At 40.3% G+C, this 72089-nt stretch overlaps 1 protein-coding gene and 1 non-coding gene across 4 annotated transcripts; one reads left to right on the forward strand and one right to left on the reverse strand.

Moving 5' to 3' along the window:
* Window positions 1-6487: 6487 nt before the first annotated feature.
* On the forward strand, window positions 6488-38642 carry PAPOLG (poly(A) polymerase gamma). 3 transcript variants are annotated; one of them, XR_004343403.1, is made up of 23 exons: window positions 6488-6743; window positions 10090-10251; window positions 11725-11791; window positions 15773-15854; window positions 16082-16191; window positions 17458-17511; window positions 19319-19430; window positions 21453-21542; window positions 23737-23875; window positions 24584-24656; window positions 25423-25543; window positions 25885-25969; window positions 26360-26413; window positions 27958-28077; window positions 28989-29098; window positions 29776-29859; window positions 30695-30816; window positions 31059-31234; window positions 31619-31707; window positions 31787-32007; window positions 32497-32562; window positions 32748-32804; window positions 34612-38642. XR_004343403.1 is itself a non-coding variant. In XM_030310662.1 (22 exons), the coding sequence occupies exons 1-22, from the start codon at window positions 6727-6729 to the stop codon at window positions 34708-34710; spliced, it is 2226 nt and encodes a 741-aa protein (XP_030166522.1). In that variant the 5' UTR covers window positions 6491-6726; the 3' UTR covers window positions 34711-38642. The 3 variants fall into 3 exon arrangements, 1 of the variants encoding a protein (XP_030166522.1); XR_004343402.1 differs by having other exon boundaries at window positions 29776-30816; XM_030310662.1 differs by lacking the exon at window positions 29776-29859 and having other exon boundaries at window positions 6491-6743.
* LOC115511419 lies at window positions 14074-14182 on the reverse strand. The gene has a single exon (XR_003968061.1). It is a non-coding gene; the product is annotated as a U6 spliceosomal RNA (small nuclear RNA).
* Window positions 38643-72089: the final 33447 nt, after the last annotated feature.

The following is a 72089-nucleotide window of genomic DNA, read 5'->3' on the forward strand; positions in this document are numbered from 1 at the left end:
ATGGCTGGGTGCTGTGTGTGTTCCATTGGAGGAATATGTCCCCCCAGATTAGATCTTCTTAGAGTAAACTTGTGAAGAAGCAGCCTCATCAGAATGTTTCCCAAAGAAATTATTTAGAGCCAGGATAACTGAAGTTAGGTGCCAGCTGCCCAATACCTGGTGATCTTAAGAAGTTCAGCCCTGGGGCACCTATGTGGTTAGTCATTTAAGCGTCCGACTTCAGCTCAGGTCATGATCTCAAAGTTGATGAGTTCGAGCCCCACATCGGGCTCTGTGCTGACAGCTCAGAGCCTGGAGCCTGCTTCAGATTCTGTGTCTCCCTTTCTCTCTGCCCTCCCCCTTGCGCACTCTCTCTCTCTCTCTTTCTCTCTCTCTCCCTCTCAAAAATAAATAAACATGAAAAAAAAAAGTTGCAGCCCCTTATGCAAGGGGTAGAAACCCATCCAAGGAAGCTAAGTGTGGGCACAGCTGTTTCTGCTGGTAGAAGGAGAGACCCTAGTCCCTTCTGGCCCACTATGTGGGCAACCCCAGTGTCATCTCCCAAGGTCATTTTTGGATGATCCTACCTGAAGCACCATATTCTTCTATTCATACTTTATTATTTATTTATTTATTAAAAGTGTATTTATTTATTTTGAGAGAGACAGGGACAGCACAAGTGGGGGAAGGCAGAGAGAGGAAGAGGGAAAATCCTAAGCAGGCTTGACGTTATCAGTGCAGAGCCCAACACAGGGCTTGAACTCACGAACCATGAGATCATGACCTGAGCCAAAACCAAGAGTTGGACACGTAACCAAACGAGCCACTTAGGCGCCCCTATTCATACCTTAAAAAGTGTTAGTTATAACCTGCAAATGACCAGTACGAACAATCCTATGCTACAACAATCTGCCAGAGAAAGGAAATGCTTTGAGCTAGTAAAGGTTGTTCAGAGATGAAAAGGTTCCAATAGAATACTTGTATAACATTCAGACACATCAGAATATTAAATTGAAGGCAAAGTGGAGATTGTCTACCAATTGGGGCAAAAAGATGGAGAGATAATGAGATGAAGGAAGACATAAGGGAGAATAATATTTGAAATTAATTCCTGCAACAAATATTTATGTTTATGAAGTTCTGAGACTGAGCTGGTGAGCAAGACAGATATGCCCTACTTGTTCTACAGACAAGTAAACAGCCCAGTAGATGTTCAAAAAGCTAAAATAATAATTTTTAAAGATTTTTTCCCCTGAATTACTTGCATGAACATTTTAAACTCTCCCAAGTTGCATTTCTGTTTACCTGAACAAACAAACAAAAAAGAGCTGATTGATGGAACACAAGGAATTTTCAAAGTTAAAAAAAAGGGGGCGGGGGACTTAACCTAATCTTTTAAAAAGTACTCAGGAAAAAAATGTTTAATGTTTACTATGTTCTAGACACATTTTAGGGAAAAGACCATCATACAAAGGCCTATTTGGACAGAATTTTTAAACTTCAAAAATAAGAATTGTACAAGTGTTTAAGACTCACCAGGTAACAATAAAGCACCATCTACCAAGCTTTGAAGGGAATGTTATGATTTAGTAAAAGGGCATTTTCAAATATGCCAGAACTAGGAAAATGTACCCCCTTTCTAAATAACCTATTTCAAGACTCATTCTACAGTGAGAGATGATCATAAGGAAAAACTCAAGGATAGGGAAGTTGTAGCTGGAAGAGACTGGCAGTAAGCACCGAAAACATTTCATTTGTAGGGGTGAGTCTTGATAATTGGTGTAAATACAGTTATGCCACAAGGAAAGTAGACAAAACATGAATCCACAGAGTAGGAAATATAAATGGCTGGTGAAATACCACTGATCAGAGACATGTAAATTAAAACCACAAAAAAATACCACTTTCCAACCTATCATATTGATTTTAAAAAAATTTTTTAATACTGGCAGAGGAACCAGCTTGACGGAGGAACCCACTGGCCAAAGCTGGGATAATTTTAGCATCAAAAGAACCATAACTGTAATTGATTGAAACATGCTGACTACATTAGAAAAATGAATCCATGTGATACTAAAAAAAAAGAGGAATAAAATAAGCAATCAAATAAATAAGAATTTCTTTGAATGGGCCATTATACCAAGTTCTTAACTCTGGAAGGAAAAGGAATATTTTTTTCTTTGCAGTAGGAATCCTATTGCAGGATAACTAACAGCCCTAGTTAATGAGAAAAAAAGCTCTTCTTTCTATAAAAATGCCAGCTATAAATGTAGACAGAATTGGAAATCACAATTTGCAACCCCTAAGGAAATAATTAAGCCAAGAGTATCAACAGATGCTGAAACCATCAGGTGAATGGTTGATGGAGAGCTGGATATCCACCTAGTGCCAAAGTTATCACCCCACAGATTACTAGTTTGTTCCAAGATGACTGTCACTACATAAACCCTTAGTATCTTGGTATCACCAATGATAGGATAACCAGAGCTTCATAATGTGACTCCTGGTGTGATGCAGTGTTTAGCCTGAATCTAATCAAGCCTTCAGATCTAGCTTCCAATAATAGAAAATATGGAGCTTACACCACAAGGGACCAGTCAGAAAAATCCAGAAATTGGGACATTCTAGGAAACAAGTATCCTGGTCTTTCTGAATCAATGTCATTGGAAAAATAAAAAGCCGGGGGTGGGAGGTGAGGAGGAGATGAGAAGGGATAAGAAAGGGTGTGTCTCTTCTAAATCTAAATACACTTCAGAGACCCAGCAACCAAATACAATCATGGCTCTTAACTGGATCCTTATATGAACAAACTTGCTGCAAAAGACATTTGGGGGACAAGAGGGGGGAACTTGGGTGTGTTGGTATTATTGTGGTTATGTAGAAAAGTGTTCCTATTTATATATACATATCAAAATTTAGGAATGAAATGTCATGATATCTGTATTTACTTTAAATTTCTTCAAAAATAGGTGAAACATGACAAAATACTAAAATAATTGTTTAATCAATGTGATAAGCATATGGTGTTTATTATACTACTCTACTTTTACGTACGTTTATAATATTCATAATAAGTATGAAAAGTATTTTTAATATCTAGCATTTGTGGGGGTTTGAGGAAACAGACCATTCTATACATATTGTTGGTAGTAGTTAAATTGTTATAACCTTCTTAGAGAACAATTTGGAATATATAAATATCATTTTAGAGGTGCCTGGGTGGCTCAATCAGTTGAGCGTCCGACTTCAGTTCAGGTCATGGTTTTGCAGTTCGTGAATTTGAGCCCCGTGTCGGGCTCTGTGCTAACAAAGGGCTCAGAGTGTGGAGCCTGCTTCAGATTCTGTCTGTCTGTCTCTCTCTCTCTCCCTCCCCTGCTCATGCTCTGCCTCTCTCTGTCTCTCAAAAATAAATAAATGTTAAAAAAAATAAATATTATTTTAAAATATACATACCCTTTAACATAGTAATCTCATCATTAAGAATCCATTCACGGGACACCTGGGTGGCTTAGCTGGTTAAGCGTCTGACTCTTCGTTTCAGCTCTGGGCATGATCTCTCAGTTTTGTGAGTTCGAGCCCCGAGTCGGACTCTGCACTGGTAGCACGGAGCCTTTATGGGATCTGTCTCTCTCCCTCTCTCTGTCCCCCACCCCCACTCGCTCTGTCTCTCTCAAAATAAATAAATAAACTTGCAAAAACGATAATCCAGGGGTGTGTCGGTGGCTCAGTCAACCAGTTAAGTAATCCAACTTTGGCTCAGGTCATGATCTCACGGTTGGTGAGTTCGAGCCCCACAGCGGGCTCTCTGCTCATCAGCACAGAGCCTGCTTCGGACCTTCTGTCCGCCCCCCTCCTCAAAAATAAATAAACATTTTTTTTAAAACTTAAAAAAAAGAATCCATTCAATAACTAGTGACAGAAGAATAGAGGATGTATTATAAAGATATTTATTATAGCATATTGATAATATAAACAAATATGAGACAATAGAAAATGGTTAAGTATATTTCGACAATATATATTATCTATGACAAAGAACACCATGTTACTGTTAAAAAGGACAAAGTAGGTGCACATTTACTGTTCTGGTTTGCTAGAGCTTCCTGACAAAGTACCACTGACTGGGTGGGTGGCTCAAACAACAGAAATGTATTTTGTCACAGTTCTGGAGGCCACAAGACTGAGACACGGTGTGTGCACGGCTGGTTTCTTCTGAGGCCTCTCTCCTTGGCTTATAGGTGGCCGTCTTCTCCTAGTGCCTTCACATGGCCTTCCCTGTGTACCCAGCTGTGTCCAAATTTCCTCTTCTTACAAGAACACCTGTCATCTTGGAGTAGAGGCCACACTAATAACTTCATTTAAACTTAATTATCTTGGGGAGCCTGGGTGGCTCAGTCGGTTGAGTGTCCAACTCTTGATTTCGGCTTAGGCCATGATCTCACGGTTCTGTGAATTTGAGCCCCATGTCAGCATGCTGACCCACACTGTCAGCACAGAGCCTGCTTGGGATTCTCTCTCTCTCCCTCTCTCTCTGTTCCTCCCCAGCTCGTGCACACATTCTCTCTCTCTCTCTTAAAATAAATCAATAAATAAAAACAAAAAAATTAATTTAATTCTCTCTGTAAAGACCCTGTCTCCAGGTACAGTCACATTCTGAGGTACTGGGAGTTGGGGCTCCAACATATGAAACTTTAGGGGCACACATCATAACATTTACTGACATGGAAAGATGTGCATGACTTTTAGGCTAAAAAAAATTAAGAAGCAGAACAACATGTACAGTATCCCTTTTTCTCAAAATTTAAAAATAACAAAAGCAAACCTCTGGTACATATTTATACATAGCTTGGGATATATTGAAAACATACCTATCTGAAAGGATAGATATCCACCTGTTACAAAGGCTCCCTGGGGAATAAAATGAAGTTGGGAATGAAAGGGAAGGACATATTTCCACTCTTTCTTTATAAGCATAGGTTACTTTTGTAATTAGAAAATTTTAGCTTAAAAAAAAAAAAAAAGACCCTTACAATGAGCTCCGGACAAGACCTGGAGGCATCAGAGACTCTCCAGTCCCAAGTGCCATGAGGCCAGGAAAGTAGACTTAGCCGCGCCGAGGACCAGATGTGCACAATCTGTCCTACCTCCGCTAATACATTGGCACCATCTCAAGAATTGGGCAAGGGTGACCAAGATTGTCTTTGTCTGCCAGCTCAGAAGAATGAGGGATTCAGGGTCAAAAATTCAGTTTTAGAAAATAAAGTGATATTTCTTGCATGTCTGAACTTTTAGACTGAGATCCATATGGCTACACATACTGTACTCATTTAATTCTCTCACAATCTTACTATCTTCATTTTACAAATGAAGACAGGGCTTTTTAAGGTTAATTTTCCTGAGTATGTAGCAAAACTGGAACTCAAATTTGGGCCTCCCTTGCACTGAAGCCCACACTACCTACTACTCTATGCTGCATGGAATAGGTTTTGCCTCCACCACCTGTACCCAATCCCGACTACCAAACCTTGCTAATTCAGGCGGAATCCTCTCTTCTAGGAAGCCACTTTCCAACATCTCCCCTAACTTTAGGTGGCCTCTTAGGCCTCCCTAAATCCCTATCTGTATTTCCATGATCTCTGTGTATGTTTGTCCTCCTCCACAAGACTGTGAAGGGCAGGAGTTAAATATCTCTAGTGCCTGACACACAGTAGGTGCTTTAGTTCTACGACAGAAGAACATCACTTACATTTTATTGTTTCCTCACTAAACTCTGAATTTCATAAGGTTAAAGAATACATCCGGTTTTATGCACCATTAAGCCACTGGTACCTAACAGCACTTGGTTTTCAGTAAATATTTTTGAAAGAATGAATGGATAATTTTATAAGTAATCGCGTCTATTTCCTGGGACTCTGAGTCACATTCCGAGAAAAAGCAGCTTCCTGACATCCTTTTCCTTGTAATGGTTTAGTGTATTAAATTATTTCTTGGATTTATCCTTCCATTGCAAACTGCTAGCGATTCTCACTTAACTGACAGAATGTCATGAATCAAGGGAGGTAGAGGTGAAGTGAACAGGTTAGCCTCCAATTTACAAGCTTGCTTTCCACTGGTTTAATTGTAAAGTCACACGTTCCTCGGTGTGACCCTCTCACGACAAAATCTCCACGAGTGGATTGATCACGTAGAACTCTGACTAATTAAAGATGTAGGATAACAGAAGAGTTAAAATTGTATTTGCTAGGCAAGGTTGTGATCTTTTAAAAAATATGTTATAGTCTTTCATTGGTGAAACAAGGAAAATATGGTCCAAATTACCTTCCAAGCGGTTTGCCTAGATTGACAGTCCCACGGACAAAGGAGGGGACAAAACACTCCTTCCGACCAGCATTTGAGGCCAGAGCCGGCGCCCCCTGTGGGCGGGACCACTCGAGCCTCCGGGGAACCAAAGGAGGAGGGGGCGGGGTCGAAGGCGGGTCCAGGCCTCCGGGGGCGGGGTCTCAGCGGGCGAGGGGCAGGCTGGGAAGCGGCGCCATATTGGCGTCGGCCGCGCTGTATTGTCATAAATAGAGCCGGTTTTGTGGTGTTTTCACTACTCGGTTGGATGCCTCGGCCGTAGTAAGTGAGAAAGTGAGCGAGCAAGCGAGCTACAAGCAACCGGAGGAAAGTGGACAGGAGGAGAAGGAAAGAGCAAGAACTTGACTCCAGAGCGAAAGATACTCGGCGGTGAGGGAGACGCAGGAAGCGATGAAAGAGATGTCTGCGTAAGTGATGGGGGGCGGCGGTTGGGGGCGAAGCGGAGAGGGGTGGGTTGGGGTGGTCGGCCGGGACCCCGTTTCCGTTCCCTGCCCCTCGCACTCTGCCCATAGCTCGCCGGAGTGGTCTCCTTCCCCGCTCCTGGCCGGTCGGCAAGGGCACCTCCCCTACACCGGGCGGCTCACCTGGCCACCCCTGAACAGACTGGGGGACTCTTGGAGCCCCCATCTGCCCTCGCCTGTCCCGCCTGCGAGGATGCCCCCAGGCAAATAAGCAGCCGGAGAGGCGCGGGTGTCCGTGGGGAGAAATTGTCGGTCACTCTCCTGCCCCCAGCGCTGTCTGAGCCCGTCTCTGCTCCTGTCTGCATTGGCGCAAATACCATCCCCCTACCTCCCCCTCCTCCCTCCCGACCGGCTGTCTCCTGGTCTTCAGGAGTGAATGACCTATCCTAGCCCATGGGTTTCTTTTTAATAAAGACTATGATCTTCTCGCTCTCCCCCGGCCTCCCCCACCTACCCATAGTATATCTACCAGTCTGGACCTCCTGCTCACACTTTGATAAGTCACAAACGGTTTCCGTGCTTGGCAAGATTTTGTTGTAGCTTCTAACATTTTGGTTTATTAGGAAGTAATTTAAGCAGAAAAATGCAGAGAATAACATAAGCATCATTTGTGTAGTCACCATCCATCTCTCTCAAAGCATAACATTCTGTATGTGTGGAGAGTGTGTGTGTGTGTGTGTGTGTGTGTACATAAATACCTTTATTTAGAAGAAATCAACTATTACAGATGTGTTTGAAGGATTCTCCTACCTCCTCTGGTTCCATTCACCTCCCTCCCCATAGTACCCCACAGTCCTGAATTTGATGTTTATTGCTGCATTTTTAAAAATGCTCTTACAACATATGTACATGTCCATAATAACTGGCATTGTTTTACTTGTTTTTAAGCTTTGTATAACTGGTGTCACACTTGTCATTCGGCATCTTCTTTAAGTGCAACGTAGTTAGTATCTTTGAACTTTGTCCCTGTTAATATTTTCAACTCTAATGAACTCATAATAAGTACTATATTGTATTCCATTGTAGTGATACACCTTAGTTTAGGGTTTTTTTTTTTTTTCCTGTTTTGACTATTTCAGGTTGTTTTGAAGTTTTTTTTTTTTTAACTTTATTTAGAGAGAGTGCTCACACAAGCAGGGAAGAGGGGCTGAGAGAGAATCTTTTTTTTTTTTGTTAATGTTTTTAAATGTATTTTTGAGAGAGAGAGTGCGCAAGCGGACAAGGGGCAGAGAGAGAGAGAGACAGAGGATTGTGAGCCTGATGTGGGGCTCAAACTCACAAAATGTGAGATCATGACCTGAGCCAAAGTCCAAGTCAGATGCCCAACCAATTGAGCCACCCAGGCACCCCATGTTTCTAAGTTCTTAATGGTACAGTGTGGCAGTAAACATTCTTGTACATGTTTCCTTGTACACTTGTACTAGAATTTCTTTAGAGTGTTTACTTGTAAGTGAAATTGATGCATTGAAGGGAATGTGGAATTCCTTTGCTTGCTTTTTCTTCCCACTCTCTAGATGAGGGAGTTTCAGAATCATAGATTTAGAATTTTAGTGCTGGTAGGCATGTTCTTAGCTAACTTTTTCAGCATACAGATGAGAAAGTGGGACCCAGGATCATAGTATCGGAACTGAAGTACTTGTTGAAGGGAGAATGGAGTGGTGGAAAGATCTTGGGTTTTGGAGTTCAGATTCTGGCTCTTCGTATCCCTTGGATCTTGGGTACCTATCTGTAAGATGGCACTTATTCACTACCTACCTCTTACAGTTATTGTTGAGATTAATTGATCATATATACTCTGTCCCATCCATTTACCATACACTTATAAACACATTTTGTTTGTTCAACAGGAAAATTGATACCAGAAAGAAATTAAAGTCACTAATACTGATGTTTCCCTTTTGTGTCTCTTAATCATTTCAGAAGATACATAGGCTATTGTATCTTTCATTTGCTTCTCCCTCCCTACCTAATCAAATCTTTACCCAAGGAGCATGCCTTACTGTATGAACTTAGTGAATAAGACACTGTTTTGACCAGTTAAAATTCAAAACAATCACTAATGTATTTTGGTGTGTTATTGTTTACAGGGCTGATGTATTATTTAAAAGACTGTTCTTTTATATTTTGAGATTACAGTCTTAACTGTTGTTGTTGATGGTCCTTACTGTTGAATGGTAAAGATAGATGGTAGGGTTACTTGGTTATCGTGTATGTTTATTTTTACTTTACTTTCTTAGCAGAATAAAAAGTTATACCAACCCATGGTGGTCCCAAAATTTATTTTGAAATTATTGGCCTATGTAAATACAAAATCAGAAATTGAGCTGTACTTTATTCAAAACTGTAATTCCCTGTTAGGATCTTTTGGAGGCTAGCTTATATTGTATCTATAAAAGTATAAAGAATTTGATGGGGCACCTGGGTGGCGCAGTCGGTTAAGCGTCCGACTTCAGCCAGGTCACGATCTCGCGGTCCGTGAGTTTGAGCCCCGCGTCGGGCTCTGGGCTGATGGCTCAGAGCCTGGAGCCTGTTTCCGATTCTGTGTCTCCCTCTCTCTCTGCCCCTCCCCCGTTCATGCTCTGTCTCTCTCTGTCCCAAAAATAAATAAAAAACGTTGAAAAAAAAAATTTTAATAAAAAAAAAAGTATAAAGAATTTGATAATTATTTAGTGTGACGATGGACTGGGTACCAATCTAAATAAAGAGAACAATTAACCAGAGACAATGTTAGGACTGTAAATTCTGATTTGAGCAAATGATGTTAATGTAGGTTTCTCAAGGACAAATCCTAGTTGTGATTTCTTTTTAAAAGCGAGTCACAAGGACCTACCTTCTAATGTGATGTTTTGTTTCTTTCCTGGGGGGGTGGGGGGGACATTGTTCTTACTCAGAGCTTTCTTTTCAAGTGGCTGACTGCTCTTCAAAGATTGAATATAGATGGTACTTGACTTAAGTCCGCAGGGTGTAGTGGAGGTGGCCCTGGCCCAGCTCCCATTCAGGCTCTTTGCCTTTGAGCTAAGTGGTGCTGGCACAGTTGTCCTGATGCCAACACATGCTGCTTTTGGCTTGAAAAGACATCCTAACCATGAAAGCTGGAGGCAGTATGAATAGCCCTTCATCAAAATAAATACAAAATACCCTTTTTTCCCTTAAAAAAAAAAAAGTGCCTGCCCCAACTGTTAGTACTAAGTAAACTTTAAGGTAGCTAAATTAATGAGTGGATTGAGAGATCCATGTATCAGTATGATATGATACTTTAAATTTTTTCTGCTATTTCATTTTTCTTGAACAGAAACACCATGCTGGACAGCCAGCGTCAACAAAAGCATTATGGAATCACTTCTCCAATTAGTTTGGCATGTCCAAAAGAAATTGATCATATTTACACACAGAAATTGATTGATGCCATGAAACCATTTGGAGTGTTTGAAGATGAAGAAGAACTGAACCACAGGTATGTCATATAAAAATGCAAAATATTTAATAGCACATTAAATATTTAATCATTAATTCTGCAAATATATATCAGGTACTTACCATTATCCTGCCTAAGGATACAAAAATGACCAAATGGAGAGAAATTTTGGCCCTCCTAGAGCTTCTGTTTTTAGGTGGTTAGGGGAAAAGACAATTAGCCAAATAAGTACAATAAATACAATGTTACACATAAGAAGTGCTGCTGAGAAAAATGAAGCTGGAAGTGGAGTTGTCAGGAAGCCCTCATTAACATTTGAGGAAAAATTTGAGAGGGAGGGAACTATGTAGATATTTGAGGGAAGAGCATTCTAGGCAGAAGTTTTCAGGTGGGAGTGTACCTGGTATATTTAAGGAATATATAGTAAGGTAACCAAAGTGTCCAAAACAGGGGGATATGGTCTTAAAGAATATGAGGTGGGAAGGAGCTTGGAGAGCTAGGTCACTTAGGACCTTATAAGCCATTATAAAAGTTTTGGCTTTAACTCTGAGTGAAATAGGAAGCCATTACGTTTTTGAGCAGAAAATGGACATGATTTACTCATGCCTTAAGACAGTCAGTCTGGCTGCTACATTGAGAATAGCCTGAAGAGGGATCAAGGGAAGAAATGGGGAAACGAGTTAGAAGGCTATTACAAGAACCCAGGGAGGAAAGGACGGTGAGTTGAACTAGGGCAATGGTAGTAGAAGTGTTAAGTAGTAGAGTTCTGAATATATTTTAAAGGTAGGGTTGTTTAATGACTGGAATGTGTTTGAGAGAGAGAGAGGTTAAGGATGATGTCAAGGGTTTGGATGTTAGCACCTCAAAGGATGGAATTTCATTACCTGGAGAAGGCTGAGGGAGAAGCACGTTTGGACGTCTCAGGAATTCCATTTTTCATGTCATCTTTGAGATGCCTAAACTCTACTCTTCCCCAACCTCTTTTTTTTTTTTTTTTTTTAATGTGGATTTGGATATGCTGTTGGTTGAAAGTTTGGTTTAATATCAAATTCTTTTATTAAGTAATATTATTTCATAAAAATTAGCCAGTATTTAATTTACTCATTTTAATTATCCAAAGACCTATGACTGTCAGTGAGACAATGCTAACCTCTATCACCACGTTCAATTGATTTTATTCCATAGTAAGGCCAAGAAAGTTGACAATTCAGTTGGCCTCTGCAGACTTATTGAAGGTAATTTTGATTTTTTATTAGGCTTTTTGAATTTTGAAAATAGCTCAAAGAGCAAAATACTGTCATCACATTTGTCATTTCTTTGGAACTCTTAGGGACCTAAGAATGCCAAAGAGATGTGCCATGTACCAACAGATGCGACAGCATTAGCCCATGTATAATGTGCTTTTACTCTAGCACCAACACAAAGGTTCTGCCTATATGTTTAACTACTTTTTTAAATACTGGTTTTGAGTTTTCTTAGTTTTAATCTAAAGCATGTTATTTTTTATTATAGGCTGGTTGTTCTTGGTAAATTGAACAATTTAGTAAAAGAATGGATTTCTGATGTCAGTGAGAGTAAGGTAAGACTCTAAACTGCATTGAATTCATAGTTCATTATGTCCTGGTCCTTAGTCCTAGTTAATAAGATGTAGAAATTGAGAATAATCTGAAATATATTAAAACTAGGCTTTTTGCTCTGCTTGGTAATGAATTGGTCTAGATAGTTGAGTCTCTAAGTGAGAATTTCACTAGTGTCTAGCTATAGATCTACATAGATTTCTTGCTTGAATTATATATAGTGGGCCAAAGTGTAAATATCAAGGGATTTTAGCTTAAAAGCCAGATTTCAGACATCTTGTGAAATACCAGGTCTGGCAACATTGGACCTGCCTTTGGGCAAAGCAGGAAGAGGCTTCAGTGGATTTGGGCTCCTGCCTTCCAGTGCCTCGTGGCCCCCACCAATGCCTGGTCTCTCTGACACAGCACTTGTCACTTATCAATCAATTTTGTGTTTCTTTTTTTTAAAAAAAAAATTTTTTTTTTCAACGTTTATTTATTTTTGGGACAGAGAGAGACAGAGCATGAACGGGGGAGGGGCAGAGAGAGAGGGTGACACAGAATCAGAAACAGGCTCCAGGCTCTGAGCCATCAGCCCAGAGCCCGACGCGGGGCTCAAACTCACGGACCGCGAGATCGTGACCTGGCTGAAGTCGGACGCTTAACTGACTGCGCCACCCAGGCGCCCCAATTTTGTGTTTCTTATGTATACTTCCCTCCATTTGCATACTTGCCTGGCCCCTGAGACATAAGAGTTTGCAAATCCTAATTTGTAATTATACAACTTTTTTTTCCCCTTCCGGTAGCTTAACTATTTTTCTTCTAAAATAAGTTACATTTTCTTACTTTCTTAGAGTATTTTGAATGTAATTGAATTTTCATTTGAAAATCACTGAATATTATTTTACTGAGTATACTAAATTGAAATAGGGTGTGTGCGACTGGGTGATACCATTTTCCCCTTCACTATATGGTCCAGACTGTTGTATTTTAAGTTTTTTGTTTGTTTTTATAATTTTTCCATTTCTCCCTTAACAATAATCAGTTGAAAGTTAATGTCTCACAGCAGTCAGTGTGTCTCTCTAAATTCTTTCTGCCCCTTACTCTGCCTGATTTTAGAAATTAGATAAACACCTGTCAGAATTCTTTCTTTTGTAAGTTTTATTTATTTCTGTACCTATGATACATGTTTAAAATTGGTTCTTTTAGACTCATGCGCTCTCAAAAATAAATAAAAAAACATTTAAAAAAATTTTTTGATTTCCAAAATTGGTTCTTTTAGACTCTGAATAAGGTCATGAGGGACTCTGGTAAGTCTTCAGTCATTGAGTTTAAATAAATGGTCTTTATGTTGTTTATTTTTGCTGCCAGATAGCTATCTGACTCGTTTCTGAGCTCTCAGCAGGATTATCAGTAGTTGAGATTTTCAGATAAGTTGAATTCTGAGCAGGTGAAATGCTAGTCATGAGTAACAAAAAAAAAAATTCACTTTTGTTTTTCTGCTACTAGGTGATCAACTCCTTAAGAAAAAAGACCTGTCTTGGTCATCTGCCTAACTTCAAGACAGAACTCAGGCATTAAATAAATGTTAAAGGAATCCATTGTCCCTTTCTAATCAGCCTATAATTGTTACAAATGTCCAAACCAAATACTCACTAGAATTATTTTAAAATCATAATAACAAGCTTTATGATTTATTGTGTGTGGTCTTTATGTCAGCTATTATGGTTGTACTAAGGTCTTTGTTTCCATCCCCATTCTATGATGCATTCAAGATAAATCAAGTGGTATTATCCACAAAAGAGGCTATAATAATTTGTTGAGAGATGTACCTAGTTTTCTTCACAATTTCTTTGCACTTAACTGAAAAATCCAGTAGAATTCTGTTTCTAGGTCAAAAGGTGTTTGTTTTTTATTAAATTGCTTTTTCTCCCATGTTAACTCACATCAGTAGTTTAATCTGCATAAAGCAATCACTGGTTTACATTTAATTTTTAGGCATAAAAATTTAAGACTGCCACAATTTGGCTTTTTGTAGGCACAGTAAGTAAAATATCTAATTATGAAAAAAATTTTTAATTGGTTTTGACATCTTCCATTGTGTGGATAGAGTGATTTTTCATTTTCTGTATCAACTATTCCTTTTATCTATGCATATTTTAGTTTGGAAAATATTGGAAGAATTTGAGTTAGATCAAAGCTCATTTAAATATTCTACACACAGTTCGGATATTTTTAGATTGTAAACAATCTAAAACTCAAATTAGATCATTTTAATTACTGTGGTTTGTGATGAAATTTTGTTTCTAATGTGGAACGCTTCACAAATCAGTGTGTCATCCTTGCACAGGGGCCATGCTAATCTTCTCTGTATCGTTGCAGTTTTAGTATTTGTGTGTTGCTGAAGCGAGCACTGTAATGAAAATATTTTACCCTGGTTCAGTGTATCATTTTCTCATAAAATCTGTAAGAATCTTGCTTTTCAAAGTAGAAAAGTAAAAAATAGAAAGTAGGAAGGTAAGCTAAAAGTTCCCTATCTTCTCTACCTTTTTGGTTCATATTAGTCATCAATATCTTTACTGACTTCTTGCTCTAAAATTACGTGTGGTACTCTTGAAACATTCATATCCATTAAACAGGGAATAACAGACATATCTTGTTACACAGATAATTTCATTCAAGTGAATCAAGGATATTCTTTGGAACTTGCACTGGGCATTATAAAAACTAAGAGAAGTAGTAGAGACAATTCTCATTTTTAAGGAATTTATAGTTGAAGAGATGGGACATATATTCAGCAAAGAAAGGTCAATAAATGTATAATAGAGGAGCAGAGAGGGAAAAGAGCTTGTTATGGAAGAGAGGGGGATCACCAGAGAAGGCTTCATGAAAAAAGGTAGAACTTGAAATGAATTTTGAAAAAATAGTTGGTACTGAGATACCCAGAGAAGGATGGACAAGTGCGATGGAAAGGAGACTAGATTGTGTAACATGTTGGCAGTTGGGGCTTTAAAAGGATCCAGGGATCCTTACCTCAGTAGTCAGAGAAGAGTGCATTAGTAAGTTTTGAGCAGAAGAGTTATAATATATAGTAAGAACATCAGCAAGTGAGTTTTGTACAAAAAGAAATAGAAAATACAGACGAAAGGCAAGAAAGTATCTTAAGATCCTAGAATTAAGGATTAAATTAGAACCTAGAATTAAGGGAGTAGTAGTTGAATAGGAAGGAGGTGACATGTGAGGGATATAAACTACAAATTGGTAAGCCAAGAGGAATAATGACTATAGGTAACAGGTGGTAAGGAGAATGAGGAACAGAAAGAGAAATCAGACAGGATACCTGTTTATCATAGGAAGAATATTTTGTTTCAAGCATGGCTATTGAAGTGGATCAGAATGTCTGAGTGAAAATACCGAAGGGGAAGTTAGAATTGGCTCGAGAGAGAGGTGAAAAGTAGCGTTATAATTCTGGTACAGTCTAAAAGATTTTATTAAAGTTGTTAGATTCGGTCATAAGGAGATCATGTCAAGAATGGCTCCACTTTCTTACAGAAAGGTTGCAAAGCTAGGATAAAGAAATTAAGCATATTTGTCGCAATAACTAAAGGGGAAATGGAGTCAGTTAAGTGTATGGTACTGGAAAGAACTGAAAGTGCATTAGTTTGGTGCTTAAGACCTCCTTGGTGACTTCTGAGTGATGGAGCCATTGAAAGACAGGCCATTGGAAGGGGACAAGTAGGGTCAAGTGATAAAAAATGTTTTTCATAGAGATTTGTGCATGCCTAAATTTGTTTTATCTTCCCTCAGGAAATACTCTGATTACTTCAAGCTACAGCCCAAAAGAGCTCTGAAGTACTTTCACAAATCTCAATTTACCTAAGTTGACAAATGTAGTATATATCACTAGTATTTAGGCAATTTTTATGCTAAAAAATTTGAAAAATGGAATGCTATTTAATTTAATTTAATTTAATTTAATTTAATTTAATTTAATTTAATTTTAGAATCTCCCACCTTCTGTCGTGGCTACTGTTGGTGGTAAAATTTTCACATTTGGCTCCTACAGGCTTGGAGTACACACCAAAGGTAATTGCTTTTCTGTGTTCTACTGATAAGAACTTTCAGTAACAAGCTCTTATTTATTCATAATTTGAAAGTAAAGAAGAGGAAAATACCCATTATCTCACTGCTCAGCTAATCATTGTTAACGCTTTCCTATATTCATTTCACATATTTTCTTCTGTACATGTTTGAATATACTTTAACAAAAACATACTTTACTCTTGTTGACTAGAAATAACTTTGATTTGCAGGAGCTGATATTGATGCACTTTGTGTAGCTCCAAGACATGTGGAGAGATCTGATTTTTTTCAGTCTTTTTTTGAAAAATTGAAACATCAAGATGGCATTAGAAACTTAAGAGTAAGTATCCTTTAGTATTTAATATTTTGAACTTATTAAGAAAAGCTAGGGCTTACGGTTGTCAAAATATTTAAAGTCACTACATCTGGGGGACCTGGGTGGCTTAGTCGGTTACACATCCGACTTTGGCCCAGGTCCTGGTCTCGCAGTTGGTGAGTTCAAGCCCTGCCATGGGCTCTATGTTGACATCTCAAAGCCTGGAGCCTGCTTTGGATTCTGTGTCTCCCTCTCTCTATGCCCCTCTGCCACTTGCGCTCTCTCTCTCAAATAAATAAACATTAAAAAAATTTGTTTTAATTTTAAAAAAAAGGAAGCCGCTACATTTTATTAAAATAACAAATGATTGAAAACATGGGCTTTACAGTTATACAGACCTGGGTTTGAATCTGGAATCTACCACATATTAACTTTTAGATTTTAAGTTACCTATTCTCTTTGAGCCTAGTTTCCTCAGCTGTAAAATGGAGATGTAGTGATAACTTGTTACACGGTTTTTCTGAGGATCAGTGAGATAATTGACATAAACATTTACTATAAGATCTGATAAATGGTTGATGCATATCAAACGATGGCTATTATTATGTATAAGATTAATAGTAACTTTGTGTATATGTAGCCATTCATTCAGCAAATGAAATTTCAGCACCAGTGATTTGTCAGATACTGTCCTTAGTCCCACAAATACAGTAGTGAATAAGACCGTTTATGGGAGGGAGAGATTGGGGAAATTAAACAGATAGCTTTAATACTATCTGAAGTGCTAGGATAAGGTGAAGTTGAAAGGATCTGCATTATTTGGGTATCTGGGAATGGAGAAGGAGGTTAAGAATTTGTTAGGCTGAGGGATTAAGGAAAGCTCAGAAAGACATCGGTTTCTACTAAATCAAATTATATTGATTGTATTTTTCTAACAGATTAAATCATGAGCTCTGGTCATGTTTTTATTTCCAGTACTAGTGCCCTTTGTAAATAATCAGTTTTCAATTTAATCTCAACAAATAGTAAGTACCCAGATGATAGCAGTTCTGCCTGCTAGTTTCTGATGAAGATTTTTAGGAGGATAATAAATTTGATAACTATGGTCTTGACATTTTGTGTGTCTTAAATAACACAATCACAGAGTAGAAGTATTTTTCTAGAATGTGAGACCCAAGAATATTTTTGCTTTTTAGCAAAATTATTCACATTGGCACTTTAGGAAGGATAAAGAAAGGATTACACCTTTGAAGGGATTACTTATGTGTTGTCATTGTTGTCCTCTTGTAGGCTGTAGAAGATGCCTTTGTACCTGTTATAAAGTTTGAATTTGATGGAATTGAAGTAAGTGTTTAATATTTTTCTGACTTTGTAATTGAACTGTTTAATACATAAGGTTTTTTTCAGTTTTGTTTTCTTTTTTAAGTCAGACTCACATAGACACATATTTTAAAGAATCAAATAGTCTTTAAATAGTTCCTCACCTATCTTTCTCCTGTATCTATTGACTTCTCACTGTGGAAAATGAACCAGCTTCCATCCCTACCCCCATGATTTTTATACACACCCTTTGCATTCCCATAATCTAAAATAATTGTATTACTATAATTTTGGTTGGAACATATTCAATATTTACATTATAATGATCTTATAAGTGATGTTCAAAACTGAGCATAACGTGTACTAGATTACCATTCTTTGGTCTGTGGCACTGTGTTTCTTGGGAGTCAGTAATTGTTTTTGCATTTTGTTTGCTTGGTTTTTATACATAACACTATTTCAAACTCAGTCTCTGCTAGCTGTCTAAATCTCCAAATAGATTTAGATTTCTCAGGTGTTCTGTCATTATCAACTTAAAAAGATATCTGACTCTTCTCACCTGTTTGAGTCCACACCCAATTCTCCATGAATGATATACAACTAGCATCCTGGCATCTTTCTTTACTATCATCCCGGGATTTCCTTTCACTTCTCTCTAGAGGTTTCTTCTTTTTTGACTTCCTGTCATTTTACGGGCACTCATCCACTAGCTTCCTGAAAAAGAGCACATATTTTTGAGATCTTGCATGTTTAAAAGTGACTTTATTTTGTTCTCACACCAAAATAATAGTTTGGCTGAGTATAGAGCTCTAGGTGGGAAATAATGTATCTCAGAATTTTGAAGACCTTGCTTCATTGTCTTCTACCTTCCATGCTTTGTTGAAAAGTGTGATGCCATTTTGATTTCACATCCTTTGCTTGTGACCTGTTTTGTCTCTTTGGACACTTAATGTGATCTTTTTTTCCTGGGCTTCATAGTTGTCAAATTCATGGCAATAATATACTTTGGTATATCTTTTCAACCAAATATGCTAGGCACTAATAGTCCTCTTAAGCACTTTGGAAACTCCTGTCCTTCTGTTCTTGGAAATTGTATTGAATTCTGTTGGATTTCCTACCTTGTTTTCTCTCCTTTTTCTGTGTATTAGACCTCCACATCCCTATATTTTTGTTCTGCTTTTTGGGGTTTTCTCATCTTCCAAACTTCCTATTGTCCTCCCTTTCTGCTGTCATATTTTTAAGAATAACTTTTTTATTCTCTAAATGTTCCTTTCTATTTATGTATGTGTTTATTTACAGCCTCCTTCTTTCCTGGTTATAATATTTTTTATCTCTTAAATCTGCTGAGTCAGTTACCACTCATCCCCATCTGCTTTCATCGTTTTTGCTGTTGTCTCTTTATTACCTTTGTCCTAGTGGGTGATGCCTTCAAAAACAAAATAATATAAAAAACAAAATGAAATTATGCTGGTATTTTAATGGGGTTTCAATAGGGAGTGAATGTAAATGTGTGTTGGATCTGCCATCTTTTCTAGAAGTTCACTCATAAGATTTTGATGTTCTTTTTAATGCTCGGCATATATGCTAAATTAAAATGCTTTCTCTTAATTTGCAGACTTAATTACCATCACAGAACTTTGGTGATTTTCCCATGTGAGATTGCCTAGATAGGCTTTTTGAAGTTTTGGTAGACCTTCCCAAACTAATAATTAGACTTTATACTTTTAAGGTTGGGAGGGGGGAGAATGGACTAGAAGGAGAAAAAGTAATATTTTTCTCTTTTTTTTCTTTTATTCTCTTTTTTTTTTTTTTTTTTTTCATCTTTCCAAAGATTGATCTAGTCTTTGCAAGACTGGCAATACAAACCATATCAGATAATTTAGATCTAAGAGACGACTCTCGACTGAGAAGCCTTGATATAAGGTGTATTCGCAGCCTAAATGGTAAGCTTCTAAAAAGAAATCTCAGATACCTGCTTGAAAACAATTAGACAAAGAGATCTTTTTGCAGAACTATTAATGGACTTTTCAAGGGATTGGACTAACTCAGTTAAAAATGTTGTGATTTTCTTTATATAGATCATCTGACCACATTTAGGCGTTTTAAAAGATACATTTATTTGAAATGTTGTTTATAGTAATGGTGCACAAACCTAATGGTCTCAGGACCCCTTTGCACTTTGAAAATTTATTGAGGACCCCAAAATCTTCCATTTATGTGGGTTATATCTGTCAGTATTTACTGTATTAGAAGTAAAAACAAAATTTTAAAGTATGAGTTTATTTCAAAATAATAAACCCATTCTAAGTGAATATAAATGCATCTTTTCTGTGAGAATGGCATTTTTTGCATTTTTGCAAATCTCTTTAATATTTCCAATATTTAATATTGGAAAAAGGAAGAGAATTTTAATAGCTTTTTCAGAAAATTATGGATATTCTTTGATGCTACACCAAAACTTGACCAGCGACAGTGTCTTTTTTTTTTTTCTCCAACAGCTCTATTAAGGTATAATTATATGCCATAAAATTTGTCCCTTTTGGGGTACAATTCCATAGTCTTTACTGTATTCACAGAGTTGTCCACCACAGTCCAATTTTAGAACATTTCATCATCTTCAAAAGATCCCTCTTACACATTTACGGTCATTCTCCTTTCCAACCCCCAGTCCTAGGCAACCACTAATCTACCTTCTGTCTATAAATTTGCTTTTTCTGGACATTTCATATAAATGGGATCATACAATATGTGGTCTTTTGTGTCTGACTTCTTTCACTTAGCATAATGTTTGTGAGGTTCATCCATGTTTGTAACATGTATCAGTAGTTCCCTTTTATTTCTAAATAAAAGACTTTTTTTAAGGTTAATTTGAATATCAGTTAACTTTTTATACTCTTCTATTAAAATCTATTGGTCTGTTTTGTTCTTTGAATGGATCTTTTACCCATACATGATTTTATATACAGTCATGCCTTAGTTGTTTGGAAAACACTGGTTCACAAAGTTATTTGGATCTTCTAAATGTTAACACACATTTCTTTATAAGGTACCCCAAAAAATCACATTCATTAATGTCCCCACCAATCTCACCAGACAAGTCTTTAAATACTGGAAAGCTGCCAGGCTCACAGCAGATACTAGTTGTCCAAAATTTTAGTTTTTACTTGAAAGCTCCAATTTTATTGTTGGTAGCAAGTTTTGTTGTTTGTTTTCCTTGAAGTGAAGGACTCACTTTGTTTGTTCATTGTTTTAGAATCTAAGTAAAATTGTTACTTGAAAAAAGCAGGTCGTTCAGCTTTCTTCAAACTTTTCAGACACTGCAGGGTTCCTTTCCTGTCTTCTAACTGCAAATGTGTAGTGGTGAAGATACACTGTTTACTAGTACAGCTTTGGTACCAGCAGTTTTACCCACCACTGCTTTTGCACCATCAGTGCAAATGTTAACGCAGTAAAAGAGGCAAAGCCTTATTGTTATTATAAGAACAGGTTTGACGAACTTTGGAGGAAAAAAAATAGGTTGACCTGACAGATTCCCCGGGGATCCACAGACTGCACTTCCGAGAACCACTGGCTTATAGCATCTTTTATTTAATCATTGCATTTTTGTTGTACTTCAGGGTCCAACAGTAAATCACAGTGTTTGTGAAATAAGGTTTACTTTAAAGGAAAAAGTTTTGTAAGTTGGGGACATTGGATTAACAGTAAAGTCAAATGTTGAAGAAAGCTAAAGATACTCAGACCCACGTCTTCTTTTAATGTTGAATTACGTTACCCATGTGCTTTTTAATTCTTTAAAAGCAAAGTGATTCCTCATAAAAGTGCTAAATTTCAAATACATAGAGAAAATAAACCCTCGCATTTTATTATCTTTGATTTTTTAACCTTTGAGAGTCTGGAAATTAGAAGCCGTCTGAATTAACTGGATGTTGTTGCATAATGAAAAATGAATGCTTTATCTTTTTCAGGATGTAGAGTTACTGATGAAATTTTGCATTTAGTGCCAAATAAAGAAACTTTCAGACTCACCCTAAGAGCAGTCAAATTATGGGCAAAACGTAAGTATCCCAGATCTTTTAAGTTTACACTGTAAAATTACCGCTTTCAGTTACTAATGATAGAAGCACATATGAAAATTCCTGAACCTGTTGATACTGTTAGGGATTGAGGTCCAGTAAATTTTGGAGAATCTGTTTCTTTTTCAGGTACAGTGGTTATGGTGATCTGATATGTGACTATACCTCCTTCTTGCTTGATTGAAAACTAAAAACTCCTGATTTCCCATCTTGGGTTTTAGCCAGCCAGTCAGAATGAGTTAGGAAACCTTCGTTGTTCTTCATGCTCTCTATGGGGCAGGACCATCTTATTCATCTTTGTCTCCCCATTACCATCAGAGTATAATTTATAGTAGGTATTCGGTAAAGTTATTAAGTGGAGAGCCTATAGTGATAGTTTCAGCTTCTTTCTGTTTTTGCCTTGTAACACTTTTCTAGTAAAGCCTGGAACTAATTTATATATATATATAGGGTATGGTTCATAAAAGGCCCAAACCTAAGCTGGCACAGCACATTTTTCATAATTTGTAATTATATTTAACTAGTGCTATACTTCTGGCACCACATTTTACATAGTCTAAAAATGCACTCGCCAATAAAATTTTTTGTGATGATGGAAATGTTTTCTGTGCTGTCCAAAAGTAACCATGTGGCTATTGATCACTTGAAATGTGCAACTGAGAAACCGAATTTTTTAATCAAATTAAAATTTAAGAGAAGTGAAAGCATATATTCATGTAAAAATTTGTACACAGATGTTCATAGCATTCTTCATAATAGTCAAAAAGTAGAGACAACCTCATGTTCATGAATTGATGAATGGATAAACTAAAGGTGATAGGTATAGCCATAATGTGGAATATTACTTGGCAATAAAAAGGACTGAAGTAAATTCCATTTATATAAAATGTTCACATTAGGCAAATGTAGAGAGATAAAAAGTAGATGAGTATTTGCCTAGGTCTGGGAAGACTGGGAGCAGATAGGAGGGGAGCAACTGCTAAAGGTTTCTTTTTGGGGTGGTGAAAGGGTTCCAGAATTAATTATGGTGATGATTGCACAACTCTGTGAATATACTAAAAGCCATTAATTTTAATCTGTTACATGGATGAATCTTATGGTATGTGAATGATATTTCAATAAAACTATTACAAAAAAAAAAAAAGTACATATGACTTGTGGCTACCATGTTGGAAGTACATATCTAAAAAGACCTCAGGCAAGTAGGAGTTGTCCTTGGACTCAGTTACCTGGTATAGTCAGGATAAAGTAAGTTGCAAGAAAGGGGTATCACAATTTTTTTTTCCTTACAAATTTAATTACATAACATGTTTTGTCAATCCTTAGATGTATATTTTACCCATGTAACATATCTAAAATTGAAATTTTTGTATCTTTTTCTCTTGCTTGCTTAGTGGGACATAAAATAACACTATGTTGGGGCACCTGGGTGGCTCAGTTGGTTAAGCATCCGACTCTTGATTTTGGCTCAGGTCACAGTCTCATAGTTCATGGGATCAAGCTCCACGTCGAGCTCTTCTTCACTGACAGCTCAGAGCCTGCTTGGGATTCTCTCTCTGCCCGTCCCCTACTTGTGCACGTGCTCTCTCTCAAAATAAAAACATTAAAAAAAAAATGTCCTATTATGTAATTGAGGACTTAGTAGTTTTGATCAAATATGGTAATATTTTATAGATTGCTACAAGAAGCAATCATAAGAAAAATGAGTACTATCAATGGTGTATTGTACTTTATGGAGAGGTACCCAAAGTCTGCAAAATACTAAAGTTAGTCCAGCTTTACACTTGATTTTTAAATGCCCGTGAATATAACTAATGAAATGTTTATTCTTCCTACTTGTAGTCCCTCCAGATATCTTTCCTCTTTGTTTTCATTTTTTTCTCAACCATAGCTATTGAAAAGGGGGAAATTCCAATGTTTTATAGTAGAGCCTGCTTGGGCAGTCAGAACTGGGGCAGAGAACTGAGGGGTCTGTTTTTGGAGGGCAAAATAGGGGGATAGGATGCAGTTAATGGCTTACTAATAGAACTGTGGGCCTAGCATGAAGGTCTGCTTGATAGTAATGTTATTTCAATAACTAAGCAACAATCTTAGGAACTAAGTTATCCTATTCCTTAGAGTTGAATGTCATGGATAGTAGATCCTAACAATAGTTAACAAAACATTAATTTTCTAGGACGTGGTATTTATTCCAACATGCTGGGATTTCTTGGTGGTGTCTCCTGGGCAATGCTGGTTGCAAGAACTTGCCAATTATATCCAAATGCAGCAGCTTCTACTTTAGTTCATAAGTTCTTTTTAGTTTTTTCCAAATGGTAAGTATTTATGGGCATACTTTCACTATCTTATTAACTTCTCCCTGTATGTAAATTTGTTTGGCAATTTAAGAGTGATGCAGAGACGTTTTCTCTTGTTTTACATTCTTTTTAAGTTAAAAGTTTAAAAATGTCAAATTTGAGACAATGATGAGACACCAGATGGTGCTGTCTTCTGGCATTGAGGGTTTCTATAAATGTAGGCTTTTAGCTTGAGAGTGGTCATGATAGATTTTGCTCTGCTGACTACTAGCTATGTAGAGGTTAACATATCCTATGTAAAATAGAGGTGATAATCATAGCTACTGCATGGATTTATTAGGAGTATTTTCAGTTAATGTCAGCTCTTAACTGCTATTAAATTATCAGTTAAATCCATAAAAGCAAATAGAAGGAAGGGGAAAATTCAGATTTAAATTAGCTACAGCTTAATGAGCAAAACAGTATTTGTTTTGCCCTTTCAGAAGATACATTTAAAATAAGCAGCTTTTAAAAAAAAATAAAATAAAACAAAATAAAATAATAAAAAATAAATAAAATAAGCAGCTTTTTCCTTTGTGTACTTCCTTCCCTTGCCCACTTTTTTTTTTTTTAATACCAAATACCCAGCCATAATGTTTGCCATATGAAAGTTGAAACAGAGTCTAACGACTTTTATGGTTCCTGAAGTGAGGTCCTATGTCAGTTAATTTGCCTTATTCATGTTAGGGAATGGCCAAATCCTGTCCTGCTGAAGCAACCAGAAGAAAGCAATTTGAATTTGCCTGTTTGGGATCCTCGGGTATGTGACTTATTATGGAAATTAATTAAACCTTTTAGGAAAAGGACGATTCTCTAAACTGCAATCTAAAGATAATTTCTCTTGTTTCTGCTCATCTTCCTTCTGTATAGCTATAGTTCTTTCCTTCTGTCTGCTGTGTCTTTTGGTGAAGATGACCTGTATTCCAAATTCTGATCCAAATGTTATGTCATTAAAAATCACCCACATAAGACTAGATGAGTGAGTGTATCAACCAAAATGTTGTAATCTGTTGCTAAAAACTTACAAGTAATTAATTACTAAAAGTGCTGAAGTATATAAAAGATTTACTTTGCAGTGCAATTTAAAGCAGACTCATGGTTCTAAGCTAGCATAACTCTCACCTTGCATTTTAATTTGCTTTTAGATTGAGTGCTCATTCCTCTGAGTTACCTAGGGGAAATTACCCATTGAGTAGGTGCAGAAAGAGGAGTGAGAAACCATTGGATTAATGCTTTTTGCAGCTCTGATACTGTGTTTCCTTGGTTTTAAGAGACCATCGTTTATAAGATGCACCATCCATTTAACAGCTTTTCAGGGGAAAAATAAACTTCTGCAGAGTTTCCTTTGACTATCAGACACATCTGACTTCAGAAATAAATGTAGTTGGGGAGGGAAAATGTACTTCTTAGAATTGAGGAACTGTAGTATTAAATTTATATTTCATATTCTTCAGACTTTTGGGGAAATGAAGTGAGGACAACTGAAATAGGAGAATAGATCAATTATTCTGCTTCTAATTTCACAGGTAAATCCATCAGATAGGTATCATCTCATGCCCATAATCACCCCTGCCTACCCACAGCAGAATTCTACGTATAATGTGTCCACCTCAACTCGAACAGTAATGGTAGAAGAATTTAAACAAGGTAAACTTGTTGGCCCTTTGCCCTTTATGTATTCCCACAAGTTTTTGGTTTACAACAGTTTTATTCTAAAGTTTAGTTATGCCTATTATTTCTAAAAGTTCTTTCAAATATGTATTTTTTCAGTAGTTTTCTAAAATATAATATTAAGTCCAAAATGGAGCCAGCCCAATCTGTTTGAAATTGATTTTTGTGTTATGAGAAATTCCTTTTTTTTTTTTTTTTTTTTTGTTTTTTTACTCAAGAGTTTGTTGAGGTTAGAGATTTTGGGGGTAGGTTGATACAGAAACTGATAATAAAATAGCCAGTTTTCAAAATCAGTCTCTGTCTCGTTTTTAATTTAGGTCTTGCAGTCACAGATGAAATCCTTCAAGGGAAATCAGACTGGTCCAAACTACTTGAGCCACCAAATTTTTTTCAAAAGTATAGGTATTTGAAATTTTTCATTTTGTGTGTGTGTGTTTAAGGAAGAATGTTAAATTTACAAGTTAATATATGATGGGTGACTGTTGTCCCTTACATTTCAAGTGAGGTAGAGAATAGGTTAGCAGAAATCCTAAATGATGAGTTTGTGTATTCTAGTAGTATCTCACCCAGTATTAGTGGTGTTTTTGCTTTTAGTGAATTGATTTTTGATTATAGTGTCTAGAATTGATTTTGTGAAAATCAGAGCGTGTTCTAATTTTCATAAGCTATGTGTCTGCATTAGTTCTTATGTTCATTGGGAGGAAGAAAGAAAAAATAATGATGGAAAAGCAGACCTAACAATGTTTCTGGCTTTTTTTTTTTTCCATGACTGTTGCTAAAAATTCTTCACAGACATTATATAGTATTGACTGCCAGTGCATCAACAGAAGAAAACCATCTAGAGTGGTAAGTGATATTCAAGTTCTGTACTTAAATTTGTAGTGATAACATTTATATGATGCTTTAGGTTTATAAAATACTTTATCACTAAAATTATTAAATCTTATTAGTGACTGTTATACATGACCATGGAGCATCAGTGTTTAAGAAATGCCATCAAATGAATGTTTCAGAATTAGAGGTAATACAGGATAAGGATATATGTATGTTCTTTGCCTTTGCCACTTCTCAGATTTAAGCAAAATTGTGAGGCACTTCAAACAATTCTGATACCTAGGCTCAAGTTTTCCATCCTTGCCATCATGTTTCCCCTTCAAAACTAAAAGGAAAAGATATTTTATATATTCTTTTAATTTAGGAGATTAGGGACATGAAAGCTTCTGTCAACAGAGAGGCATTTTTGGTCAAGGAGCAGTGCTTTCTTTCTAGTACATCTAAGTTCATGCCCTTTGCCTCCAGTGTATAGACATCCCTAACTCTATTAGGCAGAAGCTATTAGGCCACCAGAGATGGTTGTGCTTTCCTCGGGTCTGACTTCTGGGAAAGAAAAACACAATACTGTCTTACTTTTGCTTCCAAAGTTTAGTGCTTATTTTATTGATAATTAAAGAGGCACTGAAAAGAATCCTTTCACTAAAACAACGTATTTCATTTGTCTAGATTGGGAATCAGGAAACTATGATCTGGGCCAAACCTAGTCTGCCACATGTTTTTATAAATAGTTTTATTGAAATACAGCCACACTCACTCATTTATATGTTGTGTATGACTGCTTTCCTGCTATATGGCAGGGTTGAATAGTTACAACAGAAACTCTATAGCCACAAAGCCCAAAATACTTACTCTCTGACCAACACTGAGTAGTAACTCAGTGTTTCATAAATGTGCTGTTGAAGCACACACAATTACAACGTATAAGCTTTTTCAAGTGTTTGAATAATTAAAAATGTTCTTGTAGTTTTTCTAATTAATAAAATCATTGTAAATTTACATAGCTGACAGCAGTCACATGTGTTAAATGAGATAGAAAATAAAGTTGCAGATACCTGATGAAACTTTCTATATTTTAGTAGTATCTGATCTGACTTTACTGAATTCTTTTTTAATTGTAATATCTAGTACCAATTTTATGAAAATCAGCATGTTTTATTTCATTTAGTGCCAGTTATTAGCTTTTTTTGTTCACATGATTTAAACATATCTTAGCCTTACGGTTTAGATACAAGATTTAAAAGTGAAAAAAATCAACAGTTTTTGTTCATACTGAGATCATGACTATTTTATGGTCTAAACAGGCAGGGTAGTTTAGATTAGGAATTCATTAAGTAGATCATTTCTTTTAAGGGGTGGGGGGGGACACAGAAATTGACAAAGTAACTTGTCATTTACTTAAATGGTATTTTAAACAGTCCCTAATATATTAGACTGAATTTTTTTTTTTTTTTTTATTGAGCATGTAAAGCATCATAGCTATCATATGCCTTTTTGGGTTACTTAGGTATAGTTTCCAAATTTCATATGGAAAAATTTTGTCCACTCTTCTATTTCAGGGTTGGATTAGTAGAATCTAAAATCCGTGTGCTTGTTGGAAACTTGGAACGGAACGAATTTATTACTCTTGCCCATGTAAATCCCCAGTCATTCCCAGGAAATAAGGAACATCATAAAGAGTAAGTTAAATATTTTTTAATACTGTGTTTCTTAAATAATGTTATTTGACAACAGGCATGATTTAAGATCAGTTGTGACATTGTCATTTAACAAACATTGATGGGGGATGATGATACATTATGTATTTGAACATGAGTGGTCCTACATTAAAACTAGTATATGCTATGTTGGTAGCCCACAGACCCCAGCAGAAACTCCCATCACAAGTTTGGAGCATCTTTATGAATATATTTGATACGTTACTTTCAAAGCCATTTAATCCTCTTTATTGCAACACAGGGTAACTGATCAGTGTTTTTTGGTGTCAATTTTAAGAATTTAGCCAAACCAGGGTGGGGGGCCACCTGCGTGGCACAGCCAAGCATCCAACTCTTGATCTCAGCTCAGGTCATGATCTCAACAGTTCCTGAGTTTGAGCCCCACATGGGGCTCTATGCTGATGGTGCAGAGCCTGCTTGGGATTCTGTCTCTCCTCTCTGCCCCTCCCCTGCTTGTATGTATGTACACTTTCTCTCTCTCAAAATAAATAAATAAATAAGCTTAAAAAAAAAAATGAATTTAGCCAAACCAGGGAGACTGGGTGGCTCAGTCAGTTAAGCATCTGACTCTTGATTTCAGCTCTGGTCATGATCTCCTAGTTCATGAGTTTGAGCCTTTGGGCGGAGCCTGCTTGGGATTCTCTCCCTCTCTCTCTGCGCCTCTCCTGCTCATGCTCTCTCTCTCTCTCTCTCAATAAATAAATAAGTAAACTTACAAAAAAAAGAATTTAGCCAAACCGTTGCAATTTGTATTTATGTTTCCATGGAGATTGAGTTTGAATTACCAAATGATATCTGTAAAATTATAATAAATAAATAAATAAATAAATAAATAAATAAATAAATGGAAATTAAATTTTTTTATTTTATAGCAACAATTACGTGTCAATGTGGTTCCTTGGAATAATTTTTCGGAGAGTTGAAAATGCAGAAAGTGTTAACATAGACCTGACCTATGATATACAGTCGTTTACTGATACAGGTAAGACTTTGTCATCATGGAGCTATGGTTCTCAAGTTTGGTTGGATCTGGCTGGCTAGATTTGTTAATTGGTTAAATGAATGTGTACATCCATATTATGAAAACCTATGCTGCTATTTTAAAAAGGCATAGTGAAATAATTTCCAAGACATTAAGTGGGGCTAAAGTTGCAAAACAGTATGTATAGTATGCTACAATTTCTGTAAATAAATAAACACATTTGCTTGTAAGTACCTAGAATATCTTTGGAAGGATATACAGTTTTAAAAAAAAGAAGGTGGTAGAACTGGTTGCTTTTTAGGTCAAGGAACCAGGTGTGTCTAGGGGATAATGTGAGGAGACTTCTTTGAACTGCTTGAGTTTTGTACCAAGTGATGCATTATCTATTTCAGAACAAAAAGAAGACTAAAGAAACTGTACAGGTTATTTTTATTTTCAGTATGCGCAGATATGTGCACTTGATAGCCTTGATTAGGTTTCAGAATCAGAGAAAGAGTGTCTTTTACATCTAGCTCCCTAATAACAGCTCTCTGGAATATCTTAACGTATCTTTTATAAATTTGGAGTTGTATTAATCTGGAATAGTGTACATTCATACTATTAATATTTTTGGCTTGGCTTATCTGAGTTTTCTAAATTCTTCTAAACTAGCTTTCACATTTATCATGAAAATGCAGATTCCTGTACATCACGTCGGCACTACCGAATCCCACACTCTGGGAGTGGAGCCAGAGAATCTGCAAGTTGAACAAGCACTCCTGGTGATGCTTTTATAAGCAATCTGGAATGAAAACATGGATATACATTTTTCCATTCTAATTTGGGCTCATTTTTCCAAAAGCAGGAGATTGGGAAGCTCTGTTTGTTGTAGATTTATAGAATGTTCTTCTCCAGATAGAGATTCTGAGACCCCAAGCGAGGAGATAATGTACCACATTTCACAGTAGTTAACTATGCAAAAGAAGCCTCTCCTCTGTGTCTTCAGTAAGCTTATGATCTAATTTGGTATTCACAGTTAAACGTACATTAAATAATCCGTGTTAATAAAACTGACTTTGTTACAAGATGTGAAAAGTGCTAGAAAGGGACTCTAGGGCTGTGTGTATTCCACCATCAGCAAGTATTCAGGGCTTTTGAGCCTCATTTCCCCACCTGTACAATAAGGATGTACTTCTGGATAGTTCCTGACAGTCCAATATTCTATGATTAGTGTAGTAAAAGAAACATCACGGTGGATGACAACTTGTATTGCATCTTGGATCTTTAGTATAAGGATTAGCTTAGACTTGGGTGAGTAATTATAAGAGATTGTCTTTTGGGGAAATAACAGAAAATGATTTGGAAAAAACTTTTTTCATGCATTTTAATGAGATTTGATTATTGGAAAGTCTTAGAAGTTGGACATGGGAAAACTAGTTGGTACTTAAATAGGATTGTGAAATGAAAATGTTTTAAAAATACTTGTTCTGTAAGCAGAGTGGGTGTGTATGTTTGTGAGATTATGGGGACATATCAAATATATGCATTTTGGAAAAAGAAAACAGACTTCCTGGTTGAGGAAGAAGTTGCCCATTTAACATACTAACATTGTTACAGTGTACAGACAGGCAAACAATATAAACATGCTAAAGGAAGGGATGAAAATTGAAGCAACTCATGTTAAAAAAAAGCAACTTCATCACTACCTTCCCGCAGAGATTCTTCAAAAGAAGAAAAAGGTGAGTTTGTAATGTTAACTCTCCAGTATGGTTCCCCTCAGACAGATGTTCCTGGGATCAGATTGGCATTCTCACAGCTCCCAAACCTATTAAGAAAAAAAGGAAAGAAAAGTACATTTCAGTCTAGAACTAAAATCTCCCCTTCATTCATCACAAAAGATTCATTTTATGTACTTCAGAATTGAAACCAGTAATTATTCTCATTTGCTTTTTGAAATCCTAACTGCTTTTCCCTCTTTCAGCAAAGTCTTTCTGATGTCAGTCGAAGTTCAGGTGGACCTCAATCCAAAAGATCATCTCTGGATAGCAATTGTTTGGATAGCTCCAGAGACACTGATAATGGAACTCCTTTTAATTCCCCAGTGTCTGCAAACAAACCTTCCAAGCCTGACGTTCTTCCTTCAGGAGAAACGGAAAGGTCTGCACTTCAGAATTTTCCTTTCAGTCTTCAGTTTGAGGATGATGTAAACTTTTCTGTCCTTAGCTAAGTATCTTAACTGTTAAAATGCCTTAGCAGTTACTAGTCATTTTCTGACTAGAAATACTTGACAATGCGTTGTAATCCTGTGGAACGTGGTATCAGCTCATGAATATGTAGGACTTTAAAAGTACGCAGAAATGCCTAGGTCTTTGCAGTTTTTTCTCATTTTTCACTCAGTCCTCTGCCTTTTTTCCGCTTTTCTCTTCCTCCAATGGAACATTAAAGTAGGAGTACTTGAAAGAAGTCATCCTGAATGTTAGAATATGAGTGTTTTAAATAAGTCACACAAAGTATTTAATGATAATTCAACACTTTTAATAGGAATAATACTGAGCCTGCTGCTGTAATTGCGGAAAAGCCACTGAGTGTGCCACAAGCTCAAGGACTGTCTATCCCAGTCATTGGTGCAAGTAGGTATCTGCACTTCTGTTAATAACCATTCTACTATGTATATATTTAATTGCTAGAATTTTTCTTTTTTCTTTTCAGAAGTTGATTCTGCAGTAAAAGCCGTATCGCCCCCAGCTGTGTGCACCATTCCTACTGTAGTCGGACGAAATGTCATTCCTAGAATCCCAACACCCCACAACCCTGCCCAGGGACAGCCACATCTTAATGGAATGTCAAACATAACTAAGAATGTTGCACATAAGAGGTCCCATTCCCCATCCGTAGATGGGTCTTCTAAGAGGTTGAAAGAAATAGAAAAGGTAAAGTTACAACCTTAGTGGTAGTCCTTTTTTTTAAGTTAAACTAGCACTAAAGAAATTCACAACTCTCCATAGCTGTCTTAGTGTTCTGTTAGGATTTGTTTAAAAAGAATATTTACCCAAACCCTAAAGGAATAATACTGATTGTTCATCCTAAATTCAGATTACTAAAACTTGATCTGAAAACTTGAGTAATTGGTCTGAGTTTCTCTTTGACTTACACAGAAGTTACTATTGGTAACCAGTCATATTTATTGTGTTATAATGTTGATGTTTTCTGCCTCCAGTAGGTGGTGGTAAAACTATTATCATCTGAATTGATTTAACCGAAAAGGTCACTCAAGTTGAAGTTAAAGGTGGCAGCTAAATTTAGTCTAATTTAAGTTGTAGTAGTTTTGACAGTAGCCTTATCATTAGCCTCTCAGTTTATATAGATTGTATGCGTTTTGTAGGTGATAATAGCAATTCATCTTAGTATTTATATTCCAGTTTATTCGACTTGAATCAACATTTAAGGAATCACGTGCTCCTGAAGACAGAAAAAGAAAAGCAATGGTAAATACGTTAACAGTGTGCTTCAAAATATTACTTTCAAAGAGCCATAGATCAGGAAAAGGACTGTATATTTGAAAATGGATCATATTAGATAGGTCTGTGAAGTTTGAGTTATGTTTTATTTTGTGTAGACATAAGCATACATAGGAAGGAAAGTTTTCATTTGTATATAATTCTATTTTTAGGATGCCATTGGAGGAGAATGTATGCCTATTCCAACTATTGATACATCACGCAAAAAGGTAAAGTCTTACTCACAGATAATCTACAGGTACAAAAAGCTTAAGAGCCATGCACTGGGTGAAAGAAAAGGGTAATAAGATTTTGTCCCTGTCCTCAAAGATGAGCAGTGTATAGTTTGGAGTTGGGGTAGAAACGCAAGCAAGGTCTGGTCTTAAATGTATGTACTTCCAAAGTCAGGAAAAGAGGAAGTTATTTAAGCTTAGCTATTTATTCACATTACGTTCAACCTTTGTTCCTTTTTCAAGCACAGTAATTTCTTACCAACGCTTGATAGAGCTTTTGATGTATACCATTGCTTACTGTCAAAACTTAGGCTTGATACTTAATATTTTGGAAGAACCTAATGTAATGGAATACATAGTACCTTTAAAACATGAGCTAAAGAACCCCTAAATCTTAATTTCAAAATTTATTTTTCAAAGACTTGCCATTGAAACTAATAATACAGTATTATTAAGCATGGAAGGCTAATAAGTAGGTGCTGAAAACTCAGCCTTGTGTAGATCAGAGAAGTCCTTTTCTGAGCATTTACAGTCAACAAAATGGCTTATTTTCACCCCCATCAAAGAGTAAAGTACTTATCACAATCAACCAGGCTCCTCACAATGTAATAGCCATTTAATTTTATTTGTTAAAGTTTATTTATTTTGGGACAGTGCAAGTGGGGGAGGGACAGAGAGAGGGAGAGAGAGAATCCCAATGCAGGGCTCCATCTTCCAAACCGTGAAATCATGACCTGAGCCGAAGTCAAGAATCAGATGCTTAACCGACTGAGCCACCCAGGCACCCCTTTACTGGCTTTTGAAGCAAATAGTATCATACTTTCTATTAGCTGTAGAATTCATAAAGTTCCTTTTAACATAAAGAGTACATTACAAAAAATATGAGTATGTGATTATATGTGATAATGGAAGAAAAAATCTGATATGGTTATTAAGGTACAAGACCATGAAATGACAGGCTGGGTCTAGGTTGAAAATATTTCAAGTATAGAGGGTAAGGATATAAACCAAACAAATGTGGCAAATGTTTAATAATGTCTGAGTGTTAATTGTGGCATTAAAAAGTCTTCATTGTCATATTCTCTACTTTTTTTGTATGTCTGAAATTTTTCATGTTTTTTGAATGGCTGTGGGTATGTAGGTTTGGCCAAGTTAGTGACATGAGAGAATTAACTCTCGCGTACTGTTTCCATCACACAACTATCTGTAAGAGGTCTCTTTCTCAATTTCTCAGGATTTACCTTCATGATATAATCATCTTTAGTATCCTCAGAAGCCTTCATATAGATGTACCTGAGTTTCACTATCACTGAAGTTAACATTACCTGGTCTGACTACAAAGTCCATTTTCCTGAAAACTCATCTCACAAGTGGGATTTACAGTGTTGTTCTCCACGAATATATGACAGATCCTGTTTTCTTCTGTAGCACACTCATTTTTCACCCACCACCACTTTCCTGCTTAGTGACCCTGCTTTTCGTTCTTCTCTTTACCATTGCCTGACTTTGTGCATTTCTCAATCCAGAAGTGGCGAGTGATTTAACAAAGCCCTTTTTCCTATACATACGCTCCTCCCACTTGCACCCTTGCCCTGTGCCTCTGCTTTTCACCTCTGACTGCATAAAAAAAGTCCCCAAACCAAGGAAATGACTATGAACATTGGAAGAAAGTATTCAACACATATGTGAGTGTTTAAGAGCTTAAGGAATTTGAAGGAAAACTCAGTTTTGTGACTGATTTACTAGTTGAGGCTTTATAATATATGTTTGCTTTTCCTTCTTTATTTCTATTCCTTTCTAATAGAGACTACCCAGTAAAGAACTACCAGATTCATCATCTCCGGTTCCAGCAAATAACATTCGAGTCATCAAAAATTCCATTCGACTGACCCTTAATCGGTAAAAGCAGTGCCTCCTTACTTAAGTGAATATGCAATCATTTAGTGGCATAGAGCAGCCACTCTTTTTAAAATAGAAGTGGCTGTCACACATATAATAAGGTGAAAGTTACAGTCATCGGACTAACAAGCTTGAAGTGGTTTTGAACTCTCACACTTTGACCTGCAGATGCCGTAGCATTCTCTCATTGATTTGCTACGTACACTTCTGTGAGGATCATCTGCTATCAGATTGTCATCTACAATGTTATGGCTTTGCGTTGGAGGTTTTACTGCCTTAACTTTCGATGCTTGTTTCTCTGTTGTGGGAACCAGTTCTCGGCTCTTTGGACATGGATAAAACGAGTCCAGAACTTTTTTCTTTTTTTTTTTTTTTTTTAAGTCTTATGTTATAATCATTGTATAGAACTGAAAAAGTTGAAAACAAAAAAATTGTAATTTTCCAAATGTTAACACATTTACTTTAGCCTTGAAGCCACTTTGTGAAACCTGAGATAAGTGAATGTGAGGTATCTTTTCTGCTTTCCTCATTTGTGTAGATGTACTTATTGTCTATTCTGTTGATTTAAATTATTTTTTTCCAGAATGGCACATGGAATATTTAAATTTTTATTTTTTTGTGCCTTTCTGTCCAAATGTTGCATAGTTACCAGGGAGGATTAGTCCAGTGATTACATAAGAGTTGGGCACCATAAATTCTCTATATTTTGCCTCCCATGGAGGCCTTCGAAATGCATCTTTATTAAGAATCAAAATGTAACCAAGATACTGAAAGTCAGTATATGAATGGTGAAATTGTTACATATCCTAGCTCATGCCATTCTTGTTAGTTGACTGGTGTTTTTTACCGAGGAGCAACTCATTCCAGCATCAACAATGAGATACCTTTAAATATGGCAGACTTGTATTCTTGAGGTGTAAAATTAACTCGGCATGATAATTCTTGACCATTACTTACCCCACAACTTCAAATAGTTTCTTCATGGACTAGGCATGCAGAAATAAGCAGTGGATTTTACTGAAACCTAAGGCATTTTTGGACGACATTGTTACCAACCATTAATTGGCTCAGGACCTTTGTAATTTTTATTTAACGATATGAGTTGTCTTTTTTTACACTGCTTTTTTCAATGCATTTCTTAATATTTTTTAAGTTTCATGAACGCATGCTCAGTTTATTAAAATCCATAACCATGTAATTCTTGTAATATGTTGATTCAGTGTTTTGTAAATGAAGTCGTATGTATTTTCAGAGTATTTTTGTATGTACTGTAAGATACCATCTTTTCAAAGAGAAAACTTTAAAACCTTTACTGTCTCTCTTTAATTTTTTTAAATATGGATTATGCTTGAATTACTCTTAAAATGAAAATGTATAGATTGCACAGCCAGGAATGCTGGTATTTATTACTTTCTTCAGCTTTCACTCAGCAATTTAGTAGGTTCTGGTAGGAAAAACACAAATGGTACATTTGAATGGAGCAGGGAAAATACTTGGTTGTATATTTTATAGGACTCATGGGACCCGTTTAGCCCGTGGAATAATAGTCCATTTTCTCTCACAAGCCCCTTACCACAGAGTTGAAATGCTTGGAATCCTGATAGAGAGCAGTATCCTTCTCCCACTCCTGTTCCGTGATCCCTCAGTTGCTGAAATGGAAATTCTAGTATTTAATCTCTTACAAGGGACAACTTAGAAGAGCAAGGAAAAAATAGTTGTTGTTCTGTTACTCTCTTTTTACATAGTAAAAGGCAAAAGTGAAATCCTGTAACCAAGTTGTAGCTCACTTGGAAAGCTCTTCTTTTAGCCAACCCTTTCCTTTATTCAAATATTTTTAAATTTGTCCTATAAAAACTCTTTGAGCAGAAGTAAAAGATTACGAAAGGACTAAATAATTAAAAAATTATTCAGTTAGGAAGATTTGATTAAATTTTCTGTATGTGCTATGTTTGCATTTCTGTGTTTAATATCTAGCTATTTTCCCCTTCTTTTATCAGTATTCAAGTCTCTAAGAATTCTCATGTTTGCCTTCCTATATAAACATTCTTTAGAATGACTAGTAGAGTTTTTCTTCAATAAGAAAGCAACAGGCCTAACCCTTATACCACAGTATAGTCATTTCTTGTCTGTTCAGCATGGGGTTGAGACAGAGCCAAATCAGTTGAATGTTAGACACCTCAAAGATCACATTCTTCAACCTGTTTGACAACTTGGGAGTTGAAGAGATACTTTTGAGATGGTGGGTTTGGTCAGAAATGAAGTGTTTTCTATCGTAAACAGTAGATAGAATGTTCAGTACATTTTGTGAGCGTAGTAGGAAAGCTCCATTGTACTGGTTCCAAGTAAGTAAAAGGGGAAGGTTTGTATTGGGATTGTATGTTATGTTCAGAGGCACTAAATAAATGGGTCTTCAAGTTTGAAACTTACCCAGAAATATATTTTGTAAAGTTAATAACCTCCGGTATGTAGACACATGTTCATTTTCCCAAGGGTATGAAATCTTAATCTCAGTGTTCAGGACTGGCTCTGAAGAATAGTATGTATCAAAGGAAAATACTTGTCTGCTAGCTTAAATCACAGGGACTTAATTCATTTGAGAGGGTACATGGCTTAAAACCTTGTAAAATTGGGGCAAAATGAATTTTAAAAGACTATTGGTGCTTACAATAACTGTCTTAAAGCGACAAGTAACCTTATTAAAATGCTTACTTTACTACAGTAGCAATAAAGTACAGATGAACAGTGTGGAAATGGGCTAAACTTATTTTGTGTTCCTCAGCTTTGAAATAGGAATTCCTAACTCGGGGATCATGGGCCTTTGGGAATCCTTTGCAAATGTATATAAGAAATTTGTTTATATGCGTTTTTGTTTTGTTCTTTACTGGCGGGGGCGGGGGAATTCATAAATTTGATCAGCTTCTCAAAGTGGTTCATGATCCTTAAAAAAAAAGGGATGATGGGGCATTCTTAGGAACCACAGCTTTGCAACATTGAATTATCCCAGACTCTTTGAGGTTTTTTCCCATAAGCTTTCTCTGTTGTAGATTTCTGAAAATGTAGTATGGCTCTTAACTAGTAAAGTGGGCTGTTGGAGGATTCTGGAATACCAAATTTCTCCGAATTTCTTTATATATTTCAGATGAACCAGTGTTTAGATGAATCAGTATTTAGAAGAATGCCTACTATTGAATTTATAAATGTCCTCATGTTTACATTCATTAACAGGGTCAAACTTTAGTAACTTTCAACCTAAGACTGATCAGAGCAGAATAGCTCAGAATGATCTTTAGAAATAGTAAACAATAGAATTAATCAGTGAGGATCCTAATCCTTTGGTTTCAGCAGCATTAACGTTCTCTCTTGTTCCTTCAGGTTTGTGGTTCAGAGCAGAATAGTCTGAACAGAAAGATAAAGAGAGAACTTTAGTTTTAAAAAATAACATGTTCTTAAACAACCATCAAATCTTCCAAAGCTTAGAATTTAGGTCATAATGATAGTGGTAAACAGTGCAGACAATGGAAGAAAACAGGTCTCAATAATGGTAACTATTTCCTTTGGGTTTTTTTAAAGAATTGTACAAGGTAAGATCCTCACCAGATTCCCTATTTTTTCTGAATTTTACTGATACCATTTTATATCTGTAGTTGAACATAAGATTATCATCGGGTTTGCTACAATTTTTAAGCCATTGCTGCATTTCAGCAAAGAGTCACATAATTACCTTATAAAGAACTTAAGATATCTTTGAGGTAAATGGTGCTACATCATTCCACAGTATTATGTAAAATGAATGCAGCTGCCGTTCCTTTCTAGATAGCTGTTTGTGTAGTTCATACTAATATTTCCTGCCTTTTATTTGGATTGTCTTATTTCTTAGTTGTACACACAAGCCTCACTTGTCTGGAATAAGTAATCAAATAAACTTGCTTTGCTAAATAGGTGTTGATGATTGATATTATTTGGGAGCAAGTCAAAATATCTTAGTTATTTTTCAAACCAACAGCCAATTTGGGTCATTTATCACCAAGACTCTTTCTAGCAGATAATCGTATCCAGTATCTGCTTAATATGAAAGCAAAGCTCATACTCAATTTGTCTCACAAACGTTAATTAAACATCAGCAAGCAGTAGCACATGGTGGCATCTGCCTCAAGAACTGGGGGCAAAATCTGTCACTTGTGGTCAATAGAAGGTGACCAGAATTCTCTACTAATGGCTGGACAGAGGTGCATTTCACAATCAGGCCTTGGGTACTGTTTACAGAAGTACAAGTTACAGAGTTGATTACATTCTTGTTACTTTAACAGTAACTTGTTTTTAGCCAAGCCACATATCTTGAATACTAGTACTGAATTCACAAATAACCTGTGTCTACATCATTAAGATTATTAGCTAGCCATTCATGGCACCAATGGAAATACATTTGACATTAAGCTAATTAGCAAAGCCTCCTGTATTTATTGATCTATGGGTGACAACAGTAGGGCTTCTAAACAGTTACTTGGGATTTCTAATGTCTTGCTGATTGGACTGCCAGCTGACCATCCCTGGAGTGAATTTATGGAACAACTTGCTGCTCCTAGGATATAACTTTTAACACGATTATCACACTATGCTGAAATGTTCTCAAGAAAATTGGCAGGTACTGTATGGATCCCAGTGCCTTAAGGTATTAAGGCAAAATAGAATTGAATTTATTGCTGTTAAAGCACATATTCTAAAACCTATCTTTCAAACCACATGATCTAGCCAAACTTTTACTTCTTGGTCCCCAAAATGACATACTTCTAAACCCTTCCTTACCAGTGTCCAGTTGCTGGCCTTTCAGGCCTAATGGCTGCATAAAGCCTTCTGATAACAGAATGGCCAGCGTGAATCACCCTACCTTCCTAACATACACCTTTTAACATTTCAATTATTCTAACTTGTGAAATGTTCAGTTGTTTCTCCTAAAGAGGTTGTAGGTTTGAGAGTAGTAACCTTTAGCCAAGAATCTATATGTAGTGGGTGCCCAGAAGATGCTGAAGAGGAGTCCTGTTTGGTTGGCTGGTTTTTTGATTTGTGTTTTGTTTCTTATTTGATTAAGATTATCTAGGAGACCTGATGAAGGATCTCAATCACAGAGGCAAACAAAAGCCAGTGAAAATCCTTGTTTTACAAACCTTTTCAACCGTTAACGCTAAGAAGTACATTTTATATTGCAAGCTAGCACATGTACATACACCAATGTGTCTGTATATATATATATATAATTTATATGCAAATTATGTATGTACACATACATAATTAATTCTCAACCCCCCTCCCCCCAAAAAAATGCTTTCCTTGGTGTGATACAGGTTATTTTTTTTTTCAACGTTTTTTACTTATTTTTGGGACAGAGAGAGACAGAGCATGAACGGGGGAGGGGCAGAGAGAGAGGGAGACACAGAATCCGAAACAGGCTCCAGGCTCTGAGCCATCAGTCCAGAGCCCAACGCGGGGCTCAAACCCACGGACCGTGAGATCGTGACCTGGCTGAAGTCGGACGCTTAACCGACTGCGCCACCCAGGCGCCCCCAGGTTATTTTTAAGTGCTAGTGTTGAAGTTCTCTCTCCAAAAGCTGGAGGGTGGGCTGGGATAAACTGAAGAAGAACAAGCATGCCTTACTAACCAAGTGTCACTCCAGTAAGGTGCAGAAATTACTCACTTTGAATATTACATGGTGCTGGGGAAATGACAGCTGCATGCAAAAAAAAAAAAAAAAAAAGAAGAAAGAAAAACTGCACCACTTTCTTACACTATACACAAACTCAAAATGGATTAAAGGCCTAAATGTGAGACCTAAAACCATAAATCTCAAAGAAAACATAAAGCAGTAATCTCTTGGACATCATCCTTAACAACATTTTTCAGATATGTCTCCTCAGGCAAGAAACACAAAAATAAACTATTGGGACTACACCAAACTAAAAAGTTTTTACATAGCAAAGGAAACAAAACAAAAAGGTAACCTACGAGATGGGAGAAGATATTTGCAAATGATGTATCGGATAAGAAGTTAGTATCCAAAGTATATAAAGAACTTCTCCAACTCAACATCAAAAAACCCCAAATAACTTAATTGAAAAATGGGCATGTATGTCTTCCAAAAAAGACATAGATTGCAAATAGTCACGTGACAAGATGCTCAACAGGGAAATGCAAATCAAAGCGACCATGAGGTATCACCTCCCTCCTGTCAGGATGGGTAAAATAAAAATCACAAGAAATAGCAAGTGTTGACAAGGATGTGGAGGAAAAGGAACCCTCATGCACTGTTGGTGGGGATGCAAACTGGTGCAGCCAAGAGAACAGCAGTTTGGAGAGTCCTCAAAAACTCAAAATAGAACTACCATATGATCTAGTAATTCCACTACTGGACATTAATGCAAAGAAAATGAAAATACTAGTTCAAAAGAATATTATTTTTTTGTTTACTGTAGCATAATTTACAATAAGCAACTGTGAAAGCTACCCAAGTGTCCATCAATGGACAAAGAAGATGTGGTATATGTATGCACACACACTGGAATATTACTCGGCCATAAAAAATAATGAAATCTTGCCATTCATGACAACATGGATGGATCTAGAGGGTATTATGTTAAATAAGGCAGAGAGAGCCAAATACCATATGATTTCACTTATATGTGGGCTCTAAAAAGCAAACAAAAAAGCAGAAACAGACCCATCAATATAGAGAACTGGTAGTCAGAGAAGAAGGGGTAAGGAGATGGGCAAAACTGGGTGAAGGGGAGAGGGAGGCCCAGGCTTCCAGTTATGGGATGCATAGGTCACAGAGATGAAAGGTATAACAGGGAATATAGTCGATGAAACTGTGATGACATTGTGTGATGACGGATGGCAACCATACTTGCGGTAAGCACAGCATAACATATCCAGACTTGTCGAATTACTGTGTTGTACACCTGAAACTAATGTAACATTGTGTGTCAGACTATACTTCAGTAAAAATACCTCTTTGGCAGGAAAAAAAATTTTATTGTACACAGCCGTCATATAATATCCCAATGCGGTCCAGGAACTTAAGGATACAAGAGAATTGGGATTAAACAGTAAAAGTATTACTATCTCCTGAGAAATTCTAGACCATCATTATGAGTGTTTAACATTTACTAAGCATTTAGGATATGCCTTTTAAAACATTGTAGTGCTTAATCTTTACGATGATCCTATGAGGTAGCACTGTTAATTATTTTACAGATGAGGAAATTGAGGCTTAGAGAGATTATGCGATCAGCTCCAAATTGCATGACTATTTCTTGGCATTCTCAGGAAATATGATTCAAAGCCTAGTGTTCAACTGTATCTCCCACTTAGGAAAGTAGATGGAGGTGTGGGGCAAATCTCTGCCTCCTTGCACTCTTCCGTGGAGTCTGGAACTTTTGAGGTTAGCCTGGCCAGCAGCAACAATGATCATCTGTGCCAGGCTGCAGGGGGCACTGTGGCTTCCTGCAGGGAGCCCGTGGCTAAGTCAGGACAGCCCAGTTCCAGCCCAGCTCTGCCACTTACATCTGTGTAAGTATGACACTCAATCCCCACCCTGCTTTGTTTTCTCCCATCTGAAACACTTGCCCTTCAAGCCTCACAGGGAACAGAGAAGACCCCGAATAGCCAAAGTAATGTTGAAAAAGAAAACCAAAGCTGGAGGCATCACAATTCTGGACTTCAAGCTGTATTACAAAGCTATAATCATCAAGACAGTATGGTACTGACACAAAAACAGACACATAGATCAATGGAACAGAATAAAAAATCCAGAAATGGACCCACAAATGTATGGCCAACTAGTCTTTGACAAAGCAGGAAAGAATATCCAATGGAAAAGACAGTCTCAGAGTACCCAGGTGGCTCAGTCGGGTAAGCGTCTGACTGGCTCAGGTCATGATCTCATGGTTCATGAGTTCGAGCCCCACGTCAACTCTCTGCTGTCAGCACAGAGCCCACTTTGGATCCTCTGTCCTCCCCTCTCTGCCCCTCCCCTGCTTGTACTCTGTCTCTAAAATAAATAAATAAACTTTAAAAAATAAAAGAAAAAAGACAGTCTCTTTAACAAATGGTGCTGGGAGAACTAGACAGCAACATGCAGAAGAATGAACCTGGACCACTTTCTTACACCATAAACAAAAATAAACTCAAAATGGATGAAAGACCTAAATGTGAGACAGGAAACCAACAAAATCCTGCAGGAGAAGACAGGCAATAACCTCTTTGACCTCGGCCACAGCAACTTCTTAACTTGACATTTCTCCAGAGGCAAGGGAAACAAAAGCAAAAATGAGCTATTGGGACTTCATCAAGATAAAAAGCTCCTGCACAGTGAAGGAAATAATCGACAAAATTAAAAGGCAACCTTCAGAGTGGGAGAAGATATTGGCAAATGACATATCTTGATAAAGGGTTTGTATCCAAAATATAGAAAGAACTTATCAAATTCAACACCTCCCCCCAAAAAATAGCCCAATTAAAAAATGGGCAGAAGACATGAACAGACACATTTCCAAAGAAGACATCCAGATGGCTACCAGACACATGAAAATATACTCAGCATCACTCATCATCAGGGAAATACAAATCAAAACCACAATGAGATACCACCTCACACCTGTCAGAATGGCTAAAAGTAACCACAAGAAGAAACAAGAAATGTTGGTGATGATGTGGAGAAAGGGAAACCCTTTTGTACTGCTGATAGGAATGCAAACTGGTACAGCCACTCTGGAAAACAGTGTGGAGGTTCCTCAAAAAATTAAAAATAGAACTACCCTATGACCCAGCAATTGCACTACTAGGTATTTATCCAAAGGATACAAAAATGCTGATTCAAAGGGGCACATGCACCCCAATGTTTATAGCAGTGCTATCAACAATAGCCAAATTGTGGAGAGTCCAAATGTCCATCAACTGACAAATGGATAAAGAAGATGTGGAATGTTACAATGGAATATTACTTGGTGATCAAAAAGAATGAAATCTTGGAGCACCTTGGTGGCTCAGTCGGTTAAGCGTCCAACTTTGGCTCAGGTCATGATCTCACGGTTCGTGGGTTCAAGCCCAGCGTCAGGCTCTGTGCTGACAGCTCAGAGCCTGGAGACTGCTTTGGATTCTGTGTCTCCCTCTCTCTCTGCTCCTCCCCCACTCACACTCTGTCTCTCTTTATCAAAAATAAACATTAAAAAAAATTATTAAAAAAAAAGAATGAAATCTTGCCGTTTGCAACAACATGGATGGAAATAGAGTGGATTATGCTAAGTGAAATAAATCAGTCAGAGAAAGACAAATATATGATTTCACTCGTGGAATTTAAGAAACAACAGATGAACATAGAGGAGAAGGAAAAATATGATAAAAACAGGCAGGCAAACCATAAGAGACTCTTAAATACAGAAAAAAACAGGGTTGCTGGAGGGGTGTTGGGTGGGGGGAAGGGCTAAGTGGGTGATGGGCATTAAGGAGGGCACTTGTTGGGATGAGCACTAGGTGTTATATATAAGTGATGAATCACTAAATTCTACTCCCAAAATTTAAAAAAATAGGCAATAATAAAATCCAGAAGGCTAAAAAAAAAAAAAATGACCACCATAGGGAAGCTGCAACGTGAAATTATTCCAACAGATTGGCAAGGTTCTACAATTAGGATGGACAGAGAGACAGAATCTCCCAGAATAACATCCATGTAGCATTCCTTAGCCATCAATCTAGACTGGAGCAGGAAGAAAATGAATCCAGGAGAGCTATCACCAAGAAAAGCAAAGTGAAAATGAAGGTTCATCTGATAGGCTTAATCACAATGAGAGGATATTAACATTTCTCTCAGAGTTTGAGAGCAATCAAGTAAACTCTTAAGTGACACATTAATTTCGGGGAAATGAAAAAGCTAAATGAAAAGGAAATGTAACTAGGAGCGCATGGGTGGCTCAGCAGGTCATGATCTCACAGTTTGTGGGTTCAAGCCCCAAGTCGGCTCTCTGCTGTCAGCCCAGAGCCTGCTTTGGATCCTCTGTCCCCGCTCTCTCTCTGCCCTTTGCCCCCTCCCTTTCAAAAATAAACATTTTAAAAAAGGGAAATATAACTAGAGTGTATCACATGGCTCAGCTGTGAAGATTCACATAGTCATAATAATATAAGTAGATAATATTGAACTAGCCCCAAATTGTAAGTACATTGAGAAGTGGGATGAGGGAGGAAGGAGAAGGCAGAAGACAGTGAAATCCTCATCTTTAGTGTAGTTAAGTAGAAATATCTAAACCCAAAACGTGTAGCAGAATGTAAGCATATTATTTAGAAATAACAGAAATGTCTTAAAAAGTTGAAAATCATTGCCTCTAGGGAGCAGAAATCAGGAATGGGGAAGAAGAAAGAGGAGGATTTAAAAAAATTTTTTTTTAAAAGGAAGATTTCTGGGACTTTTTGACTTTCTAACCGGCACGCAGTAAGAGAATGTTGTAAGCTTTGGAACAGACAGATCTCAGCTGCGCCTCCTACTGCTTGTGGGACGTTGGGCCAGTTGCTTAAACTCCTGGGGCTCCAGTTACTCATCTATAAAGTGGGACCATCAACACCTATCTCACAGGAGAGGAAGTATAGGGAAGTGGTTAAGAGACCCTGCAGTCACACCACCTAGACTCAGATTCCATCCAGCTCTTACTGATGGACTAACTGTGGGGAGCTGTGAAAATTACTTAATTTCTCTGGGCCTGTTTTTCTCTCTGCGAGAATGGTGAGTATAATAGAACCTACCTCAAAGAGTTGCTAAATGGATTAAGAGAGACAATCCAGAAGCTCCCAGCACACAGTGAAGTTCAGTAAATAACTCTGAGGCATTACAAGGGTTACACAAAATAACACACCAGGAGCTATCCAGAGCACTTGACCCACAATGGGCATCCCCTTCTCCTAAAAACACATCAGGAGAACCCAGGAGGAGAGCCGCTGTTGATCTCCAGCCAGACTAAAGTAACATGTCCAGCTCCCCATGCAATGATGCCAAGGTAAGTGCTCCTTGACCCATCACCAAGCCCGGCTCCAAACACACTTGTCAGAACAGCCGTTTTATTTGGAGGAAGTGTGTAAGACTCCTTTAACACTGATGGAGTTTCACCAGCTTGTTCTTACAGTCTACTTACACACAGGAGAGCCTGTCAAGGCCATCACTGCCAGGCCAGGACTCAGACTGCCCAGCACAGCAGGTACACCACGAATGTGCAACACACGCTCTACAGCTTGAACAGCCTTCCCCTGACGCCAGATCAGACTCCATCTGGAAAACCAGCCACAGGAATGCTCTAAAGCCACACCCATACTCCGATCGATGCCCCTAACCCTCATTACTCCCACCTCGCCCGGGAGCAAGACACCTAACCCAAATCCCAAGTCACTTCCTGCCAAGGCTTCTCAGCAATTCAGAGAACTTCTAAGTGCAGGTTCTTTCCAAATAGATCAGTTTCTTGAAACTCACAAGGAGTCAAACACCAGAAGAGAGGGGATTTCTGAAAGCCACCCACTAGGATGGCAACTGGTGCTTGGTAGTTTCAAATATTAAGAAAAGAAGAAACAAGCGACGTTGATTAGGCCGTATCTAATCTCCCTGAGCACAGGAAGTGAGTGAAGGCGAGTGAGTCTGATTTGCAGGAGGCCCTGAGGTTGCACAAAGCAGCCGCTCGCTCCTCCAGAAAGGCGCACTCACTGCGGAGACAAGACACCCGCTTTGCCTGCCTCCAGCTGAGCACACCAGAGGGAAAGCACCACTAAATTCCCGGTGAGCTTTGAGCCAATTAGCTGCAACAAGGTCACCAGGTGAAGGGGACGGGGACGGGGGAAGGAGGGAAGACATGGGTTTGACAGGGCTAATCTGACGGGGCCAGTGAAAGACAGTAGCCAGGATGCCGCTCATTTCTAAATGTTTATAGAGCCCCTACCATTCACTAGGCATTAAATCAGGCATCCAGGACACACAGAATAAACTCGTCCCCACACTGAAGGACCCCACAGACTAGCAGGGAAGCTGGCTGACATCCTGGTTAGCTGCACTGTGGGAGGCACAGATGGTGTTAGGGAAGAATAACCTCAGGGTTGAATGCTGTAGGGCAGTTAGGGGTTGTCCAGGCAGACAGACAGCTGGGGGAGGTGGGCGGAGGTAGAAAGAGAAAACCTCATGTTTCAAGGATGAAGATTCTGGATATTAGATGTTGCTGTAGGGGTGTGTGAAAGGAGTATTAGATGCATTTTGGGGAACAGGTATAGGAAGAAGCTGGAAATGTAGGCAGAGTCTCGCTACCTGGGGATGGGAGGGGCAGAGGCAGGGAGATGGGTCCTGGTAGGGTACAGCGGACCAGGAGAGTAGACAGTGGGAAATACTGGCCCGGAGCCCAGGAGGGAGGCCTTTTCTGGATGTCCAGATGTCACAGCGCAGCAGGGTTGTCTTCAGAGATATTTATTTGTTAGAGGGCAACGAGCCTCATGAAAGGGGTTCTCCCACTAGAGAAACAGGGAGGAAGAAGATTATCTGATCCCCCACAGTGTGCCTGGGGAAGGAATGCACATGCACAGCCTGGCCCCACGCACTCAGCCCCTCCTCATGTGTTGGGCCGTGTGCAGGTGGCTCCCCGGGGACTGTAGCAGGTTGGTCTGTAGAGTGAACTGCTCAGAGCAAACCCAAAGCCATGGTCTCCAATCAGCTTTATCCATAATAAAGTTAAAGTTTTGATCTCCATCTATCTCCTACAAACTCATGAGGGAGAAAGTGTTATTCATTGAAGCTACTGCCAAACTCCCAACAATACTAACGTATGTTTTGTCCACTGTGCTTTTCTATCCCCGCATTCCAAGCTGGTGGTCGGGCATGCAGGAGTCCCTTTCCTAACACGCCTTCTCAGGGTGAAAAAGCAATCACTCACTGGTTGTCTGTGCTTGGTGTCCTGGGGTAGGGACTGTGAGAGCCTCACAAGGAGAGAGAAGAGATTGGCCCCTGGAACTGAGAAGAGGGGAAATATCAGGTCCCCGGGGGCTGGGGCCTAGACGCTGCCCTTGTCAAGTCCTCAGAGAGGGCAGCTGATCAGTGTCATTAGGAAGGCTGGACCCCAAGCCCAGGAGAACTTCCCTTGAAAAAGACTCCTCTGTTCCAAGTAGCAAGGGCACTGGACCTGAAAGGCCTGTGTGGCCGGACAAGGGAACACCTCAGCACTGATCAGCCAGAACCAAAGAGCAATGACTTTGCCTGGAAGGGCGATAGTGACATAACCCCTGGGTGGAGGGGCAGGTATTCCACAATCAGAGATCAATTTCCTGCCAGCTCAGTAGAATGGGGGCTCTGGGCAGCCTGAAGCTAATTTAAACAAAACCAAGATGTGTGTTTCCTTCACCTCAGCATTGGACGACTAACATTCACAGCTCCAACAACAGTCATCAGGACACAGAGGGTCTGGGAGTGCTCAGCATGGGAATTCGGGAGTGAAGCCAAGGCATGTGGGCAAAGCCCAGACAATCTCAGACTTGGCGGTAAGTGAAGAAAGAAGGGGCTGAAAAAAATGCAGTTGGCAAGGCAAGAGACACTAAAGAGGAGAGTCAACAGCGTGAAATATTGCAGAGGTCAACTGAGGAAAGGAGTGAAAAGGTAACCCTGTGATCTGGCATTTGGGGTGACCTTAGAGCAGAGCTGTGGTTGTGGAAGTGAATGCAGGGAATAAAGGTCGCATTCTCAAGAAGAGCAGCAGGGGGAAGAAGGAGAGAGCAGGGGTCATAGATCAAGATGGAAGAAAGGCTTATTTTTAACTCAGGAGATTTCCAAACATGCCTACGGTTGAGGGGAAGGAGCCAATGGAACAATGGTAGATACTTTACAGAGCTAGATGGGGAGAACAGGAACATTTGCACGTGTTAAGAACTAGCCCCGGTACAGAAGAAGTGGAAAGGAGTGGAGACGTAGCGGTAGACAGTTTCCCACTGATTTCTGCCTCCTGGTGCTCATGCCCTTGGGTAATCCCCTCCCCTTAAATGGGGGTCGGGCTTGTTGACTCACTTCTAACAAACAGAATGCTGTAGCAGTGATGATATGCCACTTCAAATATCAGGTTATGAAAAGACTGTGGCTTCTATCTTGGGCCCTCTTGTCTTGCTCTCCCTTGGATCATTTCTCCGGGGAGACATCAGCTGCCAGATTGGAAGGCAGCCTTATGTAAAGGCCCACATGGGTGCCCTCAGAAGAGCATCCTTCAGGCCAGTCAAGCCTTGAGGCGACTGCAGCCCCAGCCAATCACTTGATTGCAATCTTATGAGAAACCTTAAAGGAGAGGCACCCAACTAAACCACAGCCAGAGTCCACATACTGTAAGATAATAAGTGTTACTTTAAGCCACAAAGTTTTGAATGCAGCAATAGGTAACTAGTAAGAAGTAGATAAGCTGGTGTGCAGGGCAGACAAACATTTTAGAGAGCATGTGCCCAAAGGCCTTCCATTTTCTGTGCCAAGAACAAGTTGAAAAGAGGGACAGAAGTTTGGCATGGCCACAGTGGAAGATGGGAAATTTAGTTGGACAAGGATGCATGAAAGAATGGACCACTACTCTTAAAAACCCAGCTGAGATTGGCGACAACAGTGTTGAGGCTACTGCAATATGCAGGTAAGGAGCTGTCGTCCAGCTACCCCCACACCCTGAAATAGAAGAGGTTGTTGCAATGACCAGGATTGGGAGTTTGTAAGATGATGGAGTAGAAAACCAAAGAGGCACTTAGGAAGATGCTAGCCAGACATGGGCTACAGTGAAGGAACCACAGGAGGGGAACAAGAGGTAGTTGGAAGGTCATGGTTAGATGGGCAGAAAATGGCAGTCTCTGTAAAGCTGATGAGCTGACATCGTAAGTTAAAGAGTGAGAAAACCAAAAGGCCCCAGGTCTGGGTTCAGAGGGGAAGCAGTTCTAAGGTGACCAGATGACTCAGGGTGTATGCATGGGTGGGGTTCTTAAAATGGAATGCCCTCTGCCAACTCTCCCCATCCAACCCAAGCCACTCTGAGCTCCCTCTAACCCATCTCCCTGAATGCCATGCTCTCCCCAAAAAGGAATCCTATGGTTCTGTTCTTGCCATGTATGCCTGGACAGCCCTCCATTCCATTCCCATCTCCCCCCTTCCAATGTATTCCTTTCATTTTCCCCCAACATATTCCTTTTCAACTCTCAAGCTCCAGCTCACATCCTGCTTCCTTAGTGAGATCCTCCCCCAAATCTCCAGTCTGAATTAACATCTCCCCAGCCTAGTGTTGCACCTGTTACAGCCCTACAGCTTGTCACACGTTATCATTAGGGTTGATGGGGTTTTTGGTTTTCTCCATTGGAAGGCACATCCTTGGAGGGTAGAAAGTGTGACCCGGGATCTTTAAGTGGCTGATGTTCTTGGCAGAGTGGCTGATTCACGGTCAGTGCTCAGTCCTGAACCATGTAAAGTAGTTAAATAATAAGGCTGAAGACACCAAGCTGTAATAGGTCTGCCTGAGGAACTCTGAGATCAGAGAGGCAGTGAGCACTTTATCCACTGTGCTTCTGCCAACACTCCCAACAATGGTGCAAGAGTAGACCTTCCACCGTTTGGGAAACTAAGGCTCAGAGGTTCAGATACTTGTCCATGATGGGTGTTTTCACACCTCGTTAGGCTCTCATCCAGTCTCAAGGCTAAGTTCCATGATTATGCTGATGACCCCCAGATTTCATCTCCAGCCCAAGCCATTCCCATACTGGAAACAATTCCCAACTGCCTATGCTGCATCTCTGACTTCTTAATCGGCTGTCTTCATCCTGGTAAATGGCAGCTTCCCTCTACCAACTAGGACTAAAGCCGACTCCTCGCTTTCACACACCCATACCCAGCCATCCTATCGGCACCTGTCAGCTCCACCACCAAAGGCTGTCTAAATTTGACCGCCCACTCCCACTTCAGCACCTGCTGGGAGCCCCCAGCACCGCCCACCTGAATTATTGCAAGCTCCTTACTATCTCCCTGCTTCCACACCTGCGCCCTACAGCCTGTTCTCCGCACAGTAGCAGAGAGGATCTTGACAAATGTAAATCCAACCAGTTCACCCTTCTGCTTAACACCTTCCAGCAATGTGCCCATCTGAGTAAAAGCACAAGTCCACACGAGGGTCCACAGGCCCTACATGATTCAGGCTCCTGTCAGTCGCTGCTCAGATTGTTAAAATAGCTTCTTCAGGTGTAATTCACATGCATACAGTTTACTTAATGTGTGTGGTTGTGTGGCTTTCAACATATCCTTAGAGCTGTGCAGCCACCCTCTCAGAGAATTTTGGAGCACTTTCGTCATTTCAAAGAGAAATCCTGCCTCTTGCAGCCGGCACTCCTCAGCCTCCCCTCTCCCTGGCCTAGGCAACTTGTTTATTGTCTCCACAGATTTGCCCACTGCAGAGATTTCCTATAAACCTGATTTGATCACCTACTTCTGTCCCCCTTCCCCAGACACCTCCTACCTCTCCCCGCCTTCCCACACCTGAACACCCCCAGCACACTCCCTCCCCAGGGCCCTTGCCCTGCAGCTCTTGCGCTGAAAGCCACACTGCACAGCCACACCTTCCCCTCTTCAGGTCTCTGGTCAAAATGCCACCTTCTCAGGGAAGCCTTCCCTGACTTCCGCACAAAACAACCCTCCCACTGTTCCTGAACCACTTCCCGCTCTACTTAATTTTGTCCATGTCACTAATCATTATATCACAGTATATATCATAATTATATATATTATATATTTGATATTTGTTATATATATATTTTTTTAATTGTGCCCCCTCTGACACCCATGGAATATAAGTTCCAGAGGCAGAGATATCATTACTTTTGTACCCTCAGTGCCTTGAGCAGCATGTGAAATATACTCTATAAATATTGTCAAATGAATGGCAACAATAGTTTTCCAACAGGAGCCTATCAGACTCCAAAATCCATACCCTTGGTGGTGCCTGGGTGGCTCAGTCAGTTGAGCGACCATCGTCAGTTTAGGTCCTGATCTCATGGTTAGTGAGTTTGAGCCCCCCACTGTGCTCTGTGCTGACAGCTCAGAGCCTGGAGCCTGCTTCAGATTCTATGTCTCCCTCTCTCTCTCTGCCCCTCCCTTGCTCTCACTCTCTCTCATTCTCTCTCTCTCAAAAATAAATATTTTTAAAAATCTATACCCTTAAACATTATGCTCTGCAGATCTTAGAGAACAGGGAGGATTTGAACAGATGGTAAAAGGCCAAGATCTACCGCCCACGCTCAGTGTGGTGGATGCTGAGGTACATTGCCCAGCTCTCCCCTCAGGACAGGGCATACATTACCCCAGCTGCAGCTCACAGTTGCATCTTTAGGGCTTGCCCTGGCCTAAAGAGACTGCCCTACCCAAGACCACTTCCCCTTTTCAGCACAGCCTGTATTCAATGGTCAATGCAGGGGCAGAAAGCCTACCCTGAGCTCCGGTTTTAAAAGGCCATCCTATATGATCCAATAATTCCACTATGGGGTATTTATCCAAAGTAAAATAAAACACTAACCTGAAAAGATATATACACCCTTATGTTTATTGAAGCATTATTTATAATAGCCAAGATATGGAAGCAGGCCAAGTGTCCATCCATAGATGAACAGATAAAGAAGAGGCAGGGTGTATGGGTGTGTGTGTGTGTGGGTGTGTGTGGGTGTGTGTATGTGTGTGTAATGGAATATTACTCAGCCATAAAAAAGAGATCTTGCCATTTGTGACAACATGCATGGACCTAGAGGGTATTATGCTGAGTGAAATAAGTCAGACAAATACCATATGATTTCATTCATATGTAGAATATAAGAAACAAAAGCAAACAAGAGACAAACAAGAACCAGACTCTGAAATACAGAGAACTAAGGGGAGGTGTGTGGAAGGATGGGTGAAATGAGAGGATTAAAGAATACACTTAATCATGATGAGCACTGAGTAATGTATAGAATTGTTGAATCATTTACATTGTACATCTGAAATCAATATAACACTGCATGTTAATTATACTTGAACAAAAGAATCTTTTCTTAAATATGGCGTATATGTACAACGGAATGTTATTCAGCCTTAAAAAGGTATGAATTTTTGATGCATGCTGCAACATGGATGAAACTTGAAAGCCTTTTGTTAAGTGAAATAAACTAAACACATAAGGAAAAACTAATAATAAAAAAAAATAAAGGACCATCCTAGCTTCTGAGCTCCTTGTGGTACTGGCTGAAGCCTTTGTTGTGACAGCATCAAAGTTCAACTTTTCTCTGTGTCCATCCTGTTTCCTTCCCTCCACCCGAAGGCGTCCATCTTGAGAACACTCCCCAATAAGCTTTGTTGTGCACACAAATCTCACAGGGCCTGCCTCCTGGGGAGCTCAACCTGTGATGCTCTGAACAAATCATCTGATGGCTTTTTAGAAAGGACGAAGGATCTTTGGGAAATTAGACACCGAACAAGTAAGCTGGGCCTCTGAAATCCACACCAACAACCAGATGAACCAGTCCCACCTGTATCTGCATGAACCTAGTTCTCATCATAGCCCTTTTAACAAAAATAACATGGAAAGGAAAAGAAGCTGGTATGCATAGCCCACGATCAGCTCCACCGCTCTGAAGTGTCCCTCACATGAAAAACAGCCCCATCTTGGTCAAGCACAGCTGAGCTTGGGCTGTCTGTGCTGTGACTTCACTCTGCTGAGCCAATTGTACAATGACTCATAAGTCATCAGGCTCAATCAAAATTTCCTCTTGGCTACATACCCCGCCCCCACCACAAGGCCCGTGGTTATCTCCACCTCCCCCTTCTGGAGCGTGGCTGCTGAGTGGGAGAGAAGTGGGAAGGGGGAAATCAGTCAGTCAAGAAGTGACAACCCCAAGGGGGCAGCAATATCCCTGCCTGAAGTCTAGAGAGGAATAAGCAAAAATGATTAAAATCATACTTGCCTGTCAGTCTTTTAGTAGAATAAGAAATTAGAGGGGCACCTGGCTGGCTCAGTCAGTAGCATATACAGCTCTTGATCTCGGGGTTGAGTCTGAGCCCCACTTTGGGTGTAGAGATTACTTAAAAATAAAATCTTTAAAAAAATTTTTTAAGTGTTTATTTATTTTTGAGAGAGAGAGAGAGAGAGAGAGAGAGAGAGAGAGAGAGAGAGATAAAGAGCAAGCGAGCAGGGGAGGGGCAGAGAGAGAGGGAAACACAGAGTCCAAAGCAGGCTCCAGGCTCTGAGCTGTCAGCACACAGCCCAATGTGGGGTTCAAAACCACAAACCGTGAGATCATGACCTGAGCTGAAGTCAGACGCTTAACTGACTGAGCCACCCAGGCACCCCATATAATCTTTTTTTTTTAAAGAAAGAAATTAGAGGGTGCAACCCTCCCTAGTGTGGGAGCAACTTGAGGGCAGGTATCGATTATCGACGTAATAGTAAAGGTAAATGCTCACATTGGAGACACAGTGTGCCAAGCGTTGTTTCTGAGCACTTCACATATATTCACTAGTTTCATCCTCATAACAACACTAGGAGGTAGGTACATTATCACCCCCCATTCTGCATATGAGGACACTGCGGCTCAGAAGACCTAAGAAAGGGTGTGAAACTGACGAGGGCCATACAGATCATAAGTGGGTTTAGCCAGTATACTACACAGCTGGTGTGTGTACTTCAGGACTAAAGGCAGTGCCTGGGGCTCTGCAGGTTACACTGCCCCATTGCCCTTCTCACAGATGACCACATACACCTCAGGAGCAAGCGAACCTGGTTATAGACAACACAGGTTAAGAAGAACCACAGGGGCTGCTCTCAGAGCCCCCCTTCTTCCCGCCTGATGTCCAAGGGGCCACTCGCATCTCCCCTTGGCTTGATTTGTGGTGTCTGCTTTCTGTATGATGCATTCATTCTTTCCAGATTTTTTACTTTCTTTCCATTTGCTCACAAGGGAAGGCCTGCTGGGGTGGAAACATCACGCATGAGTTAAAGGAGAACAATGGGTGCTGGGGTGCTAAGGAAGCCCTGAGTGTGGTGGCTGTATTGTGGTTCCTGAGCTTCCTCCAGGCAAGATCTGAGCATACATTACACCCAGCAGGGCTGATGGAGACATTTATCACTTCCTCCCTCAACAAAAGGTGCTAATCAAAGAAACTTTTGCTCTCAGGGGCCAGTTGGCCCCTGTGCTGACTACAGCAAGAGCTCTACGGACTCTGGTTACTTACTTGTCCTTTCAGAATGGGACTGTGTCCTTATACCTACAAGCCCCAGCCCCTCCCAGTACACACACAGGTGCTCAGCTGCGTTCTTCCTTGGGCATCTCTGAGTAGCATTGCTTATTCTCGACTTATCCTCCTTGACCAAAAAGCAAAGGAATCCCCTGAGGTTCCAGATTTTGGAGATCGGAGACTGTCTAGATTGAGCTAGACCAATGTTGCTCAAGCTGTTTTCATTATCACTCCCTAAGGAGCCTTGACAGGTATTTTTTCCCCTAATCACCCTTCTTCCCATGGCATTATTATGTATCAGTATTTCTCAGATATTACAATGGTTTGTGTCCCTAAGTTTTTTGTCCCTACACTCCATCCCCTCAAGAAACGATTTTCACCTCTTGGGAGCAATACCACCTATTGAGAATACATGAGATAGAATCAGTCCCCCACCCTGGCATTCTCTTCCTTTGGGTGGTGACTGTTGACATCCTGCCCCGGACACTGCATGTCATGTTCATGGTTGAATATAAACTCCCATCTATCTCTCACAGTGGAACCTAAAGCCTAAAGCGATTTCCCTCCCAGGTGATAATGACCCAAGAGAAACTGAGTGCCTTTGTCCACCAAAAGACCAGTTCAAGAACATTCATAGCAGCTTTATTGATAAAAGCCAAAAACTGGAAACAATTTAAGTGATCTTCGATAAAAGAATCATGATATGTTTACACAGTGGAATACTACCAGCAATAAAAAGGAACTATTGCCACATATGACAACACAAATAAATTGCAAAAACATACTGTGAGTGAAAGGAAAACAGACACAGAAGAGTACACACCATTTGAGTCCGTATCTGTGAGGTTCAAGAAAGGCAAAACTAGCCCACAGGTAATGGTCTCAAAAGCACATACTGCTGGGAAGCCTCAAGATCTACCTTGATTTGAATTGTTGCACAGGTACATACAGGTTCAAATGTGAGTACTTGCATAAAAATTCTAGCTATACATTTAATATTTGTGCCCTGAACTCTAAGTAAATTATACCTTAAAATTTTAAACAAGTCCTTGAAAGCTCTTTAAGAAAAATTCAACTAGGGGTGCTTGATTAAGATACAGATTTCCGGAGTGGCTCAGTTGGTTAAGCCTCTGACTTCAGCTCAGGTCACAATCTTGCGTTTCAAGCCCTGCGTCAGGCGCTGTGCTGACAACTCAGAGCCCGGAACCTGCTTTGGAGTCTGTGTCTCCCTCTCTCTCTGCCCCTCCCCCACTCGTGCTCTGTCTCTCTGTCTCACTCTCAAAAATAAACATTAAAAAAAAATTTTTAAAAATAAAAAAGATACAGATTTCAGAGTCCCTCCCAGAGACCTAGCCTATGGGGCAGGGCTGAGAAACAGAATCTTACCCAGCCCCCCAGGTAATTCTGGTACAGGTTGTCCTGGAACAGTGCTCTAAGACACAGTGGTCAAGAGTTTCCACAGATCTCTCCTGGCTCCATTAGCTTCCCCGCACATGTTCCCATTCTGTAAACCTAAACAACTTGAAGTGAATTTAACAAACGTTGCAAAATGTTCCCTGAAAACCTGTGAGGAGTACAACAGAAACAGACCCCAGTGTCCTATAAGTTTAAATTGAATCTCTGTACAAACCGGCCCCTAGGAATAAAGGCTGTGATGTTGGAAGCAAGGAAAAAAAGCAAAGATACGAACACTTATACGAAACGGTTTTTGAACTGCTGCGATTGAATACTCTGGTTTGAGCCCATCCTACATTACTGGGTGGAGAAAGGCACAGATCCTAGCTCCTCCTGTTGTGAGCTGTGTGACTTTGGGTGAATTACTTAACAACTCTGATCTCCAGGTCCTGCTCTGTAAAATGGGAATAATAGGGTTTCCTTTCTGTGGTTGTTGTAAGGCTTAAAAGAGATTTTAAAAAGGGGGCGGGGCGCCTGGATGGCTCAGTCGGTTAAGCATCCGACTTTGACTGAGGTCATGATCTCATGGCTCATGAGTCTGAGCCCCACGTCGGGCTCTCTGCTGTCAGCTCAGAGCCTGCTTCAGATCCTCTGTCTCCCTTTCTCTCTGCTACTCCCCAGCTTGTTCTCTCTCTCAAAATAAATAAATAAACTTAAAAAAGAAAAGAAAAGAAAAAAAATGTAAGGACCATATGTAGGGGAGGAAAAAAAATCTTTCACTCTGCCGTTTTCAATTTTCTGCCTGGAGCCCTGCAAGTTAGACTGACAAAAGACAAAGTAACAAGAGAAAAAGAAACAGAAGTTTAGAAGTTTACTAACAAATGCAGTGCCTATGTGCAGGGGTACCAAGTGATGAGGGTATGAAGCACAGGGGTGGTTAAAACTTAGCTTATATAGCATCTCTACAAGAAAGAGAAAGAGACTTTTAGACAATTGACGGGAAAAGGAAGAGAATTTTGAGTTCCTAGGGCAGCAAACTGTGGGAAGGGAAACAGAGGAGGGAAACTAACGGAAGATAAGGGCTAGTACTAAGGTTTGTGATGTAGGCCCTTCTCTAGGGACCGCCTCGGGCTGATATAAGCCTACAGTTGTCTTTAGTGATTAACGTCCCTCCTTTCTGGTAAAGAGGGGAGGGGGACACATTTATAAACTTTTTCTGGCTTTTAGACAAATGGGGGAGAGCAGAGAACTTTTCTTGTATCTGTTTCTTCTCAATTGTCTTCAGCTCAAAATAATTTTTACACAAAAGTGGCATACTTTGGGGTGGTGTAGTTGCCACCATTTAGACGCATGCAGATGGAGCTTTTTAAGAGTAGCTTTCTCCAATCTTTCCTGAAATTTAAGTTCCTGTGTGCACTAGCTTCAGCCCCGTATTCACACATTAAATATTTATTGGGGTGGGGGGCGGGGGGCACCTGGGTGGCTCAGTCCGTTGAGCGTCCGACTTTGGCTCAGGTCGTGATCTCACAGTTTGTGAGTTTGAGCCCTGCATCCAGCTCGCTGCTGTCAGCGTGGAGCCCGCTTCGGATCCTCTGTCCACCTCCCCCACTCACACTCTCTGTCTTGAAAATAAACATTAAAGGGGCGCCTGGGTGGCGCAGTCGGTTAAGCGTCCGACTTCAGCCAGGTCACGATCTCGCGGTCCGGGAGTTCGAGCCCCGCGTCAGGCTCTGGGCTGATGGCTAGGAGCCTGGAGCCTGTTTCCAATTCTGTGTCTCCCTCTCTCTCTGCCCCTCCCCCGTTCATGCTCTGTCTCTCTCTGTCCCAAAAATAAATAAACGTTGAAAAAAAAATTAAAAAAAAAAAAAAGAAAATAAACATTAAAAATAATAATAATAAAATAAAAAATAAATATTTATTGGGCATCTATTTAATGCCAAACACTGTGCCAAGGGTGGGGGTTAAAGGGATGAATGAGATGTGGACACTCACATTAGATGGGGCGGGTAGAACGACCTGGGAGGACAGGTACTGAGGATACCCTGCATAGTTGCAGGCATCCCCCCCACCTCTGGGAACTAGGGAAGTCCTCTCAGAGTTCCCCTGAGCTGACTTTAGCGGGATACATAGAAGTTGCCAAAAAGGCAAACGAAAAAAATGGAGAAACAAAGGCTTGGAGTGAGGAGGAGATATAGCTGTGTAAGCTTTCTGGGTTCTCTTTCATGGGGTACACTCATTCGAAAGCCAGCATCTAGTGAGAGGCAACAGGTCAGATACCGTGAGAGACATGGGGATGACTAAGACAGTCCATGGTCTCAGGAGGCTCACCATCGGAATCAAACCTTCCCAGAACTATTTGGGTGGTAGAAAGCAGACAATCAGAATTATACACATAATTCTATTTGTCCTATGTTACTAACCAAGTGCTGGTCTTCAGAAAGGTGGGAAGGGGTCTTGGGTGCCTTTAGTACTTGTCCCCGGGATCTGGGGAGAGTCTCTGACCATGAGGGAGTCAGCAAGCAGTGATGACTGGCCACTTCCAACCACCTCTATCGCCCTCAAATTATAGCATTTAGGAAGCCCTGCCCTTGAAAGTCAACTTCCAGGGAACATTCACAAATAACAGAAATCACACTCCGTCTCAGGTGGATCAGAAGCATCTTTTCCCAGCTCTCTCCAGATCCAAAGGCCACCATGTCACTTGGCCATAAATCCAACCCTTTCAAGAAGACTTGTGATGCTCAGTGAAACAGGTAACTTCTCGAGAGGTCTGTGAGAGGTCCTTCATGCTCAGTGGCATGCTAGTAAGTGGTCAACGTCGGCTCTCCAGGAGAAAAAGCCCTGATCTGTTGGGCAATTTTTCTAGTGTAAATGCTCCCACCATGACCGAACCACCAGTGTGAGGCCACTGAACATAGAGTTGGGAGAGACATGTGTCATTAGCTCACAAGCAGAGAGGACCTGCTCTGACACACCACCACGCCATGCTCTCCCATAGCCCTGAGAGATGACTTCCAGAATATCTACAAATGTTACCCCAGTGATGAACAACAGCACACTTTTTTTAACTTTTTTTTTTGTTTCAAGTGAGCTCTATCCTCAACATGGGGCTTGAACTTACAACACCGAGATCAAGAGTTGCATGCTCCACAACTGAGCCAGCCAGGTACCCCAACAACAACATATTCTTACCAGCCCCAAAGCATTTTTGAAACAGCTTCAGGCACCATAGTGACCTGCATTCAGAGCTGGGTCCAGGCCTCAGGGACCAGGCCACCTCCCACAGCAGGTCCCATCCTTTCACTGCCTGGTTACCTCCTACTCAGCCTTCCCATTCTCAGCTTGAGTCACTTCCTCAAGGAAATCTTTCCAACACCCCACCCCAGCCTAGGTCAAATCCTCCTACCAGGAGCTCCCAAAGCCCCACCCACCTCTCCTTCCTGGGCTCATCACAGTTTAATGGTAGATCTTGTAGGTGTGATTATTTGATTTGCATCTCTCTCCGTTTAGACTAATCTCCCAATGGATACAGACTGGTCACCACTAATCCCTCCCTGGCACATGACAGAAACTCAGCATATACTTGTGAGACAATGAAGACATGATGTGACGAAGTGACTAAACCCAAAAAGCACGGACACTGGGCAGAGCCAGAACTACCTTTCAGGGTTACCCTGCGGTGTTCTCTCGCCTTTACCTTCAGTCAGTTTCAAGGTTTGGGGCTCTGATATCAACTTAGCCACTCAGTCATCATCCAGTAGAGGAGGTAATGTTCTAGCTCTGAGGAGGAGGCCAGCTAGCCACGGGCCACCACCAGCCTGAATGGCTGTGTTCAAAGTAAACAAAGATCTCCCCTCTAGCCAGATGCAACTGCAAGAACTCTTGGATTTGCTACAGAATGTCCTTTGGGGACCAAAAAATGCACCTTTTCTCAGAGCATACAGCTTGGTGGGCACATGGGGACTGAATTTCAAATTGCAGCCTGGCATCTGTGCCAGGGCAAAGCGCATAGTGTTCACAGCCGCCCTGCTGGCTTGGCCTCCTCCAGAGCCAGTCTTGCCAGGATCTAGGGGCAGAGAGTTCCAGACAGAATGGCAGTTCGAATCCCCTGAGGCAGGTCTGAGCTCAGGCAGTTCGAAAAATGAGGCCAGAGTGGCTGGAACACAATGAAGGCAAAAAGGAACGGGGAATGGGGGAAGAAGGGGGTCAGAGAGGGTGGCAGGGGCCAGAAAGGGAAGAAGGGCTTTAAGTGGAGAACTTGTATTTTCAGTGTTTGTTGACTTGAATGGAAGTCATAAGATTGGATAAAACAAAGTTTTTCGTTCTTTTTTTTTTTTTTTTAATGTTTATTTTTGAGAGAGTGCAACCGGGAGAGGGGTAAAGAGAAAGGGCGACAGAGGATCTGAAGCAGGTTCTGCACTGACAGCAGTGACAGCAATGAGCCTGATGTGGGGCTGGAATCCATGAACCATGAGATCATGACCTGAGCCGAAACCAAATCAAGAGTCGGATGCTCAACTGACTGAGCCATCCAGCTACACCCCAAAGTTTTTCATTCTTATTGTCCTTATCTATTGACAGTGCATGAAGAATAGGCCCTAGGAAATCTATCAAGGTCATCCCCTTACTACATACAAGAGTCTGGGGACAAGGCCCTCCCCCAGGACATGTGAGACCTGAGCCAAATTATAACATGAACTTCCTTACTCCACTTTCCCCTCCAGGTAAAATCAGACCACAATAAGCATCAAGGATGGCCTAAAGGGGTAGATATTTATTGTTGCATGTATCTACCTCCTCGCCTCTCTTTGGGGATTGTTTCTTTCCCTACTCCAAACATGTAGTTTGAACAGGGACTTCCATGTTCTCACAGACCCTGCTCCCAGCCACAGTGCCGAGATGGAAACTTGGCCCTAGCTAAGCCAGTCAGAATTCTCCTCTGGGATTTTTATTATAGTATGGACCAGGGGTCCTCAGGAAGTCCTTTCTGGTACTTTCACTTAGCCGTTTTTCATTTGTGGGGTGAGCACTTATAAAAACTGTACTTAGGTATTAGGGATACACTGGTAATAAAAGGAAAGGACACAGTCCCTGGCTCCCTAAAGTTTTCAGTCTGGTGGGAGGGACAGAGGAGAGTCCTTCCTGCTGGCCTGTAAAATTCCAGTGGGGACAGTGATTACAAGGGACAGGCAGGTGGTGCTCTGAGGACCTATGAGAGGAATCTGCCTGGTGAAGCAGGTCAAGGACAGCTCCCAGGAGGCAGTAAAGCTGAAGCAGAGATCTAGGCATCTGGAATGGCTTGTGAGAACCTAAGTGGCAGGATATGGCGAGCATAAGGAGAGATGACAAGAAGGAGAAGGGTAAAGTAGCACCTGGTGCCCAACGAGGATGAAGTGCAGAAGGAGCACACTATAGATGTTAGGTTCTAGTTAGAGAAAGGAATGGCTTCAAAAAGAAAGTCTTCATTTCTCCCCTGAAAGTGATCTATAGAAAGTAGGCCTCTTCATCCCAGGCCCCTTTCACCATTTTCTCTGCCAGTTTTAGTGCTCGTTTTCATCTTCAGGTTTTCCTCACTCTCTCAAGATGACCACTGTAGCACCAGCTATCATATCCCCTTTCAAGGCAGAAGGAGGAGGAAGCCTTAAGAGCAACAACGGGCAAAACTTCCAGCTGAGTCAGCCTTTTGTAAAGGACTTTCCCAGGAAGCTCAATTTCATTACTTCTGCATACACTTCACTGTCCATCCCTGGCGGCAAGGGCTGGAAACTGTAGTCTTTTCAGCTGGGTACATTGCCACTTCCAACAACATGGAAATTCTGTCACCAAGAAATAAGGGAAAAGTTTCAGATGCCCTTGGGATACCCAAGAGTAGATGCCAGCTAGGCATTTGGGTACACTGGAAAGTTGGAGAAAGGTCTGTGTTGGGGAATTAATTAGTGAATCCTCTAAGTAGAGATAGTGATTGCATGAATGAAATCACTGAGAAAGGGAGTAAGAGCACCTTGGATAGAGACCTGAGGAACTCCAATAGTGGACAGCCAGCTCAGGGGCTGAGCCTGCCAAGGAGACAGAGAAAGAGAAGGTTGGAAACTGGGAAATGTGAAGATAGGGGTCTTCCCATCATGGGGAAGACCCCTATCTGCAGAGTTAGAGAAGAAAGCGTCCTTTGCAAAGAGTTAGCTGGAGAAGAAGAAGAATTATAGGATGGGGAGGAAGGGTGAGGGGGAAGAGGATTCCCTGGTTCCCTCATAGCTGATGCCCTGCCCTTCCTGTGACTGTGTTGAACTTTCTTCCTGTTATCTGAGCCTTTTAATATATCTTCTCTCTTGTCGAAGTCACTGGGAGTCTCTCCCTTTATAGTTTATTAATGTAGACAAGTTGAGGCCTGAGGAGTGTGGAAAGTAACACCATCCACGGGGTAATGTGAAAGAGGAAGCAGCAGCTAATGGTAGATGAGTCTCAGGTCTTTTCAGCACATTTGCTGGGCCCACTTTGGGATGAGTCCTAAGTGTGAACTCTCAAGGTCAGACCTTGTGCCTTTATGGCTCATAAAAGGCTCCTTGTGTTTGAATGAATAAATGTTTGTGGGATGAGAACCACCACAGCATGATCATTGCTCAAGCACTCTTGAAACCACTGGCTTAAGAGTTGGTTCATTTAGTCATTCACTTCCCTTCTCTTTCACTCCATCACTCTTTCAATGATCCCAAGGCAGAAGCCCCACATCACATTTCTTCTAGCTACAGTGACAAGTAGACCCAATGGCAACAGAGAAACAAACAAGGATAAAAATTCGTTGCTAATGGTTGTGTTTTTGACTACAACATTTATCTGAAGGGCAGGGGCAGCTTATGTCCTGATGAAAAAAAAAAAGTGTTAATCATTATGTAAATGACATTCCTGAATTTTCAAGATGATGAATCACCTAATTATCTATATAAAAATTCAACAAGCAGAAGTTGTTAACCAAGCTCTCTATCCACAAAGCCTGAGAGGAAAAACAAGATCAGGTATGGCCAAGTGGAAGAAGGAGCTTTGAATAGCAGGGAAAGGCCAGTAAAACTATTGCCCATTTTTTGGTGGGAGGATGGGGAATGTTGGAGTAGAGAGGTCCAACTGATATAAACCATATCTAGTTTCCATGTGATTTAAAGTTCTCTAGATACTGATATACAAGGATATGAAACACATGTCATCTCTTCTCAATTAACTAGACCAATATACTTATATTCACATTGGCTATTACTGGCCGTAAACTTCTCCAAAGCTCCTTTTCCAATCCAATCCAATTATACACACACAAACCATCAACTTTATCAGTGCTAGAGATGAACAAGGAAAATAACTCAGTCTGAATCCATTTCTCTACAGGAGGGCTTAGAGATGAGCGTTTTAACTCAAGCCAGTCTTAGCAGGTAAAATCTTACCCATCCCCATCAACTCTCTTGAGAAGGAACTAAACAACTATGATGAACCTGGAAAAGTGAGCATTTGATTCAGGAAGGGTGGTATCCAATACTTTTCAAACTGAAATCTTTTTATTCTAGGAAGAATTAGTCCTAAACAAATGGTGGGTTTCTCACTGGCTCAAGGTTTAACCTAACTGGTGGGTAACTGTCCATGAGAGACCAGCTGGTCTTAAGAGTTTGTATCACCATATACCATGCTTGGGTGAGCTGTACACACACACACTTTGCCACCTTGAAGTCTTTGCCCGCAACATTTACGGCATTAAACCCTTTTGGCTTCCCCCTTATGGGGATATGAAGCTGTTGTTTGTTCTAGTTCAGTCACTGAATTAGACAAAACTCTAATGACCTCTGAATAAGCCAACTCACTTCTGGAGTCAACTTGAGCAATATTCACTTATGTCATTAGTACTGGGGCAGTGGGGGGGAACCTTCTAGCCTAAGTCATTCCCTAATAGAAAATTAAGAGTTCAGTGATTCATACCAACCCTTCTCAGCCAAAAAAGATGCCTCCAATATTATGACTCGGTAGTCCCTTATATACTTTTTCCCCTGGGGGACAAAGAGTGACCTACTACCACAAAATGTTTCCCTCTGTCCCACCCTACCAGTTAGGGTAGGACAAAACTTGTTGCCTTCCCTCCCAGGAACCTCCCTCTCCCATTTAAATGAAAACTCCCCTCAGAGAGCAGTAGCTTTACTTTAATCTGATTCACACAGGAGAGCATGTGAGGGAGGGCAGGCATTCTTTGGTAAAGATTTCCACTCAGACTTCCCACTAAATATCACTGTCTCAATCTACTCTTTTCTCTTGGGGCCTCCAAGCCATTCCTGGGAAGGAGTTTGGAAAATGATCTCAAAGGCAGGATGGGAGGTAATATTGTGTCAGTTAAGGGAACACATACAGGTCTGCATTGGGATCTGCTACACACAGGCTGGATGACCCCAGGCAAGTTACTTTAACTTCTCAGTGCCTCAGTTCCCACATCTGTAAAATGAGGATAATGGCACCCACTTTGTGTACCTAAAGTATAAGATATGACGATGATGAAAATCTCTCTCCATTCTTCTCTTCTCGATTCCAATAAGAATGACCTTCTTTTCAGTTCCCTAAAACCCTCTCCTGTCTCTGTGTCTTTCTCTCCTGATATGAGCCTTCTAGAATGCTTTCTCTTTTATTGGGACAACCCCTCCCCCAACTTTACCCCTCCAATTCACCTAACACAGTCAGGTTTTACCTTAGATATTACTTTCTCCTGGAAACTGTCCCTGACCAGCCACCCCCAAGTCCAAGGGGACTGTGTAAATATTTCTGCCACATCCTACATTTAGCTTATCCAGTACCCATCATACTGAACTGTAAGTGTTAGATTAGACTACATTTCCTGAGGACAGGCACTGTATCTATCTTGTCCAAGGACTGAGCACAGTTTTGATAAATATTTGTTGAATTAAGGAATGAATCAAATGTTAGACAAAAGCTTACTAATACCAATTTATGGAAATTCCTATAGACATTTCAGTGGAGAGGGTATAAGAATGGAATTACCCAGAGAAGGGATCCTTGCCATCAAATAAAGATTTAGTGCCCAGACATTACTTCCTTGCCTTTTAAAAACTGATGGCATTTGATGCCAATGGCTCAAAAACTATTTATTGTTTCATTTAACTTATCTCCACATATGTAGTAGTAATATACTATCAGGATAACAATACCAAGAAGTTTCTTTTAGGTATTTCTTTTTTTATTTGAGCAGAGGACAAACAGGAAGAAAAAACAGGAATTGAATCCCCTAGCTTGTAGTCATGTGTTTCTGCTTCTCAGAGCCTTGGTTACAGTGAAGAGGTGAATGACATTTAGATATGAAGCTAGTGACTTCAGATCTCAGTCTCTGGTGAAGTAGGGTATTTCCATTTGGAAATCACTGCTCTAAAAACGGCACTAGTGTGTCGTCATTATGCTGAACAGAACTCCAGCCCAAAGGAATTTCCCTGGGAGCCCTACTTCAGCCATCTCTCTGGCCTCTGGAAGGGTTTGTCTGGTTTTTGTCGAGTGCTCCATATGAGGTCATCACCATCACTATTGCTTTTCAGGATGCTATTCCAGGCACTGAGAAACTGAAGGGTAGGAGCTGAACATAGTGCCCATCCAGGAAGCAAAGGGGACCCAAGGAAACACAGAGCCAGGGAAAGGAATGAGGCTTTACCCAGTAAATGAGTGACTAGACAGGCCAAGGAGTACATGAAGGAACATAAGAGGTGGTGAAACAGACATTCTCCTTTTTCTTTTTAGTTTACTTATTTTTTGAAACAGAGTGAGCGAGTGAGCGGGGGGGGGGGGGGGGGGGTGGGGGTGGGGGGTGGAGAATCCCAAGCAGGCTCCACATCGTCAGTACAGAACCCAATGTGTGGTTCAAACCCACAAACTACAAGATACTGACCTGATCTGAAAACAAGAGTCAGATGCTCAACCGACTGAGCCACCCAGACACCCCAGAGACACTCTTCCTTTTGACAGGCTGTGAGTGAAGCAAAGGAAGCAGGGCAGATGGAATGTGTATGCAGGGGAAGAAGGCACTTGGGAGGGGAAGCTGAGCCATGGGAGAGGGAGGGGATAGTTAATGGAGTGAAGTGCACTGGGGAACAAGAGGAAACCAAGATCAAAATGGGTGGGGGGGAAACTTGGGGTTGAAATTACTTTTCTTCTTCCAAAACCTAGGAATCAAGACAGAGGCATTTTCAGAAGAAGAGAGAAGTACAGGGAGATGGCATACTGCAGATGGCAGTCCTGGGACCAAACACGTGCATTGACTTGGAAGAAGTGAAAGGCCTCTTTAAAGCTCTGGTTTCATCATGTGCAAAGCAGGGTTGTCTATACTCACCTTGCAGATGAAACACATATATGGCACCAACCTAGTGCTTGCGGCTGCTGCATAAATGATAGCAGCTGTGATTGTTACTCATCTCAGGAAAGCAAGAGACAAGGCCATCTGCAGAAGGGAAGCAAGAGACAAGGCCATCTGCAGAAGGGAAACAGGAGAAAATGGTTTGGGGCCTTGAGGGAAGTGAGCCACCATGGGAATAAGGCAGAGATACAATCAGTAGGTGGCCAGAAGGAAGGTCAAGAGGACCAGCTGAGGTCAGAGGGCAGGAATTTGGGGCAGTCCATTGGCAACTCTGGGATTTGAACTAGTAGGGTTCAGCAGCATAGAAAGGTGTGGACATTTCCATCAACATTGCATTAACATCCACATTGTTGAGGGAAGTAGCTGATTGTTTTAGTTTGGGGGAAGCAGCTCTTTTGATCGGGAATGCCACAACAAAGCACCCCTGCGGTGCCTGGGATTCTCTTGTAGTGCTGAAGCCATTTGGAACCCAGGTCCTTCACCAAGGGGCAGACTCTGTTTCTCTGTTTCTCACACATCACTGACTGCACCAGGTTTTCACTATTGTGTTTATTAGAGCCATTGTCCTGTAAGCCTTTGCATGTGTGTGTGTGGGAGACAGGTGGTGGGTAGGAGTGGAAGTTAGGAAAGACGAGCCAGATACCTCCCGAAGATGGTTTATGGGGAAGACCAAACTGCAAAAACGCCTTTGAGAAGTTACCTTATACTGTTTGCTGATTGTTCATTTTGACAACCTGAGTTGTCAGTGACCTGCAGTAAAAGGAATACCCTGGGAACAGGATTTTTCAACATCAGAACTACTGACATCTGGGGCCAGATACTTCTTTGTCATAGGGAGTTGTCCAGTGCACTGCAGGATATTTAGCAATATCACTGGCCTCCACCCCTAGATGCCAGTAGCAGCCCTTCACATCCCAACCCATTTGTGACAACCAGACAGGTCTCCAGATGCTGCCAAATGTCTCTTGGGGGAAGGGGGTGTAAGGGTTAAACTGTAGTGTAGGGCTAACCTGTAGCTTTAAGAAACAACAGCTTTAACAGTATAGGTTAAGAGATAACAGCCTTATCCTATCAATCAAGGGACAGATTAGTGTTTGATTGGATTGGGGCAAGGGCCTGTTTGAACTGTTTCCACCTGGGAACTATTCCTTTGTTCTGTTCCCAGGTGATAATAAGACGATGTGGTCGGCTATAAAAACTCTGTACCCTGGCTGTTCAAGACCGCACTCTGGTCAAGAGTGTCGGTCCCGATTGATCGGTTTGCCTTACCTCTCATTGCAATAAACTTTGTTGTGACTGTCACTGGTGCCCGTAGCATTCTGTTTCAGGAGTCGTGTGGATGCAACAGGGGGGAATCACCAGTGGTTGAGAATCCCCACCCTAGAAGGAAAGGACAGTCCTTGAAGGAAGCCATCCTAGCCTCTGCATTTCATCACTTTAAACTCCGCTGTGGTGGTTTCTCCCCTCCCAGCAGTTCTCCTGGGCCCTTCTTCCTCATCATCACATCCCCTACTCAATCATCACAGCATCACCTTTTTGGCAAGGTGGGACTACATGACTGCAAAATAGTCCATCCGGAAGGCAAGAGCAACAGAACGAGAGAGAGGCATTTCATCAGGAGCAGACTGAGAGGGCCTGAAACTTACATAATTTGGGTAACCCATTTATGAACACTAATGCAAAATTACAAACACAAAATTGCCAGGGTCCCTCTTGGGGCTCTGGAAGAGTCTGTACATTAGGGTGGAGCCCCGTATCTCAGGCTTCATTACTTTCACCACCAACCCTCTTCTACACATCATGCAAACCTGAGTCTTTCCTCAATTTTCTTCTCTTGCCTGAACTTTTATTCCCAGAATACTATATGTTGGGTGACCTCACATAGGACATCCAGTGTGTTGTTCTCTTGTAAACAGATACGTAAGACATTATCCCTTTTACTCCCCCCCCCATAAGGTATTTAAGCTGAAACCGTACTGCTTTCTGCAAAAGAGGTACAGAGTTGACCAGAGATTGTATAAAAGGAACCATCTAGATTTTATTTCCTAGGCTGCATGGAAAATGAAATTGTTCTACTTATTAAAATAGCCTTTCTTCAAATTCTTGTGACTTACTAAAAATGACCATTAACATTTTCAGTTGGTTCCATTTTGGTTTTGGTCAGAGTTTCTTCTGAATTGAGTTTCACTGACAACTTTGGTGACATTTATCCTTCACTTCCTTTTTTTTTTTTTTTTCTGATGCCTTCTGGGACTGAGGCTAAGGGATGTGCTGCTCTTGTGGGCACAGCAGCTTTCCTCTCTGGATAGGACTGAGACCTGATGCTCCAATTATGGCAATAAATCATATTTTTCTTTCCAAAGCACTTGTTTACTCTCCTTAATGTTCTGTGTAAGAACCCTTGTGAGCACAACATAAACCCAGGCTTATTTGGGAATCAATCCAACAGCAAATAAAGCCCTCTCCTCATCTCAAAGAGATCTAATAGGAATGACACATAAGTATATATAAACAATAACAACAATAACAGTAATGGTATTAGTAATACAGTTGGCCTTTGAATAATGTGGAGGGTAGGGGCACTGACTCCTGCACAACTGAAAATCTGCATATAATTTTTGACTCCCCCAAAAACTCAACTACTGATAGCCTGTTGACCAGAAGCCTCACCAATAATATAAATGACACATATTTTGTATATGTATTATATATTGTATTCTTATAATAAAGCAAGCCAGAGAAAAGAAAATGCTATTGAAGGGCACCTAGGTGACTCGGTTAAGCATCCAACTCTTGATCTCAACTCAGGTTGTGACCTCATGGTTGCTGAGTTCAAGCCCAGCATCAGGCTCTGTGCTGACAGTGCGGAGCCTGCTTGGATTCTTTCTCTCTCCCTCTCTCTCTGCCCCTCCCCCACTCTCTCTCTCTCAAAATAAATAAACTCTAAAAAAAAAAAAAAGAAAGAAAAAAGAAAAAAAGGGGCACCTGGGTGGCTCAGTTTGTTAAGTGTCTGACTTTGGCTCAGGTCATGATCTTGCAGTTCATGAATGTGAGCCTTGTGTTGGGCTCTGTGCTGACAGCTTGGAGCCTGGAGCCTGCTTCGGCTTCTGTGTCTCCCTCTCTCTGGCCCCCCCCCCCCCCCCTTGCTCGCTTGCTCTCTGTCTCTCTCAAAAATAATAAACATTTTAAAAAAAGAAAATGCTATTGAGAAAATCATGATAAAGAGAAAACACACTACTGTAAAAAAAAAAAATCCACTGATGTATAAGCAGAACTTCACTGTTAAAACCTGTTTTTCAAGGGTCAACTATAATTTGAGTATGCTCCTATACAGTTCAAGCACTCTACAAACATTAACTCACAAAATCCTGGGAAATACTGGATATATGTTATAATAATAAATGACAAATAATGTTATCTGAGGCATGTTAATTACAGCTATGGTGGAGAGCTGCCAGGAAGTCTTCACAGAGACGGAGGGATTTGAACTGAGCCCCTGAAATCACCATGCTTTCTATAAGCCGAGAGACTCCCAGGCATCAATCACACACTTATTTCTTATCAACTCTTATCTTCTCACACAGTATTTGAAGCTACTTATAATAAAAAATGCAGTCACAACAGAATTGTTAACCCAAGACTTAAAACACAAAGATCACTTGGAGAAGGGAGAGCTATATGAGAGAACCCAGACAAACTAGTTCTCAGAATTGAGGTAAAATCAGAGTCTCCTGGCAACTTAGGTATAATGAGTTTCATAACTTCAACTCCCATGTAAAAAACAAAACAAAACAACAAAAAAACAACAGACAATACATTTGCTCTAAACGCTAAGAAAATTGACAGGGTGAATCTTTATCCGACGGCAGGATACGGGAGCAGGAGATGGGAGGTGGGAGAGTGGTAATGGCAACATAAATTGTTTTCCACAGATACAGAAAGATCTTTCACACATGTGTTTCTCACACTTAAATTACTGTCTTGTGATGGCACTTCTGTGGGGGGCTGAGAAGCTGCGATCCAAGAATGCACATGTCCTGTGTTCTAATTCTGACCAGATAGAGGGAAAGAGCTTAGAGCTGTGCTTTTCAAACTCCAATGTGATCGCAGGGACATGGGATTCTAATTCAGTTGGCCTAAGTTGGGGCCTGAGGGTCTGCATTTCTCATAAGCCTGTGAAACACTGGCACAGAGCAGCAGTTCTCAGATGTGAGCGTGAACCAGAACGCACAGATGTCTAGGTCCTATCTCCTGAGTTTCTGACACAGAAGTTCTGAGGTGGAGCCCAACAGTTTGCATTTCTTAAAAAAACAAACAAAAAACAAAAACACCCCCACCACTTTATGGAGGTGTGATTGACATACAAAAAGCTGTCGAATTTTACATATACAATTTGATGAGTTTGGAGAGAAGTATACATTTGTGGACCCGTCGCCACAATCTATGCCGTAAACATATCCATCGCCTCCAAAAGTTTCCTCCTGCCCTCTTTTTTATTAAGTCTTGTGGTGATAGGAGTTTGCATTTCTAACATGTTCCCGGGTGACACTTATGCTGCTGACACATCTCTCCCCAGCCACCGCATTTTAAGGACCACTGGCTTAGAACATCCCCCATGAGTGTTCAGTGGTCCCTCCTGGGCTTTGCAGGAAAGTTGGGGGGTAGACAATTCAAGATAAAACAACCAAGATGGGCCTTCCAAGTAAGTATTTTGTGAGCTTAAAATGAAAAGGGGTCCGCACGCTTCAGATAATGAAGGTAAGGATAGCTGGCATTTGTTGACATTTTCTCTGTGCACCAAAGGGTTTAACTCACATCATCTCAGTCAGCATCCGGTACAGGCAGCAGAGTTGGCGTCTGAGGTGCAGTGGAAGGGCCGGCGGCCCTGTGTGCGTGCCAGGAGGTAGTGTCGCATCTTCTGTGCATTGCTGTGGTCTGCAGAGGTACCTGCAACGCAAGGCCAAACCGGCTCTCAGGAAACATCTTTAGATCTGGACAAGCAGACGCTGGAGGCCTGAGTTCTGCTTCACAGGGCTTGCAGGAAACAACCAGAAGAATTTGGGGGCAGGTGTTAACAATCATCTGTCTCAACCACAAAAGTACCTGAATATAGAACAGAGTTTATCAGCCCTGGCGCACACCAGAAGCACCTGGATGCCCAGGACCCATCTGGGGAGACGCAGTTTTAAAGGCTTTCCAGCCAGGGTTGAGAACTACTGGTGTAGCTGTGATTTCGGGAAAGATGAGTGGGCCAAGGACGAGAGCAAACACCAAATTTATCAAAGAAATCACCTATTCCCAGAGTGGGTCACTTAGGGGCTTGCCTAACTGGCCACACTGGTTTCATGCTCT

The sequence above is a fragment of the Lynx canadensis genome, chromosome A3, assembly GCF_007474595.2.
Source record: "Lynx canadensis isolate LIC74 chromosome A3, mLynCan4.pri.v2, whole genome shotgun sequence".
In the NCBI taxonomy this organism is placed as follows: domain Eukaryota; kingdom Metazoa; phylum Chordata; class Mammalia; order Carnivora; family Felidae; genus Lynx; species Lynx canadensis.

Excerpts from the sequence above, each read along its gene's own strand:
- PAPOLG (XM_030310662.1), top strand. Across the intron at positions 21,543-23,736 it reads AGTCAAATTATGGGCAAAAC|GACGTGGTATTTATTCCAAC; the intron begins GTAAGTATCCCA and ends TTAATTTTCTAG. Across the intron at positions 31,235-31,618 it reads CCTTCAGGAGAAACGGAAAG|GAATAATACTGAGCCTGCTG; the intron begins GTCTGCACTTCA and ends CACTTTTAATAG.